Raw genomic sequence first — 72,089 nt, 5'->3', positions numbered from 1 at the left:
TAATTCTGCTTAACTTCTGGGGGTCGGGAAGCGTTCTGATTGGACAGGGGGTACACGTGTTTATTTTACGTCTACCGGAAGAAAACAAACTCCATTCTCAGTGTGTGAAGTGAACAGCTGCAGCCGCGAGCCGCTCCGCTGCTCCTAAACTTAACAGCAACTTAGAAGCAGAAAGTTTCTCCACTGCCAGGATCGCCTTCCCCGGTGTGTGAGCCTGGCCGCTGCCGCCACTGCTACGGCGGGGAAGGCAAAGCTCCCAGCGGCGGCGGCGGCCAGGCTCACACACCCTCACTGCCAGGATCGCCTGCCCCGGGTGTGTTAGCCAGGCCGCCGCCGCCGCTGCTCCGGCGGGGATCCTGGCAGTGAGCTTCGCCTTCCCCGCCGGAGCAGCAGCAGCGGCGGTAGCCGGGCACCGGGGTCTGTGAAGCGGGTTCATGAAGCCTGGTTGTCCCGACATGACTCACTCACTGCGGCTGTAACGTTGTGTTGTAGCCGCCGCCACTGCTGCTGCTCCGGTGGGGAAGGCGAAGCTCACTGCCAGGATCCCCGCCGGAGCACGGCGGCGGCCAGGCTCACACACCGGGGAAGGCGATCCTGGCAGTTAAGAGGAGAAACTTTCTGCTTCTAAGTTGTTGTTAAGTTTAGGAGCAGCGGAGCGGCTCACGGCTGCAGCTCTCTGAGCTCGGTTCACTTCACACACTGAGAATGGAGTTTGTTTTCTTCCGGTAGACGTAAACAGGGTGCGATTTGCCGGGGGGGGATGGTGGGGATTCCCCCCCCCCCCTCTCTGTTTTTGATGTCCCCCCCTCTGGTCATTTATTATTATCCCCGGTGGGGAAACGTGTTGTCCCCCCCTCTGGTCAGACAGAGCCTACTTTAGATCAAGTCTACATCATTTGAACCGTGAGCCTTCTCATCCCCCCTACAGTAGCGCACAGCGTCTCCCAGACCGTAACCCAGGCTACTGTCAATTCTGGAAAAAAAAAAAGGCGAGAGATGTTTATTTTTGCCGCGGTCCGACCGCATCGGGTCCAGGGTCAACACGGTCGGACCTGGTCGGGTCTCTGCTCATTTGCTCAAACTCGGAGCCAGACCCGGTCCACTAGGAGACCAGAGTCTGTTTGAGAACGGTATACTATACTATACTATAGTATAGTATAACCCCACCCACCGCAAACTACCCCCCCCTCTGTTTTTTTCACAAATCGCACCCTGGACGTAAATACATAAACACGTGTACCCTCTGTCCAATCAGAACGCTTCCCGACCCCCAGACGTTAAGCAGAATTAAATAAAGGCGATTTAATGTGTTTTCCATGTAAACCCCAATTCAGAATTAAAGCCGCAAGCGGCTATGACGGGCCCTCGCTCCACGCCACTCGGCGTCGCGCTCCCACGCCCCCCGGTCCCCGCCACCCCCGGGGCGCTCTTCGAAACCCCACGCACCACCGGACGTGGGCAGCTAGTTAAGGGTCGTTCCCTCATCAAACACGTGAAGTTTCGAGCAAATCGGACAATGTACGATGGAGTTATGGCAAGTTTACGGTTCGTCCACCAGGGGGCAGTAACGGGATGTGTGCCGTTGCGTTCAGGGTCGTTACCTCATCACACATGTGAAGTTTCGAGCAAATCGGACAATGTCGATGTAAAATATGGCATTTCCTGTGTCCACAAGGGGGCGACTTGAGCGAGCTTGCGTATGATCAAATGGAGGTTTAGAGGGCGGGTGTCTGATCACGTACATAAATTCTGAAGCAGTTCGGACGAAGTACGTGGGAGATAGAGCAGCTCGTGTATAGGCCTCAGAAATGGCGGCAGCCACAGTGGCCACGCCCTTTGACCGACCGACCTGCAGAGCACAAGCTGTAATCAGGGCGGTCTGAGGATGATGTGTAGCGAATATGAAGCCGATCGGGCGAAACCCCTAGGAGGAGTTCGTTTTCGATGGACCGCAATTCCTGTCGCCGCCACACGGGGGCCATTAGCCGTAGCCTCAAAGCGTTCGTAATGTAGCTTCACCGACTTGTTTTGCATGTATGAGAAGTGGAACGAAGTGGCTGGGGTGAACTATGTAGGATTAATTCATGTTAGCATAATTAATGTCGACTTCCTGTTACCACCGGGGGGCGCTATGAGTAAGGTCGGAAGTTAATACGTCAGATTGTTCAGGAAGGAGTCATCATCATGTCTAGCAAGTTTGAAGCGGCTACGATCAAGTATGTCGGCGTGAGAGCCGTTGAAGTGAAATGGCGCCGAACACGAAAGTCGCCAAAATGTGTGGCATCATAGCAGCCACACCCTTTGACCTATAGACACGCAGAGCACAAGATAAGATCAGCATGGCTTCTACATGGTCCATAGCCAATTTGAAGTCAATCGGATGAAATCTCTAGGAGGAGTTCGTTCAAATAGGAAAAAACTACAAATCAAGATGGCGGACTTCCGGTTGGGTTTAGGGCGTGGCTCCAAGAGGATTTCTTGTCTGTCTCCCCATGTTCTATAACCCCACCAAATTTCATGCATGTAGGTGAAACACAGAAGTGGGGCTCGCCGTTTCCAACTTTCTAGGGGGCGCTATTTAGCCATTTTGGCACGTCCATTTTTAACGACTTTATCAGACAAAACTTTTTGCGTATCTCATGTGCGTGCCAAAAATCGTCCGTTTTTGAGCATGTTCAGGGGTCCGTATTTCTCGTTGATTATTTTGGATTTCGAATTTCAATAGGGTCCTCCCTGTGACGTTGTCACTGGCTCGGGTGTGGTGGCCCTGAAGTGCAAAACACAACGGCAAATCAGACAACAACGGCAAAAGAGAAAACACAACGGCAAAAGAGAAAACACAACGGCAAAAGAGAAAACACAACACAAACAGAGAAAACACAACGCAAAAAGAGAAAACACAACGCAAAAAGAGAAAACACTACACAAAAAGAGAAAACACAACGGCAAAAGAGAAAACACAACACAGAGAAAACACAACACAAAAAGAGAAAACACAACGCAAAAAGAGAAAACACAACACAAAAAGAGAAAACACTACACAAAAAGAGAAAACACAACGGCAAAAGAGAAAACACAACACAGAGAAAACACAACACAAAAAGAGAAAACACTAGGGGAGCGCGGGGCACAACCTAACGCGGGGCAAGTTGAAACACGGACTTTTTATCCAGACGCACAAGTCAACTTCCGCCAACTTCCGGCCACAGGTCCGTATTAGTTAGCACTTTTATGTGGAGGAGATTCAGAAGATCCCGCTGCGATTTCACAGAGTTATGCGCGAAAGTGTGTTTTAGCGCCATGAAAGTATATTTTTCCATATCGCTAGTTTTTTGGTTGCTGAAGCATGTGTGCAAGTCCCCAAAACCATTCTTATATCATCTTTTTCAGCGTTTTCTTAGCTAAAAAAATGGTACAATGCTAAAGCTTGTAGCTAGCTCGTAGCCAGTGCTAGCTAGGCAAGAGTAAGGAAACTACATGAGGGGTTAGTTGTAACACTGTGTTACAACTAACCCCTCATGTAGTCTTCGACATAAAACAGGGGTGCAAACTTAACCTTTCGGCGAAAATAGCAGTTTTAAAGCCTCTGGAAACCCAAATCCACCAAAGCCTCCTAACCATGTATTTTAGGGTCTTATGTACATATTATTAAACATGTAAAAATAATTAGAAAAAAGTTTCCATCCAAATTGAAAATATTTGTCTTTTAAGGTTTTGTACAGTAGGTTTGAATTGGGCGGAGTTATCTCTGGGATTTATCACGCAATAAATCCTACCCACTCATAAATCGCCACGTCAGTTCTCTCACCCAGCCCCCCAGTGGCGGCGAACAAAACCGTTCTGCTAACGGTCGCTCCTCCACTCCTCTCAAGTCCTCACAACCAGAGCCATGTCAACCCGAGTTGTGTGTGTGTGGCGATTAGCTTTTAGCATTCATTAGCTTTCCAGCGCGACCTGCCCTGTCTGTCTGTCTGTCTGTATGTCTGTGCCAAAACCCCTCACATCTCCAGCCGATACAGCCGTTTCTTTTATGTGTGTGTGTGTGTGTGTGTGTGTGTGGGGGGGGGGGTGTAAATCCGCGATCAGCATTTAGCCTTTATTAGCTTTCCAGCGCGACCTACCTTGTCTGTCTGTCTGTGTGTGTGCCCACAACTCCTCACAACTCCTCTCTACATACAGCCGATACAGCCGGTTTTTTGGGGGGGTGAGGGGAGGGAGGGAGGGAGGGTGTGTGTAAATTGGCGATTAGCTTTTAGCATTTATTAGCTTTCCAGCGCGACCTGCCTTGTCTCTGTGTGTGTGTCAGTCAGCCCCTCCTGGCGCTCACACAGACATGAGTGACGGTTAAAAGCTTCTTTTTTTCTGTGAGACTACGACCAAAGACGGTTATGACGCTCCAAAACGAAGCTGGTAGTCTAGTTAGCTGCTAAATAGCATCAATCAATCGATGCACGTCCTCCGGTGAGGACTTTTTTTTTTTTTTTTTAACGGTCGCCATTGACGTGTTGCTATGACAATGGAGCTGTCAATCATAGCGTTATCTGCCACGCCCACACTGTCCTGACCAGTGGCATCAATAGTGCCTCAATAGCAAAATGAGCTGTTTTTAAACAAGGTTTTCTAATAGTTATGAATAGTTATTGTCACTCAGACTTTTGTGGATGCTTAATGAGGCACTTGACTTTGATATAATATAAGCATTTTTACCATATATAGTCAGGTTTCCAAAGGCTTTAAATGCAAAATAGGTCATTAGTGTCCATAATAATTTGAATTATTAATAATTAAAAAATAATATATATATTGGCCTATTTTTTTTTCCTTCCATGATTTTGTCACCTCGTCAAAAAACTGATCAAGCACAATCATAACATAAATAAATAAATTACACAAAAGGGTCATTATCAAAATACGGTGAAAAACATGTCCCTGCACTTTCCAGACACACAAATGCTTGAAAATTTAAAAAGATCATCCACATTAAACCAAAATTATGTAATTTAAAACCATTTTAAATGATGATGATAATTTCAGTTTATATATTTACTGTTTTGTTTTATTTTTTTCAGTTTTAATTTCCTTTGTACGTAAAAAAACACTTGTCCCACTGCCATGGTTCAACGCTATTGGACAGTGTAAAAATATTTCCTCTTTTTTGTTTAAAAAAAAAAAAAAGTGGTCAATAATGAGCAAACACTGGGCTTAATATATGAATAAAATTAAATCTAAATTGGCTGTTTAATAATAAAAATATTTTTTAAAGAATTCTGTCCTTCGATTTGGTGTCATTGGTGTTACTGGTATCACAGACCATTATTTTGAAAGGTTAAGAATATGTAAGAGAACTCCCAAGGTCAGAAAGAAAAAGAAGAAAAAGAGCCATTTAAGACAATACATTGTGAGTGTCTCTTTCATGAGTAAAAAGTAAGATATTTCCAATTAAAATTTTCAATGTGGTTCTTTTTATGTGTCATTGGTGTTACTTTGATTTGCGCTATAATGAAATATTATTATGGGAAAAAAACAGTTTAATAAGTATAATTTATAGATTTTAAGATGCTGACTCATGCTGGCTTTGAGCTAGCTTGGACACTATTTTGTGTAATTAGCCTTTTATAGATATTTGTCATTGGTGTTACTGTCATTGGTGTTACCATGTGGTAACACCAATGACAGAAAACTCAATACGTTTGATAGGTGAAAAAAAAAGAAAAATATTATAGTTGTCCATTATAGTTGGTAACATGGTCAACATGCTAATAAATAGTTCCCACTAAATTAAATTTGTGAAAACTGAATTAAAATTTTTTACTTTTTTGACTCGGAAAATCACCGTATTTTGATAATGACCCAAAACAGAAATGAAAATTAAGATGAAAATTAAATAAAAATAAAAAACAAAACAGTGTGTGACAGGTTTGCACCCTTGATACAAGCAATTAATCTCCCGAATGAGGTCTAGAAAGAAAAGGGAGAGTGAGCATTATTATTATTAATATTAATATTAATATTATCATTATTATTATTATTATTAAAATACATTATATCAGTTAAACTTAAAATAATAATTTCATGTTCCATTTTGGAGAGCGTTTTTTTGTTCTAATGACAGCCTGATTAATTCCAATTATATTAATGCTTTTTTGAAAGTGCTCTTCATCTTTTATTTTCTAAAAATAGCAATGTTTTTCTTACAGAGTATCTATTAGTATCATAGATGGACAAACAATCAGTCTTCAGATAAAATTGTACTGAACCAATTGTTTAAACAAACCTTTCCAGCATGCGTTACAACTAACACCCCCCCTGTTACAACCTACCCCACCAGTGGGGTAGGTTGTAACGTTTCACTTCCTCCATCTGTGGTGAAATTGTAAAAGAATGGTAAGTTCTAGAAACAAACTTCCAGTGCTCATTTGTAGTAGAGATGTGTACGTTGCTATCTAACTCAAATATATCTGTAGATATTTACCCAAAACAAAATCTGTTAGGTTGTGCCCCGCTCTCCCCTACACAAAAAGAGAAAACACTACACAAAAAGAGAAAACACAACGGCAAATCAGAAAACACAACGACAAATTACTAAACAACGGCAAATCAGTAAACACAAAAGCAAAAGAGAAAACACAACACAGAAAGAGAAAACACAACGACATTAACCAAACCGGAAAAGGTAGGTACCCTCGGGCTGGTTTAGGCAAAGACGGTTGGTTTAGGCGTGTGAAGGGAGTGGTTAAGGTTAGGGTAAGATGCAGGGATAGGCTTAGCCTTGCAGAGGCAGCCAATCAGAGGCAGAGTAAGGCGGGTCTTGGCGTGGCCATAGTAGGAAAAAAAGTATTGCAAGCGGGACTAGCACAGAGGCCGCTATGTATTGCCCAAAATGTTTTGCTTTTGTGTTTTCTGATTTGCCGTTGTGTTTTCTGTTTTGTTGTTGTGTTTTCTGATTTGCCGTTGTGTTTTCTGTTTTGTTGTTGTGTTTTCTGATTTGCCGTTGTGTTTTCTCTTTTTGTGTTGTGTTTTCTCTTTTGCCGTTGTGTTTTCTCTTTTTGTGTAGTGTTTTCTCTTTTTGTGTTGTGTTTTCTCTTTTGCCGTTGTGTTTTCTCTTTTTGTGTAGTGTTTTCTCTTTTGCCGTTGTGTTTTCTCTTTTTGTGTTGTGTTTTCTCTTTTTGTGTTGTGTTTTCTCTTTTGCCGTTGTGTTTTCTCTTTTTGTGTTGTGTTTTCTCTTTTTGCGTTGTGTTTTCTCTTTTTGTGTTGTGTTTTCTCTTTTTGCGTTGTGTTTTCTCTTTTTGCGTTGTGTCTTCTCTTTTTGTGTTGTGTTTTCTCTTTTGCCGTTGTTGTCTGATTTGCCGTTGTGTTTTGCACTTCAGGGCCACCGTAGTCGGGTCCTAATTATTATTTCCATGTAAACTCGAAGGAGAATATTTTAATTCCGAACTATTTCATTCAGAATAATTAATTCCGAATTAAAAAACATCATGTAAACGTGGTAGGCTACATGTAGGCCGCATGTGCCTCCTCAGAATGCTCCAAAGAAGAAAAATAGCCCACACTTCCTCTTTTTAGCTGCCTTCCTGTTACAGTGAAACGCCTTCCTGTTACACTGAAACGCCTTCCTGTTACACTGAAATCTTGAGAGCATTTCAGTTGTGTGTGTGAAAGCGTTTCAGTTGTGTGTGTGAGAGCACAACATTTCAGTTGTGTGTATGAGAGCACAACATTTCAGTTGTGTGTGTGGAAGCATTTCAGTTGTGTGTATGAGAGCACAACATTTCAGTTGTGTGTATGAGAGCACAACATTTCAGTTGTGTGTGTGGAAGCATTTCAGTTGTGTGTATGAGAGCACAACATTTCAGTTGTGTGTATGAGAGCACAACATTTCAGTTGTGTGTATGAAAGCACAACATTTCAGTTGTGTGTGTGAAAGCGTTTCAGTTGTGTGTGTGGAAGCATTTCAGTTGTGTGTATGAGAGCACAACATTTCAGTTGTGTGTGTGAAAGCGTTTCAGTTGTGTGTGTGGAAGCATTTCAGTTGTATGTATGAGAGCACAACATTTCAGTTGTGTGTATAAAAGCATTTCAGTTGTGCGTGTGAGAACACAACATTTCAGTTGTGTGTGTGAAAGCGTTTCAGTTGTGTGTGTGGAAGCATTTCAGTTGTGTGTATGAGAGCACAACATTTCAGTTGTGTGTGTGAAAGCGTTTCAGTTGTGTGTGTGGAAGCATTTCAGTTGTGTGTATGAGAGCACAACATTTCAGTTGTGTGTGTGAAAGCTTTTCAGTTGTGTGTGTGGAAGCATTTCAGTTGTGTGTGTGAGAGCACAACATTTCAGTTGTGTGTGTGAAAGCGTTTCAGTTGTGTGTGTGAAAGCATTTCAGTTGTGTGTGTGGAAGCATTTCAATTGTGTGTATGAGAGCACAACATTTCAGTTGTGTGTGTGAAAGCGTTTCAGTTGTGTGTGTGGAAGCATTTCACTTGTAAGTGTGTGAAGTTTTTACTATTGTGTGTGAATGTGTTTTGTTTTACATGTGTGTGTGAGTGGTAATTCTGAATTATGTCCCTGACGGCCCCTCATAAAACACAACCAGCTCGGTGTTGGTTTGTCCTGAGCTCACACTGAACACTCCGCTCCACAGCTCCGGTGATCCCGGCCCGTTCGGAATCACTGAGGAGGCCACAAGTCTGTTGTGTCCTCCGTCCTCAGAGACGCTGAGGACCGCGCCCCGCAGCGAATTGAGAGTCTCAATCTTGTTGGTTTTAACCTCGAACCAAAAGAGACGGACTCTGTCTCTTGTTGGGACGTTGGACAGCAGATATAGATAAATGAGCTGATCTGAAACCCGTCCACAAACTGCAGCTCTTGTTCACTGATGAACTCCGGTGCGCTTTCACGTCCATTTTGAGAGAACATTCACTGCGGTCAAGTGAGCCGTCGTTCTTCCTCGCGGAGTCAAGCCAGCCGCACAAACATTTGAACTGCGCCCGTATCATAGAACTTACGGTAAATTCTCCGAGTCCACTGACGAAGCTAACGCTAGTTCAGAACCAAGCGAGATGACTTCCGGTTTTCAAAGTAAGACGCGGATAATACAAAGGCAAGGTGTGTGTGTGTGTGTGTGTGTGTGTGTGTGTGTGTGTGTGTGTGTGTGTGTGTTCCCGTGTGTGTGTGTGTTCCCGTGTGTGTGTGTGTGTGTGTGTGTGTGTGTTCCCGTGTACCTACCTAACAGGGCCTTATGAATTTTAAACAGGAAAAGAGCCTTATACTCCATTTTTACTGTACAATAACATGACTTTGGCCCATAAGTTCTGGCAATACTTGGTTAAGGTGACTTCAGGACCACCCTGGCTACTTCCACAGTCATTATCAAACAATTTTACTGTACCATTTTGGGGAAATTAAACCTCAAAGTTGCATCTCTAGTTTTTTTGTTTTTTCCTTTACAGGAAAAGTGCCTCATACTCCATTTTTACTGTACAGTAACATGACTTTGGCCCATAAGTTCTGGCAATACTTGGTACAGGTGACTTCAGGACCACCCTGGCTACTTCCTCAGTCATTATCAAACAATTTTACTGTATCATTTTGGAGAAATTAAGCCTCAAAGTTGCATCTCAGTTTTTTTTAAACAGGAAAAATGCCTTACACTCCATTTTTACTGTACAATAACATGACTTTGGCCCATAAGTTCTGGCAATACTTGGTACAGGTGACTTCAGGACCACCCTGGCTACTTCCTCAGTCATTATCAAACAATTTTACTGTATAATTTTGGAGAAATTAAACCTCAAAGTTGCATCTCTAGTTTTTTTGTTTTTTTCTTTACGGGAAAAGTGCCTCATACTCCATTTTTACTGTACAGTAACATGACTTTGGCCCATAAGTTCTGGCAATACTTGGTACAGGTGACTTCAGGACCACCCTGGCTACTTCCTCAGTCATTATCAAACAATTTTACTGTATCATTTTGGAGAAATTAAGCCTCAAAGTTGCATCTCAGTTTTTTTTAAACAGGAAAAATGCCTTACACTCCATTTTTACTGTACAGTAACATGACTTTGGCCCATAAGTTCTGGCAATACTTGGTACAGGTGACTTCAGGACCACCCTGGCTACTTCCTCAGTCATTATCAAACAATTTTACTGTATAATTTTGGAGAAATTAAACCTCAAAGTTGCATCTCTAGTTTTTTTGTTTTTTTCTTTACGGGAAAAGTGCCTCATACTCCATTTTTACCGTACAGTAATATGACTTTGGCCCATAAGTTCTGGCAATACTTGGTACAGGTGACTTCAGGACCACCCTGGCTACTTCCTCAGTCATTATCAAACAATTTTACTGTATAATTTTGGAGAAATTAAGCCTCAAAGTTGCATCTCTAGTTTTTTTGTTTTTTTCTTTACGGGAAAAGTGCCTCATACTCCATTTTTACTGTACAGTAACATGACTTTGGCCCATAAGTTCTGGCAATACTTGGTACAGGTGACTTCAGGACCACCCTGGCTACTTCCACAGTCATTATCAAACAATTTTACTGTACCATTTTGGGGAAATTAAACCTCAAAGTTGCATCTCTAGTTTTTTTGTTTTTTTCTTTACGGGAAAAGTGCCTCATACTCCATTTTTACTGTACAATAACATGACTTTGGCCCATAAGTTCTGGCAATACTTGGTACAGGTGACTTCAGGACCACCCTGGCTACTTCCACAGTCATTATCAAACAATTTTACTGTATCATTTTGGAGAAATTAAGCCTCAAAGTTGCATCTCAGTTTTTTTTAAACAGGAAAAATGCCTTATACTCCATTTTTACTGTACAGTAACATGACTTTGGCCCATAAGTTCTGGCAATACTTGGTACAGGTGACTTCAGGACCACCCTGGCTACTTCCACAGTCATTATCAAACAATTTTACTGTATCATTTTGGAGAAATTAAACCTCAAAGTTGCATCTCAGTTTTTTTTAAACAGGAAAAATGCCTCATACTCCATTTTTACTGTACAATAACATAACTTTGGCCCATAAGTTCTGGCAATACTTGGTACAGGTGACTTCAGGACCACCCTGGCTACTTCCACAGTCATTATCAAACAATTTTACTGTATCATTTTGGAGAAATTAAACCTCAAAGTTGCATCTCAGTTTTTTTTAAACAGGAAAAATGCCTTATACTCCATTTTTACTGTACAGTAACATGATTTTGGCCCATAAGTTCTGGCAATACTTGGTACAGGTGACTTCAGGACCACCCTGGCTACTTCCACAGTCATTATCAAACAATTTTACTGTATCATTTTGGAGAAATTAAACCTCAAAGTTGCATCTCTAGTTTTTTTGTTTTTTTCTTTACGGGAAAAGTGCCTCATACTCCATTTTTACCGTACAGTAACATGACTTTGGCCCATAAGTTCTGGCAATACTTGGTACAGGTGACTTCAGGACCACCCTGGCTACTTCCTCAGTCATTATCAAACAATTTTACTGTATAATTTTGGAGAAATTAAACCTCAAAGTTGCATCTCTAGTTTTTTTGTTTTTTTCTTTACGGGAAAAGTGCCTCATACTCCATTTTTACTGTACAATAACATGACTTTGGCCCATAAGTTCTGGCAATACTTGGTACAGGTGACTTCAGGACCACCCTGGCTACTTCCTCAGTCATTATCAAACAATTTTACTGTATAATTTTGGAGAAATTAAACCTCAAAGTTGCATCTCTAGTTTTTTTGTTTTTTTCTTTACGGGAAAAGTGCCTCATACTCCATTTTTACTGTACAGTAACATGACTTTGGCCCATAAGTTCTGGCAATACTTCGTACAGGTGACTTCAGGACCACCCTGGCTACTTCCACAGTCATTATCAAACAATTTTACTGTATCATTTTGGAGAAATTAAGCCTCAAAGTTGCATCTCAGTTTTTTTTAAACAGGAAAAATGCCTTATACTCCATTTTTACTGTACAATAACATGACTTTGGCCCATAAGTTCTGGCAATACTTGGTACAGGTGACTTCAGGACCACCCTGGCTACTTCCTCAGTCATTATCAAACAATTTTACTGTATCATTTTGGAGAAATTAAGCCTCAAAGTTGCATCTCAGTTTTTAAGTTCTGGCAATACTTGGTACAGGCGTTTCTAATGTCCTTTTGTTTTTCCTGCTTTCCTCCTGACGTGCGGCCAGTTGCGCAACTGGATGATTGACGTCTGACGTCACTTTCTCCCTTTTTTCTTTTTCATCTATGTTCCCACCAAATAGCACCTTTCGCCATATGTTTTTGAGCACTCTGAACACTTTTTTCTCTTTTCTTTTTTCCACTTTCCTCCTCTTTTCTTTTTTTCCCCTCAGGTTAAATGCCTCCAAACAGGCAATTTATGGCCTACGTCCTGAAATAAAAGCAATAGCACAACTGAAATTTGATATTATTGGCAGATTTTATTGTAATAATGGCGGAGACGTCTGTCCGTCTGCCTCCAGTGGCTGCTCCAGCACCGCAGCACCGACAGCGTGTGAAGCGTGTCTGCAGCGTGTGTGAAGCGTGTGTCTGTCCGTGGTGCTGAAATAACGCGGAGCGCTTTTCTCTAATTGCTTTTGTTGCCAATTTAAATTCAGAATATTGATAAAGCCTGAAGTTTTTGTTGAGGATACCTGTTCATGTCTGAAAATGTCATAATGATTTTGGTTTTGGACGAAAACCAACTTCAAATAGTTTTTTCTGCTAAGTCCTGCATGGTTTCTTGTCCTTTACTTAATGTGTTATGCGAACCTGGAATGCATAAATAGTGCGTTTATTACCTCCTTTCAGGGTTTAAAGCATCAGCGACACATGGGCACATGGCAAATAATTCTATGTTTAACTGAGTAGGGCCTCATATGAAATAGGCTATTGAAATGGGGCCCCAGGTGTCTAAGGCCGACAGCAGCAATACAGACGGCTACATAATTTATTACAATATTACATAGATGTATGTATCATATTACTCTGTCCAGTAGCTAAACTTTTTTTTTTTTAAAGCCAGAATAAGGCATTTCACTAATTACAATAGCTAGGCCTATAACCTACAATGTGCATGTGTCTGTGAGCTAACCACGTGTGTCAGTTGACCCAAGGTGATAGACTATTTAGGCAAGGCAAGGCAAGGCAATTTTATTTGTATAGCCCGTTTTTACAAACAGTTTGTCTCAAAGGGCTTTACATGGCATCGTAACAACATCCTCTGTCCTTAGACCCTCACATCGACTGAGGAAAAACTCCATGGAAACCCTTTTAACAGGGAAAAGTCGGAGAAACCTCAGGGTGAGCAACAGAGGAGGGATCCCTCACCCAGGACGGACAGACGTGCAATAGATGTTGTTACAGACAAGAAAACAGTTTACAGTTTGTCACAGAATGTGCGAAATATGGAAATGTTAGCAGGAGTTGATGAAGGCAGTCTCTGGTGAGGGGAGGGGGCGGGGGGGGCGGGGGGCAGGGAGAGCTGGCCAGCTCGATGGGAGGGCTGGGTGGCAGATTGGTCCATGGGGAGGAAGGGGAGGCCGGTCTAACAGCAGGGGAAGGGGAGGGAGGGGGGCGATGCAGGCGGCGGCTGGTGCAGAGAGATGGAGCTCCGGTGGATCTGAGGAAACACAGAGAGAGTGGAGACACCAAGGCCAAACTACAAAGTACAACAGAAAATGACAGTTCAAAAATATACTGAGGAGAGGAGAGGAGAGGAGAGGAGAGGAGAGGAGAGAAGAGGAGAGGAGAGAAGAGAAGAGAAGAGGAGGAGAGGGCTCTGTGTAACCAGATGTGTCCCCAGCAGTCTAAGCCTATAGCAGCGTAGCTATAAAATGGTTCAGAGCTACCTGAACCAGCCCTAACTAAAAGCTCTGTCATAAAGGAAGGTCTTAAGTCTAGACTTAAATGTAGTTAGAGTGTCTGCCTCTTTGACCCATGGAGAGAGCTGGTTCCACAGTAAAGGAGCCCGGTAACTGAAGGCTCTACCTCCCAGTCTGTTTTTAGAGATACTGGGAGTCACTAACAGACCTGCGTTCTGGGAGCGGAGTGCTCTGGTAGGACAGTAAGGAATGATTAGTTCTTTCAGATAGGTTGGAGCTTTATCATTAAGAGCCTTATAAGTCAGCAGAAGGATTTTGAAGTCTATTCTAAATCCTACAGGAAGCCAATTAAAAAATATTTGTGATGACGCCCTTTATTTAAGCCACATAATTATAATTGAAAAATATGTAGACAATAAATGCAGTGTCTTTTACCCACATAACATTGGAAATTATTTGAAAGCCCCACTTACCCTTTTTTTGCAGCCATTCTTGCAATCAAGTGGAGATCCAGTGTACGTCGTCGTGGAGGTGTCAATTAACAGGGCATGTCATTTGCGCATGCGGTGATGCGTTGGATCGTTACCAAATAACTATTGTGAATTGATACGTTTATATCGATTTAGTTGTTGAAAACAAGCTCCAGATACAAATTTGAGGATTAATTTATCCAAAATGATACAGTAAAAATGTTTAATAATGACTGAGGAAGTAGCCAGGGTAGTCCTGAAGTCAACTGTAGCAAGTATATGTAAAGGGTAAATTTAAAAATATCTGGCAGCCCCTTCCCCCTTTTGATTTTTATTTTATTTTATTTTTTAATTTATTTTTTTATTTTTTCTCTCTCTCTCTGTTCCCTTTTATGTTTGAATGTTCCTATGTGGTATGTTTTGTACAGTTTTGTAAAATGATAAACTGTAAATAAAGTATTAAAAAAAAAAACTGTGGCAAGTATTGCCAGAACTTATGGGCCAAAGTCATGTCACTGTACAGTAAAAATGGAGTATGAGGCACTTTTCCCGTAAAGAAAAAAACAAAAAAACTAGAGATGCAACTTTGAGGCTTAATTTCTCCAAAATGATACAGTAAAATTGTTTGATAATGACTGTGGAAGTAGCCAGGGTGGTCCTGAAGTCACCTGTATCAAGTATTGCCAGAACTTATGGGCCAAAGTCATGTTATTGTACAGTAAAAATGGAGTATGAGGCACTTTTCCTGTTAAAAAAAACTGAGATGCAACTTTGAGGTTTAATTTCTCCAAAATGATACAGTAAAATTGTTTGATAATGACTGAGGAAGTAGCCAGGGTGGTCCTGAAGTCACCTGTACCAAGTATTGCCAGAACTTATGGGCCAAAGTCATGTTATTGTACAGTAAAAATGGAGTATAAGGCATTTTTCCTGTTTAAAAAAAACTGAGATGCAACTTTGAGGCTTAATTTCTCCAAAATGATACAGTAAAATTGTTTGATAATGACTGTGGAAGTAGCCAGGGTGGTCCTGAAGTCACCTGTACCAAGTATTGCCAGAACTTATGGGCCAAAGTCATGTTACTGTACAGTAAAAATGGAGTATGAGGCACTTTTCCCGTAAAGAAAAAAACAAAAAAACTAGAGATGCAACTTTGAGGTTTAATTTCCCCAAAATGGTACAGTAAAATTGTTTGATAATGACTGTGGAAGTAGCCAGGGTGGTCCTGAAGTCACCTGTACCAAGTATTGCCAGAACTTATGGGCCAAAGTCATGTTACTGTACGGTAAAAATGGAGTATGAGGCACTTTTCCCGTAAAGAAAAAAACAAAAAAACTAGAGATGCAACTTTGAGGTTTAATTTCTCCAAAATTATACAGTAAAATTGTTTGATAATGACTGTGGAAGTAGCCAGGGTGGTCCTGAAGTCACCTGTACCAAGTATTGCCAGAACTTATGGGCCAAAGTCATGTTATTGTACAGTAAAAATGGAGTATAAGGCATTTTTCCTGTTTAAAAAAAACTGAGATGCAACTTTGAGGCTTAATTTCTCCAAAATTATACAGTAAAATTGTTTGATAATGACTGTGGAAGTAGCCAGGGTGGTCCTGAAGTCACCTTAACCAAGTATTGCCAGAACTTATGGGCCAAAGTCATGTTATTGTACAGTAAAAATGGAGTATGAGGCACTTTTCCCGTAAAGAAAAAAACAAAAAAACTAGAGATGCAACTTTGAGGCTTAATTTCTCCAAAATTATACAGTAAAATTGTTTGATAATGACTGAGGAAGTAGCCAGGGTGGTCCTGAAGTCACCTGTACCAAGTATTGCCAGAACTTATGGGCCAAAGTCATGTTATTGTACAGTAAAAATGGAGTATGAGGCACTTTTCCTGTTTAAAAAAAACTGAGATACAACTTTGAGGTTTAATTTCTCCAAAATGATACAGTAAAATTGTTTGATAATGACTGTGGAAGTAGCCAGGGTGGTCCTGAAGTCACCTGTACCAAGTATTGCCAGAACTTATGGGCCAAAGTCATGTTACTGTACAGTAAAAATGGAGTATAAGGCATTTTTCCTGTTTAAAAAAAACTGAGATGCAACTTTGAGGCTTAATTTCTCCAAAATGATACAGTAAAATTGTTTGATAATGACTGTGGAAGTAGCCAGGGTGGTCCTGAAGTCACCTTAACCAAGTATTGCCAGAACTTATGGGCCAAAGTCATGTTATTGTACAGTAAAAATGGAGTATGAGGCACTTTTCCCGTAAAGAAAAAAACAAAAAAACTAGAGATGCAACTTTGAGGCTTAATTTCTCCAAAATTATACAGTAAAATTGTTTGATAATGACTGTGGAAGTAGCCAGGGTGGTCCTGAAGTCACCTTAACCAAGTATTGCCAGAACTTATGGGCCAAAGTCATGTTACTGTACAGTAAAAATGGAGTATGAGGCACTTTTCCTGTTTAAAAAAAACTGTGATGCAACTTTGAGGTTTAATTTCTCCAAAATGATACAGTAAAATTGTTTGATAATGACTGTGGAAGTAGCCAGGGTGGTCCTGAAGTCACCTTAACCAAGCTTTGCCAGAACGTATGGGCCAAAGTCATGTTACTGTACAGTAAAAATGGAGTATGAGGCACTTTTCCTGTAAAGGAAAAAACCAAAAAACTAGAGATGCAACTTTGAGGTTTAATTTCCCCAAAATGGTACAGTAAAATTGTTTGATAATGACTGTGGAAGTAGCCAGGGTGGTCCTGAAGTCACCTGTACCAAGTATTGCCAGAACTTATGGGCCAAAGTCATGTTACTGCACAGTAAAAATGGAGTATAAGGCTCTTTTCCTGTTTAAAATTCATAAGGCCCTGTTAGGTAGGTACACGGGAACACACACACACACACGGGAACGCGCGCGCGTGCGCGCACACACGCACACACACACACACACACACACACACACACACACACACACACACACACACACACACACACACACACACACACACACACACACACCTTGCATTTGTATTATCCGCGTCTTATTTTGAAAACCGGAAGTCATCTCGCTTGGTTCTGAACTAGCGTTAGCTTCGTCAGTGGACTCGGAGAATTTACCGTAAGTTCTATGATACGGGCGCAGTTCAAATGTTTGTGCGGCTGGCTTGACTCCGCGAGGAAGAACGACGGCTCACTTGACCGCAGTGAACATTCCTCCTTTCTGATTTTCATTTGTGTTGTGAAGGATGATAATTTTGATGTCAGAACTGCAGTCGTCCTTCTGCTCATCCTGCTTCTTCTCCCCCTGCTGCTTCTGTATCGCGGTCTGAATGTAAAACTCTTTGGTCGGACCCTCGTCCACAGTCACCAGGAACGAGACGGACCCACTGCTGTTGCGCCCCTGTGGACCCACCTGGATGTTCTCCCGATACACAACCTTAGAGATGTTCCTCAGGTCCAGAACTTCGCAGTACCCACAGCCATGGTCGATCACCCCGCAGCTGATCAGAGTGTCATTCGCAACAAACGGCAGCAAAACGTTGACTCTGAACGTTGTGTCCCCCTGCGCCGGGTCAGAGAGCCGGTGAAACTGCGCTTCATCCCCGCTCTTCAGGACTCCTCTGAGGTTCACACTCTGGACCAGACTCAGGTCGTGGCTCAGCCGGTACAGCTTCTCCTCCGTCGCGATGTAAAGCGAGCTGTTGGCCACGGCGATGTGACGGATGTCTCCGTTAAAAGTAAAGTCTCCATCCTCCCCCCCGCGGCACCGACCCTGTTCTCCCCAGAGTAATAACAGCAGACCAGGCAGCAGGATCATTTTCTAGCAGCGATGGCAGCTTTAAAGTGGGGGAAGCTCACGCACTGACGGCGCGCATGGCTCAGTGTCAGCAGGCTCCAGAGACTGGTGCGTTAGAGCGCAGTAAAAAGAGAAGTGCATCAAGTGGGAGGGAGCAGCCATAGATGGTCCGGACCACTTATCTCATTTAGACCATGCAGTCTTCAACAAAGTCTAAAAGGTGTTAGTGAAACTCTGTCGCAAGTGAGACGATGAAAGTGTGTGATTAATAAATCCACTTTATAAGATGATACCCGTCTTCAGGACCCAATCTTGCTAGTATCCGGCACATTTACATGTTTTTTGTCCATTAATGTGCACTGTCCCATTCAAATAAACAAATTAAGTAAAGTATTAGTAAAAGTAACTGTAGTCACGATAGCGGAATAGGCGTCAGACACGCACGCACGCACACGCACACACACACACACACACACACACACACACACACACGCACACACGCACACACGCACACACGCACACACGCACACACACACACACACACACACACACACACACACACACACACACACACACACACACACACACACACACACACACACACACACAGCTGCTCATAAACCAAGGATCGAGTTTAATCATCAGAATTCAAAAGTCAACACTTTTTTCAGACTACAAGCAAGACGATATCAGTCAAACTATCAATTTGACAATCCAGTGACAGCATCAAGTGAACACCACAGCAGCTCCATGGAAAATGAAGAGGACTTGGGTGACATCTAGCGTCAGCTTTGGGTCATAGAATTTTATTTGCTGACATGAACTGGATCCCACTGAGCAAAATGTGCTGACAATGGCATCAATTAAAGGGATAGTTCGGGTCTTTTGATATGAATCTATATGGCGTCCCCATCACCAGTTACCTGCTGTGACACTGACTTTCCCCGGACTGCGTCCCGTGAGCGGAGTTCCGGCCTGGTTTCGGTGCTGACGAATGTAGTCCGGCTAGTTGGCTGGGGTCACGAAAATAAAGCGTTTTTCTTCCCAAAACAATATGCGTTCAAAAGAGTGAAACATTTGCATCACAAAACCGTTGTCCACGAAAAAGTCTGACCTCGCAATCGCTTGGCGCTATTTTCTCTCCCTCCGTATCACTGCGCGCTGCCGCCTGTAGACGGCTGTGCGCGTTTCCATCAGCTGTTTCACTGAGTTTACTGCTCGGATAGTTCACATAAACATATCTGATTATGACACAAGTGATGAAGCCATCCCTTGTTTTAGCACAGAGCCAAAGGGAGAGCTTTATGAACCTGATGTGATGCTGAACTTCGTCTGATGGGACCCTGACCCGAAGATAAGAACCTGCTTACTGTAACTAATATTTATCAACTTCCTAGAACACTGAAATAATAAATTAATAATAATAATAAAATGTATTTATAACGCTCTTTTACAGGTGCTCAAAGATGCTTACATTAAAATAACGACATAATTAAAATACAGAAACAATGCAGAATAACAACACAATTAAAATACAGAAACAATGCAGAATAACAACACAATTAAAATACAAACACAACGTGGAAGGTCAAAAGGAGATGTAGGGTAGAAAAACAACTACATTTTAGTCTAGGCTTAAGACCTTCCTCTATGACAGAGCTTTTAGTTAGGGCTGGTTCAAGTAGCTCTGAACCATTTTATAGCTTCGCTACTATAGGTTTAGACTGCTGGGGGACACAATTCAGATCTCCTCTCCTCTCCGCATATTTTGAACTGTATCATTACCTGTTGCACTTCGTAGTTTGGCCTTGGTGTCTCGCACTCTCTCTCTGTGTTTCCACAGATCCACCGGAGCTCCATCTCTCTGCACCAACTGACGCCTGCATCGCCCCTTTCCCCTGCTGTTAAACCGGCCCGCCCTCCCTTCCCATGAACCAGTCTGCCATCCAGACCTCCCATTAAACTGGCCTGCTCTCCCTGCCTTTCCTCCCACCAGAAGCTGCCTTCATCAACGTTGTTAACATTTCTGTGTTTTCCATATCCTGTGTCATAAACTGTTTTCTTGTCTGCAACATCTATGTCACGTCTGCCCGTCCTGGGTGAGGGATCCCTCCTCTGTTGCTCACCCTGAGGTTTCTCCAATTTTTCCCTGTTGGGGTCTAAGGGCAGAGGATGTTGTTATGATGCTGTAAAGACCTTTGAGACAAACTGTTTGTAAAAATGGGCTATACAAATACAATGGCCATGCCTTGCCTTCCCTTACCAAATTTTAATTTATTCACACTGTTCCTGTGTCAGCCCACAATTCACACTGCTGCCATCTGGTCGCAGATACAGGACTCTGAAAAGCTTTGTCCCCTCTGCCATTGCTACACTCAAAATAAAAAGGAGGTCAACGAAACAGAACTACACATAACTCAACTGAAAAGAGTAACAGAAGATGAACTGACCTCATTGATGAAACACAAAGGGGTACATACGTACTGGCTGATCAAATTATTAAACACAACGGTCACAACTAAATTACAACTAAACTACCCGAATAAACATAATAACACCTAACCAAACAAAAATAAAACAACCAATGATCCAAAGAAAATAACAAACTTCAAACTAAACCAATCAAACCACCCATGAAGCGGTAGCCACTTGGTTGCCCCCAGTTGGGCACTTCCTCCATAAACTGGCTGTTTCCAAGGGCAGATCCTTTCTAGCAGGCCTGGCCAGACATCACTAGCAGCAGCAGCAGCAGCAGCACCCTCTGCACCAGTAACTCAAAGAAATTCAAAATTAGAAACATAACTAAAGCAAAACTTTATTGTACAACAGTTAACTAAATGTGTGCACTACACATAGAACTTATGTACCATCAAATAAAAAATGCATATGCTGTATAAAATAGTGTGTGGAATTTATTTGTGTTTACTGTGATTGAAGTAATGTAAACTAGGGGCAGTGTTTAGGCCAGTTGGTGGAGCGGCCGCCCCATGTGTTGAGGCTGCAGTCCTCGCTGCAGGCGGCTCCGGTTCGAGTCCCGCATCAAACGGCCCTTTCCTGCATGTCATTCCCCCCTCTCCCCATTTCCTGTCTCTCTCTCGACTGTGCTTTCTATTGAAGGCAGGAAAACCCCGAAAATATACTTTCAAAAATATATATAATGTAAACTAAATAAAGATAAGTAAAGTGTAGGTGCAGAGGGTTACCGACTTTAATGTTGTGTGGCCATCACAGACAGTCATAGCATATATGAAGCAGCGCTTTATTTAACAACTGCACAAGCAGCCAAACAGAGCATAAGTCTTTACCAGAAAAACCCCTCACTCCTGGTGCCAACATTTACTCATTCATCAAACAGAAACTGTTTAACCATAAAACAATGAATGAACAAATGCATTGTCACAGTTATTTTACACATGGACTTACTGTACTTACAAATACATTCGAGATCCATAACTGTCATACCAACAGAACACCCACAAGTCCCTGCGTCCCAGCCTACTTGGGACTACACTGTGTTAACTATCCTCAGCAATCCATTCATCAACCACAAAGTCCTGAAGGGGTTGGGGTGGACTCTTGGTTGACCCTTGCACTGCTCTGTGATAGAACCACAGGAGAAGGGGCAGACAAAGGTTCCAGTCTCTTGCCGCTGGCCCTGGTGCCATAACCCTAACCACTTTGCAGCAGAGAAGCTGAAATGATAGAAGAGGAAAGAAATTACTAAAACAACTCTGAAATTGATCATTATAGGTAAGAAAAAAAACTACCTAATACCTCCATTGGAGGTTAACTCCCAAATCAAATCAACCAAAAATCAAAATAAACTTTATTCTCCCGAACAATCACTCAACCAAACACCATACACACACATACAGTACACATTCAACAGGTAACGCTTACAGACGGTACAACTGAATTCACAGTACAGGCGTAAATAACTATTGCACTTCCCAGATTATTGCCTCTTGCCCCTCGTAATTGCCACAGTCTCTAGATCTTATTGCACCATGAATGTCTGTGTGGACTGCCACCAAACAGTCAAGTTCAATAAAAGGTCAATAATAATAATAATAATAATAATAGTTTACATTTATATAGCGCTTTTCTATCAATACCCAATACCCAAAGAGCATACAGAAACAATTATTCATTCATACCACATTCGCACCAGTGGTGGTAAGCTACATGTGTAGCCACAGCTGCCCTGGGGCAGACTGATGGAAGCATGGCTGCCAATGTGCGCCAAACGACCCCTCCGACCACCACCATGATCATTCATACACATTCACAGTGCCTGAAGGGATAAAATATAACAAGAAATATAGAACTGGCAGATTAATATTTTAAAATTTTTAATTTATTAATATTGGTTCAATTCCTGGCTCCTTCAGTCGTGTCCTTGGGAAAGACACTGAACCCACACTTTCTCTCGGATATGTGAATGTGTGTGAATGATTAGCTCCCAAAAGCCTGTCTGCCAACAGTGCTGTATGTGAAAAGGTGAATGTGACCAAACAGTGCACGTAAAGTGCTCTGGGTGGTGACTAGAAAAGCGCTATATAATTGCAAGTCCATTGACCATTTAGAGAAATGTTAATTTGTTACAGCAAAGGAGATTATGCTGCTGCAGGATGAAAGTTTTGCTATTTATCCAAATAGACACTGGTTGAACTGTCCAGGATTGGACGTCATTGCAAAGGTTTTCAGGAGATAAAAGCTCAATATTTGAAATATAAAATAAACATAGCAAACTTTATCTATATACATTTTGAGAACGTGTGGCTGACCTTGTCTGATGTCCATCTCCAGGTCTTCCATCGTCCTGTTCGTCTCAGCAGTATTCTGCTGTTTGCATCGGTAAACAATCACCAATGCTGCAAGACAAAACCAGGCCGGCAAACAGAGAGTGTTACACCAATGAATGGTTCTGTTGTCTGGGACTGAAACCCTCAGGACAGCTAGAGCTGCAGCTCAGCTATATCTATCACTCCCACCAGACCACACTGAACTCACAGCCATCCCAGGTCTTTTGTAGCTCCCTACCTGTATGTCCCTCACTACACCCTGTATCTGTGTGTGCTAAGCAGAAGTAAACACAGTCTAATGTAACGCTGGCTTTGTTATTGTGTCTCTACACGCAATATACACCATGCAAGTATACAGTATTACACCAAGAACTCCTGCTGCACTGAACTTTAGGGATGTCCCTGACTTTTGATAAAATGGTAACTGTAATATAATGAAAGGGTTAAGGTTTGTCCTGTGCCTGGTCAAATTACTGTGTACTTACTGATGATGATGATGGGTGTCAGCAGGAGGACAAGCAACTTCAAAATGATCATTGGTGGCACTTTTAGGTGCAGTCTTACCGTCCTGTCCCCATAATTAATCTGTGAGAAACAATAACCAATTGTGTGTGAAGTAAATTGTACACAAATACATGTTTAAGATTAGCTGCTGTTACATAGAACAAGACATACTGTATTTTTATAATTAGTGTCAGCTGTGATCACCAGGTGGAGACAGAGTGACATGATAGGCAGACATCTGTCTGTGTATCAGATCACAGAATGAAAATGTCACAGAAATTAAATGACTGTCAGTCAATAGTAACTTTCTTGTAGATATACAGACATGGGATTAGATTTGTATGACAGAAGTAAACCTGCTTTCTCCTTAAAGCAGATATCAGTGGAATGTTTTTGTTAATATAAGTCCTAAATAGTCCTATTTTCCGTCAGCAATCACTTACATGAAGTATTTCAGCCTAAACACGAGTCTCTCCGTCACTCTGCTCTGCTGTAACCCGAGGAGAAAATTTTCCTTGTGGGATACAAGTGTTATCCAATGAGGGGAGAGAACGGCATGAAGGGCTGTGTGTGCAGCCAAGGGCTGTGTGTGCAGCCAAGGGATGCGCGTGAATGTGGTGACGTAGCACGAGGACCAATTGATGCCTGACAAGGGCGGGGGCTGCTAACTCATGGTGCGTTCAAGGAAACTCGTACTTTGTGTTTTTCCTTCCTGTGAAGTCATACCAGTTCGATCTGGTACGAGTTCACGGGTCGGAAGTTACGAGTGGCCGTTATAGGGAACTTTCACAGACAACAGGACGGTAAAAACACGAGCTACGGGTTACCTGGAACGCTACCAAGTCGTAGTTGTGACTTGAAGCTGTAACTTACGGTTTCAAAAGCCTGCCTTGAACACAGCATTAGCCGAAACGGCCGTGCCGATGATATCTGCTTTAATTTGGGGCACTGCAGCCAGTGTGCATGAAAGTGACGTGACCAGCTGTCAGTCTCAAATATGGCACATAACAATAATCAGTCATAGAATAAATAGAAGGCAGAAATATGACAGAAAACTGTAACATAGCTCCAAAAAAAAATTGTTTCAGCCATATTGTCCTATGGCCAGTCCATCGCTGGTTGTCAACAATAACTTACTGGTAAGTTACACTTAATGTTAGTTTGTTTACTGGGCTGTGTTTATTTAAGGGGCTAAACAGATGAGAGGTTGACCAACTCCCAACTATCCTGTTTCAGCTAAGGTAATACTACTCTGCACCCCTCAGTGCACCCAGACCCAAAAACTTCTATAATAATTCTTGGGCCTGTTGTTCAAAACTTAGATAGGGGATGAAGTCGGGATATGTTGGTTATCCTGGCTTAATTTAGCCTCAAATGGTCCAATGGTCAAGTTACTATGGTGATTGCTAGCCTGCTCCAGACCAGGCTAACAGCCAGGCTTAGTTGATTCTGTTGTCTTTATCTGTGAAGTCAGCAGTCACATGATCAGAAATCAATGTGTTTCATAAAGTTATTCCATGTTCTTTATACGTCTTGGCCTGATTTCTAACAAAATACATTTACAATAATAATAATGGTTTACATTTATAAGCGCTTTACTATTGATACCCGATACCCAAAGCGCATACAGAAACCATCATTCACACCAGTGGTGGTAAGCTACATGTGTAGCCACAGCTGCCCTGGGGCAGACTGACAGAAGCCAGCCCTCTGATTATTGGACGACCCGCTCTACCTCCTGAGCCACTGCCGCCCCAATAATCAAAAAAGTGAAATATTTAAAATATTAGGCTATTTTTTTTTCCATAATTAGGCCTATTCATGTGTTTCTTGATTTCCAGTTCCAGTTTCAAGGTTTTTTTATTTTTTATTTTTTATTCTCTATCGAGCTCCATATGCTGCAACTTTCTCTTCTCACACTGAATCTTTGCATCTGCCAGCACTTCCTGCTTCTTCAGATGCAGGACAGACAGATGTCTGATGGTTTGTGAATTCTGTAAAATGCATATAGTTAGCACAGACCACTAGTAGGCTACTACATCACTGGCTTCTCATAAAAAGCAATTGAGCAAAAAGAGCAATAGATTTATTTTCATTTTCCTTTTTAATCAATTCAAACCTTTATTTAAGCCTCGAAAATCATTGCGGTTTCCCTCATTTGTAATGATGTTGAGGTACAACAACATAAAAATACAAATCAAACAAAGTGAGACAAAGTTAAAACATTTGGGGACAATAGCTACTCAGTGCTCTGTAGAGCAGATACACAGAGGAGTGAGGTGGTTTGAGAGAAATGTCTTAAAATGTCCTGGAGGAACGAGCGTGTCAATCATGAGTATGTTTTGAAGATGGTTCCATGTGGTTGGTGCATAAAAACTAAAAGCAGATTTTCCTAGTTCAGAGTGAACTCGTGGGACTTGAAGTGTAAAATAGTCAACTGAGCGGGGTTGAAAAGTCCCAGTGATCCCGCCTCTGTGTGAGAGAGGTCCAGCCATCGATTTTGTACAGAGCAGTGGTGAGTATTTTAAGGATCTCCAGTAATAAACCTGATGGCAGAGTGATAAACCGAGGTGTTTGAGATTGGTAGCAGCAGCATGCCTATAGATTATGTCACCATAATCAAGGACAGATAAAAAGATTGCCTTGACAATACTTTTTCTAAAACCAGACCTGTTTCTGTATAAAAATCTGAGTTTTTGACAAGGTTTTCAATATTTTAATAGTTTAAATGTAAATGACTCATCAAGCCAAAGCAAATACCAAGGTATTTATACTCTGCGACTCTCTCAATATAACAACCATTCTGTGTTGATAGGTGAAGACTGTTAGAATCAATGCCTCTTGCATTGAACTTTGTTTTACTTGCATTGAGTACCAGTTTAAAGGGATAGTTCACCCAAAATTCAAATTTCACTCATTATCTACTCACACTCATGTTGACTAAGGGCTGGGAGAAGTTTCAGAGTCGTCCGTGCCTTCTCTGAGTTACAGCGGGGCTCCGTGCAGCACTGCACGTCCATATGACGGTTGCGAACGGAGCTCACTTTTCTTCGTCCAAAAAGACACACCAAAAAACATCCAAATACCTCCATAGTGCTCGTCTGTAATGTCCCTCTTGTATTGAAGCCTCAACATGAGAAATTGTTCAGAAAAAAATTAAATAAGTATATGTTTTAAGCTTGTTTGTAGCGGAAGCTCCCAGCACTGCTCTGGTCCGTCCAAATCTCGCGCGATTTGCATTGACATCCAGTTCACGGCTCTGCAAATCGCGCGAGATTCCGGCAGAGCATTTCAGTTTCGAACAACCAATTAAACAACCAATTAAACCAGACTTTGTCTAACCTGGTTTTCTCACTTATCCTTGATTTCTTTATTCTTAAAGTATATATTTTTGGGGCTTTTTATTGGCTTTAATTGATAGCGCAGTCGAGAGAGAGACAGGAAAGGGGAGGTAGAGAGGGGGGATGACATGCAGGAAAGGGCTGCCCGATGCAGGATTCGAGCTGGGGCCACCTGCAGTGAGGACTGTAGCCTCAACATGGGGCGGCAGCTCGACCAAGGATTTCTTTATTCTACTTTCAAACAACAGGCCCTAGATCATCATCTAGGTTGTTGTATTGTGATTGAGAGATTTACCTCTATCTCCTGGAATTCAGCGACAGGTGTGCTCCTAATGTCACAGGTGAAAAAGTCAGACATGTTTTTTTTGGTTTCTTTGATCACCATGATGCAGGGGTGCTTTTTCCCTCCATGGATACCGAACACTGTCAACTCTGCTGTGGTCATCTCCAGTCTGTCTGCCTTCTTCTGCAATGAAAACACAAACAAACACTTGATAAACACTTATTTTTTATTTTTTTATTGCACAATTAAACACATATTACAGGACAATTACACCGACAGTTACACGTGTACGAGAACGTATGGGACAAGGGACGCTTTATAAAACAAACAAACATACGAGCTAGGAGAGATCTAATCAGAGATTGGAGAGTGGAGTTACGAGAGGAGGTGTTGAGCAGATATATTGGAAATAAAACAAAAATAAAGATAGGAATAGGAATGAGGGGGAAGAGAAGGTGGGGCAGATATATTGGAGATAAAACAAAAATAAAGATAGGAATAGGAATAAGAATGAGGGAGAAGAGAGAGTGGGGGGAGGGGGGGGGGGGGGGGTTCAAGGAATCAGCTCTGGACGAATTGCATGAATGGTGACCAGGTTTTATTGTAATGGGTGATATTGTCTTTCATTGTGAATGTGAGTTTTTCCAAATTTGAATGTTCAGTTAACAGATTATACCAATGTTGTATTGAAAGTTTTGTTCTGTCTTTCCAATTGAGTAGTATTATTTTTTTGGCCATGGTTGTGGCGATGAGGATAAATGTTTGATGATGTTTTGGGATTGGTAAGGTAGAAATGTCACCGAGTAAGGCTATGGTGGGGTGGATTGGGATGCTGAGGCTTAGAATCTTGGATAGCTCTCCCATGACCTCCGACCAAAAGCGTCTAATTGGGGGGCAGTACCAAAGTGCATGGGGGTAGTTGTCTATTGTGGCTGGGCAGTGTACGCAGGTGTTGGTGTCAGTGAAGCCCATCAGGTGCATTTTGTGGGTGGTGATGTGTATTCTGTGTAGTACTTTATATTGAATTAACTGTATATTGGAGTTGGGTGACATAGTGAATGTGTTATTACAAATGGTTTGCCAATTGATGTCTGTTTGGATGTGGAGGTCTGAGGTCCATTTGTCTATCGGTAATGAAGTGGTGTTGTCATGATGGGAGAGAAGTTTGTAAATCTGGGAGAGAAGTCTCTTGGGTTTGAGGGGATTTAGTTTCAGTAGTAGGAGGGGGGCTGGGTTGTGGAAGTTGTTAATATCAATAATCTTTTTAATGGTTTCTTTTAATTGCAGGTATTGGAATTGACAATTTTGTGGGAGGTTATATTTCTGTTTCAGTAGGTCGAAGGTCATGAGAGAGCCATCCCTGAAAAGGTCCCCTAGGCTGGTTACTCCTCTCTGTCTCCAGGATGTAAAGTTGATTGTTTTTTTGTCAATTTTGAACATTGGGTTGTCCCAGATGGGGGTGGAGTTGCATGGGGTGAGCTGGAGATTTAAGATTTCATTTGTTTTCCACCAGGCTGCAAGGGTAGTGTTTATAGTGTTGTATTTGAAACAGTCATGGGTTCTAATGGATTTATCTATGAAGATCATGTCTTGGATGGTCAAGTCTTTGCAGATGGTTTGCTCAATGTCCAACCAGGCAGAATTTGTGCTGTTGGTCCAATGGTGAATATATTGCAATTGGTGAGAGAGACAGTAATGGTAGAAGTTTGGGGCATCGAGTCCTCCATATTGTTTTGGTCTTTGAAGGGTGGTTAATTTGATCCGGGGTTTTTTTCCTTTCCAATAGAATGAGTTTACTGTTGAATTCAGAGAGGAAAACCAGCCCAGGGGAGGATTAATTTGTGTCATGGCAAATAGATAATTGATTTTGGGGAGAATGTTCATTTTGACAGATGCAATACGGCCAATCAGGGATAGTGGGAGTTTATTCCATCGATTGAGGTCTTCTTTGATATTTTGCAGTAGTGGTGTGAAATTTAGTTGAAATATGCTTTTTGGGTTTGTTGGGATATGAATTCCGAGGTATTTGATGGACTGAGCTGCATGTTTGTAGGGTAAATCCCCAACCTCAGCATCCCAATCAATGCGAGTAAGAGGCAGAATCTCGGATTTTGTCCAGTTTATGGAGTAGCCAGAAACTGTGCTAAAGCTGTCTATAAGATTATGGACTGATGGAAGTGAGGTGGAGGGAGATGTTAGATACAGTAAGATGTCGTCTGCATATAAACTGATTTTGTGGCAGTGTGACATTGTTTGTATACCTGAGATGTTATTGTTCTGTCTAATGGCTATGGCAAGTGGTTCGATAAATAGTGCGAAGAGAAGTGGTGATAACGGACATCTTTGTCTTGTACCTCTGTGCAAAGTGAAGGGTTTGGATATTAAACCATTGGTGATAACAGATGCTGTAGGTGAGTTGTATAGAATTTTGATCCAATTTATGAAGTATGGGCTGAAACCAAAGTGATTGAGAGAGGTGAAAAGGAAGGACCATCCTACCCTATCGAATGCCTTTTCTGCGTCCAGAGTTAGTGCTATGGCAGGGAATTGAGTCTTGGTGTGAGTTTTGTTTCTGTATAGTTCTATTATGTTGAGTAGTCTTCTCGTGTTTTCTGAGGAGTGTCTCCCTTTAATGAATCCGGTTTGATCTGGGTGAATAAGTGATGGAATAACGGATTCTAATCTTATTGCTAGGGCCTTGCTTATGATTTTGATGTCTGTGTTTATTAGAGATATTGGGCGATAGCTGGAGCATTGAGTGGGATTCTTGTTTGGTTTGAGAATGAGTGTGATCAGGGCTGTATTCATGTGGTGGGGGATCTTTGAGTTACAGAGGGTTTCAGAGATCATATTGAAAAATAGAGGGGAGATAAGGGACCAAAAGTGTTTGTAGAATTCTACAGGGAAGCCGTCTAAACCTGGGGACTTGCTGTTGGGCATGAGTAGTAGTGCTTTTTCCAATTCTTTTATTGAGAGTGAAGTATCTAAATAGTCGGTTTGATCAGTGGACAGTTTTGGAAGGGAGACACTCCTCAGAAACGTTTCAACATCTGTAAGTGTGGGAAAATGGTCCGGAGTGTACAAGTTGGTGTAGTAATCCCTAAATGTTTCGTTTATTGCTATGTGGTCCTGTGTTATATTTCCCATTACATCTTCTATTGAAGTTATGTTATTTTTTTCCCTTTGTTGTTTCAGTTGGTTGGCTAAAAGTTTACCAGTTTTATTGCCAAATTCAAATTGTTGATGTCTGAGTTTGAGAAGAGTGTATTGGGTTTTTTTGTCCAGCAGACTGTTGAGTTCGTATTTTATTTTGAGTAGTTCTTTATTGGGTGTATTTGTGGGCGTTTGAGAGGTTTCCAGTCTTTTTAGCTCCTGTTCTAAGTAATGTTCTCTTGCAATTTCATTTTTCTTTTTCTTTGTGGCATATGATATTATTTTTCCTCTAAGAACTGCTTTTGCTGTTTCCCAAAGTGTGCTTGCTGTTATGTCTGGGGTGGTGTTGGTCTCGAGGAAGTATATCCATTCGTCTTTGAAATATGTGGTGAATTCTGGGTCTTGAAGTAGGGATATGTTAAAGCGCCATCTGGGTTTAGGTTGGGGTTCTGTTCCTGTAAATAATTTGAAGGATATGGGGGCATGGTCTGATATGATAATGCTGTGGATGTTGGATTCTGTTATTCTGTGTGTGAGTGTGTTATTAACCAGGAAATAGTCAATTCGTGAGTGGGTTTTGTGATGTGGGGAGTAGTATGTAAATTCCTTGTTGTTCGTATTGTGTAGTCTCCATATGTCTACCAGTCCGTATTCCGACATATATTGTTTGATTGTGGATGAGGAATTGAGGGGTTTGTTGGATGGTAAGATAGAAGAGCGGTCTAGGTCTGGGTTTAATACAGTGTTATAATCGCCACCTATTATAACCTGTGAGTTGGGGAAGTTGGAAAGTTCGTGAAACAGGGAGTGAAAAAATGTGGGAGAGTCTGAGTTTGGGCCGTAGATGCTTGCTATTGTTATGCTATCTTTGTGAATCTTACCATTGATGATAATGAATCGTCCCTCTGGATCTGTAATAGTACAGTTGTGAGTATATGGCGTGGTTTTGCTGAGGAGAATAGAAGTGCCACGTTGTTTTGAGTTATAGGTTGAGTGGTAGGACTGGCCGATCCACCTGGCTTTAAGCTTCCGAGACTCTGCCTCTGTCAGATGGGTTTCTTGTATTAGACAGATGTCTGATTTTAGTTTGTGTAAGTGATCCAGCACCTTGGTTCTTTTGGCGGGTGAGCTGATCCCTCGAATGTTCCATGATGTGAAGTTTAGTGTTATAGCCATAATACTATTGGGTTTGGAAGTGATAAAATTATAGCAAGTGATTTGATTTGGCTACTATTCTGCTCAAATGCCGGATATTGAGAGATGATTGGGAAGGGGAGACAAGGGGAAGACAAATGACAGGGGACATTAGGTGGGGACAGAAAGGTTAAAAACAGAGAAACAAGTAGGAGCATAATGACTTAGGGGGGGACTGTTACAGATGGAGACGGGAGGGAGTAAAACAAAACTAAGATATATTTTAAAGGTTTTAAGTGTATTGGTAGGGGTACAAGAGGTGTAAAAAGAGTAGGGAGTGGACAAGAGGAAGAGAGAAAACAGAAAGGACGGAAGAAGAAGAAGAGAAAAATGAAGGAAGTAGGGCTGTGTGTGTTTGCTTCTATTGACATGTACACATTTTAATTGAATAATATAATAATAATTCAAGGATAATAATTCAAAAAGGAGCGGGGGGGGGGGGGGGGGGGGGGGGGGAAGAGAAGGGGGAGAGATAATAGAAATGGGTGACCATGGCAAGTGGTGATAACAATAAGTCAAAGAGGGTATAGACTGAGAGGGGGGAAAGAAGACATACATGATAAATAATGAAAAGGAATGAAAGTAAAGAGAGAGGGAGAGAAAAAAATAAATAAATAAATAAATATATATATATATATATATATATATATATACATTTTTTCATAGTAACAGCAACAATAATGAAATGAAAATAAATACATGTTACATATACGTGTTTGCAAAGTGGTAGTGGCGACTAGTAATAATAATTATAATATTAATAATAATGACGTATATAACCATGTCACCATTGTTCTGAACCAAGTTTTTGTTTTTTGCAATAATAATAATAATAAAATAAATAAGATTTGAAGAAAAAAGAAAAAAAAAAAAAAGGAGACAAATGAAATTTCACTGAGTAGTAACGAGTGATGGAGACAGGGAGGGGAGACACAAAAAAAAAAGGGGAGGATTTTTGCTTGATAGTTATGGTAATAGGAAAAAAAAATTAAAAATAAAAATGAATAAAATAAAATAATAATAATAGTAATAATGATAAAAAAAAAAAAAAAAAAAAAAAAAAAAGGGTAGCACAGACAGTCCTGATTTCAGTGGCCATGACAGGTTAAGTAATAGCAATGGTAGGTGATGATGAAAAAGGAAAGGGAGAAAAAAATAATAAAAAAAAAATAAAAAAAAATTGGTTAAGCCTATATAACATATTTTAGCCTGGTGGTGGTGGCAATAAGTAACAATGATAATAATGAAAAATAAGCACAAACAAACAAGATTTCATTGAGTAGTAGCAAGTGGTGATGACAAATAATTAAAAAAAAAAAATAAAAAATAAAATATATATATTAAAAAAAATAAAAAAAAGGGATAAGAAGAGTTCTGAACAGATGTTTGCTTAATAGTAATGGCAATGTTACTACTAATAATAATAAGATAATTTGACACAGACAATCAAGATTTCATTGAGTAATAGCAATGGCAGGTGGTAATGACTGGCAAAAGTTAAATAAATAAACAGTAGGGAGTATAAGAAGAAAAGAGAGAAGAAAAAAAAACAAAAAAAACAAAACGTGTTATGTATAAGATTTTGTTGGATAATGATAATGGCTATGGTCGTGGGCGGGTGCAAAAATAGAAGAAGAGAAAAAAGAGAAAAAGAAAGAAAGAAAGAAGAAAAAAGAAAAAAAGGGGGGGGGGCATTGTGATCACAGATTCAAATATTGTCGTGGGGGGCAGAAAAAATAATAATAATAAATAAATAAAAAGAGAATAGATAAATAAGAGGGGCAAGGCACGTTGTCAGCTCATCTTTACTGGCGATGGGTAATAGTAAAAAAAATAATAATAATAATAAAAAAAAATATAAAGGGAATTTAAAAAGTTGGAAAAAGGAAGAGAGAAAAAAGAAGAAAAAAAAGAAGATATATACTGTATATAGAGAGAGAGGGAGGGACGAGAAAAGAAAAGAAGAGAGAGAGAGAAAAAAAAAAAAAAGGGACACACAGGTGATGACAAAACCTGGGGGTGGGCAAGGGGTTGAAGAAATACAATAAATAATAACAAAATAAGAATGCTGAACACACACGCATACACACACACACACACCAGGAGAAAAAGCGAGTTTACCCCCAAATCCTGATAGTAATAATTTGAAAGGAGGCAAAAGAGGGGGGAAAAGGAGTAAGTAGCCCAAATTTTTAAAAAAAAAAAGGGGGGGGGGGGCTTATTATGTATCAGAATTGCATATACTCATGTACACATACACACACACAACACACAACTGACACACTTACAAGAAGTACACATAGGCTACATAGAGTGCACACACAGAGTACACACACTTCCACACGCATACATGTAAAGAAGTAAATACACACAGAGTACACACACTTCCACACGCATACATGTAAAGAAGTAAATACACATAGAGTACACACACTTACACATTCATACATGTAGTCAATTTACACAAAGAGTACACACACTTAGACACGCATAGGCTACACACACTTACACACGCATACATGTAAGGAAGAGACAAAGAAAAAAAAAAAAACACACACATACACTTATAGATACATACCAGGCTTGGGCATTCACACACCCGCATTCATTCATATATTCGTCGCTTGGCTACATAAACGCACACGGGCTTCGCACACACCAGCACACGTACACAAACACACACGGGACTTGACAAACACTTAGACTACCTCCCTTACAGTACAGGTTAAATGTAAGCTAAGAGAATGATTGAATAAATGAATGAATGAAGGAATGAATGAATAAATGCATGAATGAGAGAATGAAAACATAGGTGAACAGCTACAACAGTTCTTGAAATGAGCATGCAAATGTTTCCAGATGAAGTTGTATGCCAAAACTATAGGTCTATAGGTGTGTGTGCTATAGGTTTATCAGGTTATATCAGTTTATAATAGTTGGTTATTCTCGAACATTATCTACCCCCCGCCCCCTCCAATGTTTGAGAGTGTAAATGGAGAAATGTCTGTGGTTTTTTGTTTTGGGGATGTGAAATGTAGAGAACTGTAAATATTAATAAAATATTAATCCCTGATTAACTTCAGAAGTCTGCTGAGTCTGCCTACCTGCAACCTTCCTCCACCTTTGAGCCTGACCACTCTACATTGTGCGTGTGATGACAGCATTCATTACCTCTATAATGATGCGCACAACGTCTCCTTTCCTAGTGGATGTGTAGCTGGTGAACTCGGGGTCTGGATAGTAGCTGATGCTTGTGGAGCAGGGCACCGTTTCATTGGCTACTTTAAAAGACACCGTGGTGTTCAGAGGGTTCTGAGTGCGTCCGGCTGCAGGTGAGTCATAGGTGAGAGTCTGCAGAAAATTAAACAAACATTATGTGTCAAAATGATCCATGTCAGAAGTTTAGAGACACTATGATGAAGTCACTGAAACAAACAGTTTCAGTGTGAGATGTGACTGAAGAATGTACAAATGTAGCACTTCCTCTTAAACTGAAGAAGTGATACTAAGCAGTGGTGCCTGCTGGTCTTTTCAAAAACTATATTAAACTTGAACAAGAAAAGGTGAGAATGATGTTAATCTGAAGGAAATGAGCTGTATCGCCAAGCAAATACCAAGAAATGAGCTGCTGCTTGTCTCTCGACTTCACTTGCAAAATCCACAATAGGACTGCACTTGAATGTGGCGACGTAGGGACGAGGACTGTTATGGTGCGTTCAAGGAAACTCGTATTTTTCCGACCGTGAAGTGGTACCAGTTCGATCTGGTACGAGTTCACCGGTCGGAAGTTACGAGTGGCCGTTATAGTGACTTTCACCAGTAAAACAGGTCGGAAAAACATGAGTGGGTTGCCTGAAACGCTACAAAGTCGTAAGTTGTGACTTGAAGCTGTAATTTACGATTTCAAAAGCCTGCCTGGAACGCAGCATTAGCGAAAACGACCGGACCACTTACTTCTGCTTTAATTTTTGGAGATTGTTATATCTTGATTTTTGGGGTTCCATTTTTTTTCCTTTGGATTTAGTGGTAATAATTGTAGGTCAAATACAGATGTATTTTGGCCGAAAATCCTACCTTTCCTTATGGACATTTAAGGATATAATCCTGAAAACCACATAAATACTACAAAGTAATGCACAAAATAGATTCAATTTCATAAAATAATAGTACTTATACCTATAATAATACTTCTGGGCTGATGACCACTTCCTTTTCGCAATATTATACGAATTGTGATTTTATAAACCTAAAATGCTCAAACCTGTACAAGGAAAATAATACTGGTTCATTATTATTCATCACTCAGATGTTAGAATACCCATTTCTCATCTCATAGACTACACGGGTAAGTTACATAGGCCCTGTACATTTTTTCACTACTAGTAGGGGGAGCAATGTATTTCTGTAATTTTGGAATGTTAATTTTTGGAGAGTGAATGACTTCTTGGGTGAAAATATGTCTCAATTTTTTCTGACTATTTTATTTTATTTTTTAACTTTTCTATCAAATTTGATATTTTGAACCTTATTTGCACCATTGAATATGATTACAATGGTTAAAATGACTATTTTCATGAACTAAAAAGTCCTCTTTTTAGTTGTGATTATTTCATAGTATTTGACAGATGCCATTACAAACAAACAAACATTTTAATAAAGAACACAATAGCTAATGAAAAAAGAACAAAATTTCAAGTCATATCATTTTTGACCTTTGTTTTTTAAACATGCTTATTAATATATCAAACAAACAAAAAAACATGACACAATACAGTCTTCATGCTGTGTACTTATCTTCATCAATGGCCATCAGATGTCCTTGGCTGACATTTGCACAAACCTCTTCATCTGCTCCACACAGGCACATCTCAATGCAGTTGAGATTTTGAGACCCGCAAGAACAATGTGACATGCAAAAAGTTTTCTTGCAGCCACATTTGATGACATGTATGGTGGTGGCTGGGGCTGGGGGATCCTGTGTTGTGACTGGCACCAGTTTACCTCCCTCTGCCTCCCATCCATATTCTGTTGCCGGTGGTAACTGTGGGTAAGGTGTGAAGTCCTGATTCGATTTTATTGTCTGGAAATGTGGCAATGGCTTGATGGAAGGCTCCTTGTGTTAGTGGCAGTCTCTCAGCTTCTAACTGTTTCTTTGAGAATAATCTCCACCTGAGATCACAGATTGTGTGGTACCATACAGCTGACAGACAAATGCTTCAATACTTCTTTCTATTTTCTAAAACGGTGACGGAAAGATTTTGAGGCCATCCGTCATTTTGACAGATTGCAATTCACAGCCATGGCCGTCTGGCCATGTGCATTTGTTTACAATGAAGGCCTGTGTGGAGCGTGTGTGGCGCTGTAGCGCTGCCACACATAAACACTAACTACAGAGAAGAAGACAGAAAGCTTCCCCGCAGTATTCAAACTCCTTCAAGTGGATTAAATGTTGACTGGGAGTCGTGTCAGTGCAAATATGACGGTCGATAATGATTTAACGAGCGAGATTCAGCTGCAGTGTCCGAGGGACCGACAGTAGTCAGCTGTTAAGTTACGTAGCTGTAGCTACACAGCGGTGTGTCTCGGTACAGGTAGAGCGGTGGGGCAGGACATCACCGTTTCACACACTCGCCGCGCACAACTCTTCTAAAGGTAACGCTAAGCCTTCTTTTAATGTATTTTGCCCGCCGTGGCATTGTTTATAACACTTAAAGCTGAGTGGGGTTTGGTCCTGTCTGAATTTGTGCTGCATCTGGCTGTGTGGTCTATAGCTTCAGTTGTTTCAGTGATGCGCAATGGCTGCGTGCGTGCGTGCGTGCGTAAAGAGAAATGAGAGGCACAGAGAGAGAGAGCTAACGCCAGTGCACTATGCGGTGCCTATGTGAAAACGTGCTCCTTTGGATGTTTTGGTATAGCCTAACACATGGGTTAGCATGTTGATTGTTGACAGAAAACTGATGTCATCTAACGTTGTATTTAGATGTTGAGTGGCGGTCAGAAAGTGACCCCCGCATTCACTGACTGACCCACGGTTAGATGTGCTCTGACGCAGACTCTGCTCCGGAGCATTCTCTGTTCAATTTGTTTGGACTTGATATGAATTAAACATGAATTAAAATTGAATGCTATTGAATATGACATTATTATCATTTTAAAAAAAATTAAGTGACCGGTAAAAATAGATTATGACGGAATTTTTATGACCCCGTCAGTCAAAATGACCGGCGACGAAAAAGTCTAGCGCAACCTCTGGTCAGGACTCAACTTTTCTGCAGTCCCTGGGGCAGCAAATGCCAATACCACCTCCCCTGGACATATGTTTAGTGCTTGCCAACAGGTCAGCTTTCCTTTGCTAGCAAATCAACCTGTCTGGTCAGCTCCAGAGAAGGCATGTAACCCTGGTAAGGCTGCAGCCAGCTACTTACCAAGAGCATGGACTACTGGGCCCGAAGAGATGATCCGTTTCTTGTTCCCCACACCAGTAATGAAGGAAGTGTCCTTGCACAACTGATGGTACCGTCGAACTGCAAGAACAAACACATCTGTGTCTGGGGACTCGATGCAGATTTTTGTTGCCCCTCTCTGGGCAGCATCCAGGCTGATTATTGTGGTATCAACATTTGCTGCCCCAGGGACTCCAGAAAAGTTGAGTCCTGACATACGTAGAAAGAAGTATTGAAGCATTTGTCTGTCAGCTGTATGAGCATGGTACCACACTGGTAAATGTCTGTGATCTCAGGTGGAGATTATTCTCGAAGGAACAGTTAGAAGCTGAGAGACTGCCACTAACACAAGGAGCCTTACATCAAGCCATTGCCCGTGCACATTTCCAGACAATGGTATGGAATCAGGACCTCACACCTTACCCATAGTTATCACCAGCAACAGAATATGGATGGGAGGCAGAGGGAGGTAAAATGGTGCCAGTCACAACACAGGATCCCCCAGCCCCAGCCACCATCATACATCTCATCAAATGTGGCTGCAAGAAAACCTTTTGCATGTCACATTGTTCTTGCAGGTCTCAAAATCTCAACTGCATTGAGATGTGCCTGTGTGGAGCAGATGAAGAGGTTTGTGCAAATGTCAGCCAAGGACATCTGATGCCAATTGATGAAGATGAGTATGATGGTGATCCTTCCATTTAAACAAAGTTACTGAAATCCGTTCTGTCATGGAAGATTTTGTTGGCAGCATGAAGACTGTATTGTGTCATGTTTTGTTTGTTTGTTTGTTTATTTCTATATTGACAATTGGTCTTCAGGTCTGGATTGATATATTAATAGGCATGTTTAAACAACTTTGAAATTTTGCAAAGGTCAAAAATGATATGACTTGAAATTTTGTTCTTTTTTCAGCAAGATCAATAACTATTGTGTTCTTTATTAAAATGTTTGTTTGTAATGGCATCTGTCAAATACTATTAAATATAATCACAACTAAAAAGAGGACTTTTTAAGTTCTTTTTAGTTCATGAAAATAGTAATTTTAACCATTGTAATCATATTTAATGGTGCAAATAAGGTTCAAAATATCAAATTTGAGAGAAAAGTAAAAAAAAAAATAAAAAAAAGTCAGAAAAAATGGAGACATATTTTTTCTCAAAGTTTAATCACCCAAGAAGACATTCCAACCACTCTCCAAAAATTAACATCCCAAAATTACAGAAATACATTGGCCCCCCTACTATTTCCCCCCCAGCTGCTGAATCCCTCATTCATGCCTTCATCTCCTCCCGTCTTGACTATTGCAACTCTCTCCTCACTGGTATCACCGCTCACTCCCTCCATAGACTCCAGATAGTCCAGAACTCTGCTGCCCGCCTACTCACACACACTCGGTCCCGTGATCACATTACTCCTGTCCTTCACTCTCTCCACTGGCTCCCTGTCAAAGATCGTATCACCTTTAAAATCCTCCTCCTCACCTACAAAGCCCTCAACTCCCTGGCCCCCCCGTATCTATCTGACCTCCTCACCTGCCACCGCCCCACTCGAACCCTCCGTTCCTCCACTACCTCTTCTCTCACCATACCACAATCCAAGCTAAAAACATACGGCGATCGTGCCTTCTCCCAGACTACTACTACTATAGGGAAGTGGTCAGTAATGTCAGATATCACCACACCGGACATTAGGTGAAGCTGTGGATATTAGTGATGATATTGTCACATGAAATAATCAACCAAAGCAGTTTGATCACCAGACTCACCTCATAGCTGCTGTTTCCAGGAAGTTTGATCTCCTGAGGGGCGTGGCTGTGGGTCACCCCCTCCACAAAGTCCAGATGAGAGCCACTGAGTGTGATCTTCCTCTTCCCACTGCAGGACACACAGCAACAGCCAATCAGAGGTGCACATTTAATACAAAATCTCTACATTTGTTGGGGATATGTTATGCACCAGTGGCAATCACTAATTAAAAAAGTCCTGTAATACTTTTTAAGAATATTTAATAGATATCAAACTAACAAAACCCCTTCTGTTGGTTATGTAACAGCTAATGCTAATTTATTTCTATGTGAGCATTTGTATTTTCTATGTATGTGCTGTGATAGTAGTCTGTGAACATGAACAATGTGAACATGTCTGTGTAAGTTGTTTAGGTGCGAGCCACTTCCCCTTCGCTAGAAGGGAAAGAGGTCAGAGATTCTGCTTTTCAGAAGTTGTCATTTAAGTCTCAAGCCATAACTAATATTTAGTGACACTGTGGCCAAGAATATATCTCAGAGATATCTACTTGACTGCTCAAAGTTTCACACTGCTGTTCACTATCTGGCAAGCAACAGGTTGCTGTTGCCCTTTTTATCGAATGTGTTATTCAGCATATAAATGATTTGTAAAGCATTAACAAGCTAATTTGTTAACTAGTTAAACCATTTATTATTCACTAATAGGGGTAGTCTTAAATGTAGTGATGTATCCCTGATCCTCATTCTGTCTCACTATTGACCAGGTGATGATGGATGGCTGCAGGTACTCAGTTTTTTCAGTATCTTGCTGTGAGACGTGTTTTTGTTCGCTTTCTGATGCATCTCACTGTCCTTCTGTTAATACTGTTTCAAATACTTTAGTGCTGCTGGCTCTGATTTTACTATGTAACACTGAAACTGCAGGAAACAGCAGATATGACAAACTGATGACAACTTTCTGTCCATGTGATAGACAATAAAGCTTTTTGAAATTAATTGAATTGAATCTAAATGAGATTAGATTTTACACTGTGACAGTTTTTCATTATAACCTTTGTGTGTTTATTATTTGTAGTAGAAGTAGTTGTATTAGAGTTGTAGTTCTATTACTACTAGTAGGCTGGTTGTGTAGTTGCTGTAGTAGTAGCAGCAGTAGTTGTTGTAGTAGTAGCCTATAGTTTTAGTTGTAGTAGTTGTTATAGTTTTAGTTGTAGTAGTTGTATGTGTAGTTGTATTTTCATACATTCAATCTGCATTTTGTCAAAGTATAAAAGGAGCCACAAATCAAACGTACCTGACCCAGGAGCTGGTGGGTGTGCTGCTGGTGCACAATGGCGCTGACTGGTACGTGATGTTTTTGTTGCCATGACAACTGCCGTCTGGGAGGAGAGCACATACTTCGGCCGAGCCTTTAGTGTCTGTACTAAGGATGTGGAAGGTCAGACTCACACCTGTGTTGTTCGAGACAGGAGATCTGAGCGAAGCACACACAGGAAGCTCATGAATGTTTAACATCATCACAACAAAACAACAATATTAACACAGAAACACTAAAGCAGGAAAGTCCTCCTTCTAAACCTACTAATATGGTGATTCTACTGTTGACACTCTAACCACCACCACCGACACATTCAACACCCTGCTGCAAAACACAACAGACCACACAAGAGTTTGTTTCCTTCCGCTTTTGTCTCTGTTCATCCTGAGCAATAACGTAAATTAATTGTGTGCATCATGGTAGGTTCTACAACACATTTGGATATCATGATTAGACAATATCATACTATATAATAATAGAAATGTGTCAAATGTGCTATAATGGAACCTTTGCCATGCCATCCCCAGTATCACCCACCCACCCACCCGCAAACTGCTTCCACCCCTGCACAAGCATGCTCTTCGCCTTTCACATTTTCACACCTCTCACAGAATGGCTGATCTGCAACATAAGATAACAGGTCAGGTCATGTGGCATAATGACAACAGTCATGGCTTCTCAGAAAACAGACGATGAGTACACACACACACACACACACACACACACACACACACACACACACACACAGAGTGCACAAAGAGTAGAAAGAGATGACGTGGATGGAAGCAGAATATGTCTATCATTGAAAGTGCATGGTTTGATTCAATAATTAGAGCCATTTTGTATATTACACATAAGGTGATAAATCATTTAGATTTGTGGAATTTATCCTGATTTTGTATATTTGAGGTTATAAGAATGCCTATTAGTTATTAACAACTGCTCTCTTCTTATTGGCTGAGACGTGCGTAACGTGATGTGTGCGTACTTTGGTCCAGTTATGACTATGGAGGCGAGGAGAGCACACTAGTTTTGGACCGTGCTCATGACTATAGCCTAATTTGGATTGCTACACAGTTTTTTATTTTTGTTGTAACTTGAAGAAAGGTTTCAATAAACCCTTGTGAGAAAGAAGAACTGTGGAGTTTTTGTGGCTAAAGACACGTAATAATAATAATAATGGATTACATTTATATAGCGCTTTTCTACCGTTACCCGATACCCAAAGCGCGTACAGTAACCATTATTCATTCATACCACATTCACACTGGTGGTGGTAAACTACGTGTGTAGCCACAGCTGCCCTGGGGCAGACTGACGGAAGCGTGGCTGCCATTTCGCGCCAAACGGCCCCTCCGACCACCACCATGATCATTCATACGCATTCACACAAGGCAAGTTGGGTTAGGTGTCTTGCCCAAGGACACTACGACAGAAACTGGGAGAGAGCGGGATTCGAACCGCCAACCCTCTGATTATTGGACGACCCACTCTACTGCCTGAGCCACACTACATTGACACGTGTCAAGTACATGCTCGCGCTCCATAGTTTTAGTGTGTGTTTAAAAAGTAAAAAGAGACGGAGCCACACTTACAATCTCTGCTTGGTGCAGAACACCTTGGATTGGCAAAAATGAAAGTGTTAGTGGACAAACGTCTGTGTGAACCTTCAGATAAGTGACCAGTGATCTAAAGTCACTCATTCAAAAGAACAAAGCCAACTTCTGCACCAAGCAGAGATTCTTGAATCTCTGTTGTGACCACGTCCTTGTTGATTATGTTGTAGAGTGTGTCCCCGCCATCTTGAAACACTACATGCTCTTTCAATGATAGACGTACTGTATTCTGCTTCCATCCACGTCGTCTCTTTCGACTCTTTGTACACTCTGTGTGTGTGTGTGTACTCATCGTCTGTTATCTGAGAAGCTATGACTGTTCACAGATTATATGACAACATAAAATATGTCACATTATTTATGACATATTAGACATGACCTGACCTGTATCTTATGTTGCAGATCAGCCATTCTGTGAGAGGGGTGAAAATGTGAAAGGCGAAGAGCGTGCTAGTGCTAAAAGTAGCCTGATAATAATGATAATAATGATAATAATAATAATAATAATAATAATAATAATAATAATAATAATAATAATAATGGGTGAGTCATTATTCATAGTAAAAACAACTATTTTTTAAGCAGTTTCTTCACATTACAATTGAAATCTGAATATGGCATCTGATTGACCATGTAGGAAAACTTATATGAGCACATTTAATTCATGTTTGTACCTTGTTTAGTCAAAAAGATATACTGAAAAGCAAATTTCAGCCTGGTGCCTGCACCCATGTTGAATTCCTCAATTTTGAGGCATTTGGGGACATATTTGAGCTTCATACAGAGTTGGATTCAGCGAGGCCACTTAACAAAGGGGTCCACTTCTCTCTTTGTTTTTTCATTTTCATTTTTTTAAAAAAAATAAAATAATAATAATAATAATTATTATTATTATTATTAATAATAATTAAATACATTTTTTATTTTGATTTACTTTTTTATTTTATTTACTTCACAACTATTACTATTTATTTATTTTTATTTACGTTTTTATTTTATTTCTTATTTTTATTCTTTTGATTATTGTATACACTTGGGGTCACACCCAGACCCAGGTCTTGCCCAGATTCTATGTCCCATCTCAAACCTGAGCAACCTTAGCCTCGTAAACCAGCCTCTCGCGGAAGTGCATTTCATTTCATTCCGAGGGAGAGTCTGGCCTCATCCCCATTCTAAGCGTTTGGACTGAAACCCTCAGAAGGCCGAGCCAATCAGCGTCGCCCGCTGTGATTGACACAGCACGTTGGCCAATCAGGGACCGACTGGTGCAAAGCCCCGTCACTACACCAACTTGCTGATTGGCTGAATGGGGTTGTCTGTCAACACTACTACCAAAGATATTAAACCGTCTTTGCTACTACTCCCACCCAGCTCCCGCCCACCCCAAACGCTTAGAGGGGAGATGAGGCCAGACTCTCCCGAGAAATGAAATGAAATGCATTTCCGCGAGAGGCTGGTTTACGAGGCTAGAGCAACCTCCCATGGGAATCTCCCTATCGACATGATCTGACTAATTCTGATTCTGTTTAGTTTTTGTTCTTGTTTGGTTTATTATTTGTGTTGTATTTGGGAGGAGTGGGCCCAGCCAACCCTGCCAAATGCATACAGTATATCTGAGATATGTTTATATTAATAGTTTGTGTAGAAATAATTAGGGTCCGGGCAGCGCAGCTGCCAGGACACTATTGTATTCCTAGGAATTCTTCTTCTTCTTCTTCTTTCTTTCTTCTTCCAAGGAAGTCATACTTCCCATGGGCGAAAACTCACCAAACTTTGCACAAAGGTTCAGTCCCATGCCAGATTCACTCAACTCCAAGGACATGTGCCCCCCCCCTCCTAGGGGGGGCACAATAAGCGTTTAAATTTAAAAACTTTAAAAATTCCTACCAAACCAACGGTAGATGCTACAGTGTTGAAACTTCACCACAATGTAGCCTCAATACTGCTGAAACTTTTGTCCACTTAAACTTATTACAAATTATGAAGTCCATCACTCTGTTTTTTTCAATAACTGTAAAACTTTTAAAATGTATCTCCTCCCACAATTTTTGCTCAATTGACACCAAACTTGCTACAGAGCATCTCCAGACTGTCCTCCACAAAACTTGTTTCTCGGATTTTTGATTAAGCAAAAATTGAGCCTACAGTGCATGAAAACGTTTGACTGTAAACAGTACTGTAAACATATACCATCAAATTCTTGCTAAATACATTTTCAAACTTCCTGAAAAAAATGACAATATTCTGGAGTCATGGTTGATGAAGTTTGGCAAATATCTGAATTTTAATTCAAAAACTGAATTTTCTAGAACATTTTGAATTCTGCTCTCATGGGAACAACTGCAGCCAATGTGAGTGTGGAATTTTTAAACATCATATTTTCTCTTATGAAGCAAAACACTTATCATTAAAAACAAATCACCAACATTTCCATGCTGTCAAGATGCAATTTATATATTATCAGATTTTTGTTTAGATGACTGAATTATTGACATTTTGACCATTTCATCACAACAGCTGCCCGGGCACTGGCTCACCTGAGTGGATAAATGAGACCCAGCCAGGGTGATGATGATGACAGATCAAAATGTCAAATGTCCTCAACACAAGACAATTGTCCTAATGGTGGCATCACAGCAAGCCTCTAAATTTAAAAATCCAAATAGCTTGGACTGGACCATGTGCGAAGGCTCCTAACATCTTAGACTCATAGTAGATGTTTGACAAATACATATCATTATTTTACCTCAAAAACTGATTTTTCTTTTTCTGCCTACACGACAGTGAATGGCTTACTCAATTTGTGAAGCCACTGTTGAACTGCCACTTGTCAATTAGCTGCGATTAGTGCGATAGACACTGGTCTTTGGTTCCCGAGGTTGTAGGTTCAATCCTCAACTGATGCAAATTGGACATTATAAGGACAACTGTCTTGTCTTCCTATTCTCCTGTTTGTTGCTCAGAATTGCCTAAATTTGCCCAAAAGTTGCCCGGACCCGACCCATCGCTGCGCAGCAGCTATAATTATAGTAGTAGTTGACTGGACAATGACTGTGATGTCAGTACTGGCAGCGTTTCCTTATAACACTGCTGTGTTTCTGATGTCTTACACATAATGTCAGTGCTAACAGGCTGTAAAGGGACTCACTCTCGTGGAGAACAGGATTCAGTCAGGATCCTCACTCTGGTCACATGACTGAGGTTACGACCTGTCAACACTGCGTGGTTCTTGCCGTGGAAGGACACGACACTGGGAGTGATGGAGAGGATCTCTGGCTTCTGACAGTGACACACACAACAATAATCGTTTTAATATTTATCACCCTCTACTGAATGTAAAGAAGGTGTCAGAGAAGAGTGTGTGGGAGCTGAGCTTCACACTCACAGAAATGTTCATCACCAACGTCCCCGACTGACAAACACTGACCTGCAGGAGGAAGGAGGGGAAGTTCAGCAGGTTAGAGGTTTCACTCTTAAAGTATTATTAGTTTTCCAGTTTAAGTCAGTGTAGCTCAGCCCTGAAGAACAGTAGACAACACCTAGCCTGCAGCTACAGCATAATGCTGTTTTATGTGCATGTGGTACACATGTGCAGAAACAGAACAGGGGACATTTAGGTCAAACCAATGCTTGACTGAACAGATGAAGCCAGTGAAAGACACTAAGGCTGCAGCTCTGAGCACAACTGGAGTCAAGTCATGTGTGCTAACTTTAGCTTCAGTTTGAAAGGCATGTTCCTTATATGTACTAACTGTAGGAACCAAACCCAGGTCTCTGTGTTAATGTGTCTGGAGCTGGATTTAAAAACTATCAAGATCATTAAATGATCAGCTGATACGGCAATGATTTCTTACATGCACTAATATAAATTATATTAATAAGAAGAAATGTGTTCCATGTCCAAGTGTTGAATTTCAAAAAGATCCAACAACCCATGCAAATGTGAAAAAAATAACATTAGAAGACTTAATGACCTTACCTGTAATGATGGACTGGACCTGAGAAACACTGGACTTCATCTTCACCTCTCATGATATTTAGAGATATAAGCCGCGTAGTTTGTGGGATTTGATTCTGACCTCTGAGATAAACATTGTTTCCACTTCATTCATTCAGTATCTGCACACTGCTGCTGCTGGATTATGAGCACCACACTAATCAGTAATGATTTAACTCATGCAGTGTGTGAACACAACAACATTATCTTGGAATTGTTAAGAGATGAGTGCACAAAATCCTCCTGGACCCTCCTCATTCATCACCATTAGAGCAGTGTAGCTCACAGGTTACCGCTTAGCCACCACATGCACATAAACAAGATGCTGTGCTAGTTATGTAGTTTTTTCACATAGTACAAATTAGCAAAACATTATGTATGTATAACTTCATAAATTTAACAAATGTGTGGAAAATATAAAAGTCAGTGTAACATTAAAGAAAAAGGCATAATTACATTCCTCTCTCCTTGATTGGCCCAGGTGCAGCGGTTATTGCTCCAGCCACATCCAGCGCTGATACACTGCTGACACCTGAGGAGAAAACAAACACACCAGCATGAAGATACTGGTGTCATTAAAACACTAGAAATATGGAGCACAATGCATGACCACATAGACCTATGTTTGGTGGCCGTGAACAGAGAGGTTTTAGTTGTTGTTATTAGATCATTAATCCACAGTAAGTGTGGTCATGAGGTCAAAGTGGTGGTGGACTCACAGGACAGAGGTCGGTGGTCCGCTGATGTCAGAGCAGTTGGTCAGCGTCAGTTGTTCCAATAACTGCCCTGACCCAAGTCTAATTCTTACATGGACTTTCAGACCTGACGTACAAACAATGAGAATTTCAATTAGAGTTGAATAGTTGTAATACTTTTCAGTGACAGTACCTGTGTTTAATATCGTTGAATCTGCTTATAATTTATTACATAATACTGACCTTCAGTGGGAAGTATGCTCTCAGACAGTGTACAGGTGCACTCTGGGAATGCTGGACGAGAGCCTGTCAGGGTACAAAGACCACCAGACCCAGGGAACTGACAGGTAAATTTGGACAGAACCTCCTGGCCTGCAGTCAGGTGTGTCTGGACGTTCAGTGTGAGCTGAGGAAGGTCAAGTTGTGAGTGTTTAAATCACAAATAACTGACACACAACTGATTAGAGACACAACCTTGCTCTTCCTCTTTACCTGGCCAGTTGGGGCCTTTGAGACACTATGAGAAATCATTTTCTGTTGGTGATCACCAGGAATGGATACCCAGTCTGAACCTCCACAGTCCTCTTCAAATGTGCAACTAGGAAAAAATATAGTAGATCAAGGTCAATGCTGTCACCAGAAGAGGGGTTAAACTTGTTTCAATGTGATTAGAGATGTTCTAAGACATCAGATGCAGGTAAGTCTCTGACCTTGTACCCTTACACCACACACAGTCTGGATCCTGTGCAGACCAACAATCCTCTAGATTTGTGTGTGTGTTACACTTTGCCACAGGCACACGCACCATCTAGAACAAATCACTGGCACTCAGCAACAGTATGGTATGGCTTCCATAAGGCAGTGCAGAGTCTCCATCCTTCACTGTGTTACTCACCTGGTTCTGAAACGGCACATACACATGCTTACGATCCACTGGATCCAGCAGTATTTTGGGAAACAGTGGGCGGTCCCGGTTGGCCCTGTAGAGCACCGTGGGACAGGTGGTGCGATAGTCCTTATCCACAGCAAGCTGACAAAGACAACAAAGCTGAGGTCACGTTTCTGATTAACTGAGCTGCTGCTGGTAATGATGTTTGGGAGTTTGGCTCGACAGTTATCCGTCCCAGGAATCCCAAGAAGGTGAAGCATGTCCAATACTCTATGCTGAAACCTGTACCAAACCTTTACCTATACCTACATTACCCCTTAAGAGTTGACCCTGACACTCTCACACACACCATGTGACAGGATCTGTGAGGTGTTCAGGCCTTTCTGTGATGGACCGGCTGACCAAGTTCCTCGGGTGAACCCTGTTAATTCAAATGACCATCAACTGACTTCCTGCAGCACCCTGTGAGGATAGACCAAGTGCCTTCAAGACTACCTAGAAACCCACTGGTGTTGCAGGGTGCAGGTTCTAAAGTTTAAACAAATAACTTATTTTAGGCCATCAGCCATCAGGGTGAGTGTGAGTAGTAATTATAATATTGTATGATAATCATATCATATATTTGTAACATAATATTGCTTAATAAAACGATCAATCCCTATGCTTTCCCCCCATAGTTGAGCAGGTCATATGGTCTTTTCATACAGTAGGGCAGATCTGTATAGTTAGTGTGATGAAAACTGTTTTTGTTGAAGGTGTGTTGAAAACTTCATGCTTGTGCTTGTGTTGCGTGTTTGTCAACCTGTGATTTCCACTGCGTTGCCTCACTTTACCATTTACTACTACACAGGATATGATGTATGTACACGTATGTTCTGCTGCTCAGGGTAAATAGTTACACAAACCCATGATAATTAGTAGGGATGCAACGGTTCTCGGTAAAATACCGAACCGTTCGGTACGGCCTGCACGGTGCAATACGCTCTTGGACCGCGGTATTTCAGATTCAGCTTCCATCAGCTCTTCCTGCTTTACAGGCAGCTGTGCCGTGTATGTGTGTGCCTGGCCGTTTAAGGCGAAAGCCCGCCCCCGCGAGTCGATGTCCAATCACTGTTGAGCCTCCACACACTCACAGTGACTCCCCCCCTGCAACTGAAAGTGGCGTGCAGCAGCTCAGCCTCACACGCAGAAGAGGGGAAAAAAAAACAAAAAAAACAAACAGGCGGCAGCATGAGCGGTCGCTGATCGCAATCGCTGGGAAAATTAATTAGTTATTAGCGCGATTTAGCACATTTAGCTTTTATTAGAGTTCCAGTAGGACTCTGTCCATTCACACTGCATGTGTGTGGTCGCGTATCCGCGTGCCCGCGTGCCCGCGCGCGATAGAGAGACCGAGGTCGAGCAGGAGTTGACTGACAGATGAGAGGTGGTGAAAGGCTGTTTAAAAAAAACACAATAGACTAACTCCTTCTTTCCCAGTGAGAGACTGTGGCTGCAGCATAGTGACGGTGTTGTGCCGTCGTATGCACCCTTGCCGTGAAAAGCACCCCCTCGCGGGAGCGCGCTTGAGCCGCTCCGCTGTTGGAAAAGTGAAGCAATTCGCCTCAATATCGCAAACAAACACTGGGGGAAATGCTGCCTCGTGATTTAATGATTTGTGAAGGGAATAGAAGGGAATGGCATTGGTTCGCGGGAGTTATTGAGCTCTAATGCTCAGTATAAAATATATAAAAATTAATATAACAATTACATGTGTTCAAATGCAATAAAAACAGGTGAGAGTCATAGAGGAGGCTTAGATCTTCTGTTCTGTGTTGATTTTGAGCAAATAGGTCACATGACCTGGGAGTTATTGAGCTCTAATGCTCATATTTACAGTATAAAATATATTAAAATTAATATAAAATATTGCATGTGTTCAAATGCAATAACAAAGGAGTGTATCATAGAGCAGGCTTGGCTAAATATTATGTAGCTTTTCCTGCAATTCAGGTTCATTTAGGTTAACAACAATAACATTCTGATCTAGAATGTGGCCTGCAATGAAAAGGTAAAGGTGAAGGAATTTGAAGTGCACTGATTGTCATGTGTTTCTCAATATTAAAGGATATGCTCTCTCTGTCTTGTTTTTAAGATATGAAATATTTTTCATGCTGCTTAATAAAATTAAATACAATAAATATATCCACATCTGTAGCCTACGCTGTTTAAAGTACCTGATGCTGGGATAAAAGAGGCAGGGCAGGGCTGTGTTTTTCTACTTGCCACGATGTGCACCCCTGGTTAACTTGAACTAGGAAAGGTCCACATGGATGAAACTCACTCTGGTTATACACACTAGTCCCATCTCTAGACTGTGAAAAGCATTTGATGCTGGGATCAACCAAAAATAATTACTGGGGGGGGTGCCTTTCAAGGCAGGGCTGTGTTTTTCTACTTGCCACGATGTGCACCCCTGGTTAACTTGAACTAGGAAAGGTCCACATGGATGAAACTCACTCTGGTTATACACACTAGTCCCATCTCTAGACTGTGAAAAGCATTTGATGCTGGGATCAACCAAAAAGAATTACTGGGGGGGGTGCTTTTCAAGGCAGGGCTGTGTTTTTCTACTTGCCACGATGTGCACCCCTGGTTAACTTGAACTAGGAAAGGTCCACATGGATGAAACTCACTCTGGTTATACACACTAGTCCCATCTCTAGACTGTGAAAAGCATTTGATGCTGGGATCAACCAAAAAGAATTACTGGGGGGGGGTGCCTTTCAAGGCAGGGCTGTGTTTTTCTACTTGCCACGATGTGCACCCCTGGTTAACTTGAACTAGGAAAGGTCCACATGGATGAAACTCACTCTGGTTATACACACTAGTCCCATCTCTAGACTGTGAAAAGCATTTGATGCTGGGATCAACCAAAAATAATTACTGGGGGGGGATGCTTTTCAAGGCAGGGCTGTGTTTTTCTACTTGCCACGATGTGCACCCCTGGTTAACTTGAACTAGGAAAGGTCCACATGGATGAAACTCACTCTGGTTATACACACTAGTCCCATCTCTAGACTGTGAAAAGCATTTGATGCTGGGATCAACCAAAAAGAATTACTGGGGGGGGTGCCTTTCAAGGCAGGGCTGTGTTTTTCTACTTGCCACGATGTGCACCCCTGGTTAACTTGAACTAGGAAAGGTCCACATGGATGAAACTCACTCTGGTTATACACACTAGTCCCATCTCTAGACTGTGAAAAGCATTTGATGCTGGGATCAACCGGTGCTTTTCAAGGCAGGGCTGTGTTTTTCTACTTGCCACGATGTGCACCCCTGGTTAACTTGAACTAGGAAAGGTCCACATGGATGAAACTCACTCCACTTATCTGAATCAGTCAGATTAATTGTCACAAACCATTTACTTAATACTGAACAGATCACAATAAGCAACATTTTTTGAACAGTGTCTTAACAATAAAATAAATAATGAGTAAATAATAAATTAAATACTGTTTAAATTAGAATTTCAATCTCACATCAACGTGGAAAAAGTAAAAAAAAACAAGAACAAAAAAAGATACAGCAGAAAAAACAACAAACTTATGTGCATCCAAGGCACAAGAATTCCTCATCCACGGAGGGCCTGTTCACACATCCGTGATGGTACCACCTCTGGCAGCTGTCACAGCAAATCTGGGCAAACAGGGATGTGTAGTGGTTAATAATAATTTTACTTTATATAGGGTACCCCTAAATATATGATACCACAAAATGTATTGACTATCAATATCCTTAATATTCCTTAAAATATTTGATGCTTACCAACATAAATAGTGTTCCGACAAAAAATTGAATTTCCTACAGCACGTTGTACAATTGAAAGTAAGTAATCTTACATGTCAATAGGAAAAACAAGCACATTAATCATGCCTTTATTACATTTCGGGAATGCAGAAGCTTGTAATTACGTCTGCAAACCTAACATTGACAAAATCAGAAAAAAAAATGCTTTTATGATTTTGTCAATGTTAGGTTATGAAGGCATTACCCATTGTGCTTCATCTTCGTCCTGGTCCTCCACTCCACAGTAAAAGCACAGGCTGCTTAGGTCATCTGTTCAGACAAACAATATTCAACAATATTAATTCACTTGCTTATAGTTGCATATTTATGAGATAACATGCATAAAAAACCAACAACATGAAGTGATTGAGATTGTAGAGGAAAAAGGAAACAGACCAGATTCTTTGAGGAGGCAAGTGGCTATGTTGAGCCTCAATTTCTCTACTGCCTCCTCTGACGTACTGATGTCGATTGCCTCTCCCTGCAAAATCTTTTCTGCAAACTTAAGAGAAGTTTGATTAGTAGATGGTGTGAGGATTGCATCTGTGACTTTTTCCCTCTAAATGACTACATACAAATCAAACATGAAATGTAAAGTATTGGTATACGTATAACACCTACATAGTCAATGCAGCGATTTTAAAACAGGTGTAATATGCTAATTGTAAGTTATGCATGCTCTTTTTGGGAAGACCAGAGAGCAGGGCATTACAATAATCTAAACGACAAGAGATAAAAGCATGCACCAGCACCTCCGTGCTGGCCTGAGAGAGAAACGGGTGGACTCTGGCTATATTCTTAAGATGGTAAAAACCTATCTTTGTTACGTTTTTGATGTGTGGAATAAAAGTGAGCTCAGAGTCAAAAATCACGCCCAGATTTTTTACTGATTTTGAGGGTTTAAAATCCTGTAACTTTGGTAAAAGTTTTTCTCTCTGGCCTTCAGGACCAGTGACTTCACTGTAACTGCTCCTGAATTTGAGTTTGACAATGATTAAAGGTAATTGGATTTCACACTCACTTTTAAGGCAAGAACTCCACATGATGTTCCATCTTGTTGGCAATCATGAGGGAGAGTGCTGCATGTCCATCTGGATACCGGGCAGCCTTTTTTCCTCATGAAGGCTCTAAAGTATGGAAATAATAGGCTTCATGTGTGAAAACGATTTCACATTATCATTTAGTAACTCATTGGATAGAAGTACAACTACATTTTAGAGTCAAATTTACCTCGTTGACTCCAGGCACTTCTTCATCTTTCCTGATGTTTCCCCGAGTGGATCAAGGAATACTGTTTTTCTCTCATGTGGATACATAACCTTTTATCATTGGAACATGGAAAAACAACATACATTAGTCAGAAACCCCTGGTTTTAGTGATATTACTGAAATTCTTTGATGTCAGGTTTTGTGTAGAACTTTTTAATAACTGAGTGTATGTAAGCATAGCCAAAAGTAAAATGGCTGTAGCAAGAGTTGTGCAGTGCTCCTCTTACCACCAACATCCAATGATGATTCTCATTGACAATTCCCACAATTACATCATGTGCCACTGGATCAATCTGAAAGCAGTCATAAAAATACTAAATCACTGTTGCTTGAAAAATGCATATTTGCAATATTTACAAAATTTAAAGTCATTAACATCCGGTACATACCCGTACTTTTCCAAATCTTTTCTGCCATATGGCAGTCATCGCATATGTGTCAATAACAGTGGCTTTACCAGCATTGGATTGGTTGTATTTTTGCACAAGCACTGTCAAATATGCGTTGATCACCTATAAAGAATTGTTACAAAAAACGCATTACTTATTGCACAGAAAAAACATCTACTGCATTGTTGTAGTGTTACTGAATTTCTTTGCATGATCTAGGTAACTGCATTACAATGTACTGTAACTGTCATTGCTGAAATATTCGCCATTAGGGAGTGGAAAATCATGATTTTATAAAATAATGAAAAGGTGCTACCTCACTCTCAAGCTCCTTGTTGGGAGCAGTGTTGCTAATGTCCCAATAAAACAATTTGTACGGGCCCACTCGGGAAAGAAGCACATGTACATCTTTTCCAGCCCATGCCTCCTGCACATCTGAAAAAAATACAGTACAACATTATAACATTATTTGCAATCAATATTATTGTACAAGATTTGTCCTTTTTTAAAATATAAAATTACTAATCAAATTAAAAAAAAACAGTATCAAAATACCTACATTTTTCAGCTGAGGTGTGTGTATGAATCGGTGCTGGTGAGGTGGCTACTAAGACAGGGCCTGTTGATGGTGCCACTATCATGGAGGCTGGTGCTGCCGCTGCCGCTGCCGGCACTGGCGCTGCTGGTGGCGCTGCTGGTGGTACTGGCGCTGCTGGTGGTACTGGCGCTGCTGGTGGTACTGGCGCTGCTGGTGGTGGTACTGGTGCTGCTGCTGGTGCTGCTGCTGGCGCTGCTGCTGGCGCTGCTGCTGGCACTGCTGCTGGCGCTGCTGCTGGCGTTGCTGCTGGCGCTGCTGCTGGCGTTGCTGCTGGCGCTGCTGCTGGCGTGGCTGGTGGTTCTGGCGCTGCTGCTGGCGTGGCTGGTGGTACTGGCGCTGCTGCTGGCGCTGCTGCTGGCGCTGCTGCTGGCGTGGCTGGTGGTTCTGGCGCTGCTGCTGGCGCTGCTGCTGGCGTGGCTGGTGGTACTGGCGCTGCTGCTGGCGCTGCTGCTGGCGCTGCTGCTGGCGCTGCTGCTGGCGTGGCTGGTGGTTCTGGCGCTGCTGCTGGCGCTGCTGCTGGCGCTGCTGCTGGCGTTGCTGCTGGCGTTGCTGCTGGCGTGGCTGGTGGTTCTGGCGCTGCTGCTGGCGCTGCTGCTGGCGTGGCCGGTGGTACTGGCGCTGCTGCTGGCGCTGCTGCTGGCGCTGCTGCTGGTGCTGCTGCTGGCGTGGCTGGTGGTTCTGGCGCTGCTGCTGGCGCTGCTGCTGGCGTGGCTGGTGGTTCTGGCGCTGCTGCTGGCGCTGCTGCTGGCGCTGCTGCTGGCACTGCTGCTGGCGCGGCCGGTGGTGCTGTGGAGGCTGCAGCTGCTGTGGCCATTTTTCTAGGGATTCGGGGCAGCTTCACTTTGGCAATTTTTAAATGGTCAACATTTATACTTTTAAAAACCGTACCATCTTCTGCCACCAGATCAGCACTTTTGCCTTGCAGTGCCACCAGAGTGAAAGGGCCAAGGAAATTTGGCTCCAGCTTGCCACCTTTCCTTTGCTGACTCCTGACATTCTGTCTCCATACTTTGTCTCCCACTTTCAATGCAGGTTTGGCAGCACCCTCCTTCATGCGCCTCTTTGTGCTCTCCTGCTGTTTCTTAATGTTTTCGTGGAGAATGTCTTTTATGAGGTCAAGGCGCTTTATGTCCTCTGACACAGCCTCCTCACCAACAACATCCTCAACACTGCTGTCCACCTGTGAACACATGTTTTACACTCTTTCAGTCCATATTTTCAACACTTCATCAATCTCAAATCAACTCAAAATGTATTTACAGTATATAGCACATTTAAAAACAACCTTAGTTGCCCAAAGTGCTGCACAACATACAAGTGCTAGCAATATAGATAAAAACAACATAAATCATCAACATAGATTAACAATGCGATAGGGCAATAAGAACAGTTACTAAGATAAGGTAAAACAAATAAAAGCTATACTAAAAGATGAAGATAAGAGGTCAGGGTGTCAGGGTGAAATGAAGGCCAGAAAAAAAGGTGGATCTTTAAGAGTGATTCATATTGAGACATGTTTACCGACCATGAAATCTTCAGGCACTTCAGTGGGATACCTGGCTTCTCGCCCAAACATTAAAAAAAATGGGGAGAACCGAGTTGTCATTTGTTTTTTTGTCCTCAACCCAAACATGACGGCATCCAGATATTCATCCCAAGTGTCTGGCTTTTGGGCCACCAACTTGCTGAGAGCTCTAAAAATAAACAAAAAAACAAGAGAATTTTTACTGACTGAATAGGCATCTCCCAAAAACATATTTATGGTCCCACTTGCATTTGTTACTGTACGTATGACAATAATGTCCATTAAGTATGTGAATTTATGTTAAATCAACAATTTTTCAACAACACATGGGGCGGTGTTTACCCGCCCCATGTGTTTGAGGCTATAGTCCTCACTGCAGGTGACCTCCACTCGATTCCCGCGCCGAGCGGTCCTATCCTGCGTGTCTTTCCCCCCTCTCTGCCTCCCATTTCCTGTCTCTCTCAACTGTCCTGTCAATTAAAGGCAAAAAAGCCCCCCCCCCCAAAAAAAAAAAAATCAATCAACCATTTGCCTCACCTCTGTATGGTGCCATTCAAACGCTCTACCAGGCCATTGGTTTGTGGATGATATGGTGAGCATAGACTGCGTTTAATCCCCAATATGGCACAGACCTTCTTGTTAATCTGTTAATATAAAGAACACGTGTGTTTATAACCATAAAGGCAAGGCAAGGCCATTTTAGTTGTATAGCCCGTTTTTACAAACAGTTTGTCTCAAAGGGCTTTACATGGCATTATAACATCCTCTGTCCTTAGACCCTCACATCGACTGAGGAAAAACTCCAGGAAACCCTTTTAACAGGGAAAAATCAGAGAAACGTCAGGATAAGTAAGAGAGGAGGGATCCCTCACCCAACACAGACAGACGTGCAATAGATGTTGTTACAGACAAGAAAACAACACATGTTGATCAAAACACAACTGAATATTTCTCCAACCTATTTTTAAACTTACTGCATTCACAAACTCTCTCCCCTGGTCAGTGAGGATTCTCTTTGGTGCCTCAAACTGGTGAAAGAATTTCACAATGCATTGAGTCACTTCTTCAGCCGTTTTGGAACGCAGAGGATATGCCTGGGGCCACTTTGTAAGGTAATCCACCATTACACAAATATATTGATAGCCACTTTTTGTTGGCCGAAGCTTGCCAATCAGGTCCATTCCAAGCAACTCAAATGGATGTGTGACCTGTAAAAAGCAGTAGAAAATAAATACGATATCATTCTGAATATAATGTTTGTAAGCATTTCGTTGTTTAAAGAAAATAATTTTGTCAGGGTTGAAGTAGCAGGCAGGACCCAAATGCGGACGAGCAGGGTAGTGCTTGTCTGCACTACCCTGGCTACCCTACAGAGAAGAATGTAAAGATTTTTTGCAATAAGAATACAGTAAAAAACATTGATTTTGAGAACAATACCTTTATTGGGGTATACTCCACCTCCTGTTTAATCATTTGAGAAGCTGACTGGCAGACCATACATTCTGACACCTGTTTGAAACAATAGTTAACATTTTTCACGTCACATTTGATTTGGCCAAGTAGAATGCGTTTTAAAATTTAGGCATATGAAATCTCTTGAATACGTGTGTGTGTGTGTGTGTGTGTGTGTGTGTGTGTGTGTGTGCTGAAACTCAAAAAATTCCAAGAAACAATGTTTATTTTTTCTTCAATGGCAGCGCTTACTTACCCATTTGTCTATGTCTGCCGACATGCCAGGCCAGAAGAACCTTTGTGAAATACTGTCTCTGGTTTTTTTTTGCCCAGTGTGAGCACCCGTGGAGCTGTCGTGGAAGTCCTTAAAAATGGCATTAGCCTCTTCTGTGCCTTTAACCACTTTCGTTTTGACAGTCTTACCAGGACCTTTCAAATAATACAGTGCTCCATCTAGGAAATAGATGTATTAAAGTGTATTAGACATTCACATCAGCAAACACAGATAGTGTGTTGGATGGAATATTTCTTCAAAAGTGAATCATCAACTATTTTTTTTTCTTCATATTTGTTTATTGTTCACAAGGCACACAAACTACTCTTTCACTGGAGTTAAAATAAATAAAATGACAGTTTACTCAGACTACAGGCTAGGATGAGTTTATTGAGTTGCTTAAAAATTAGTTTTGTTTCACATACACACAAATGCCACTTTATTTGGTACAGCTGTAAAATGTATCGCAATACAAGTACAGCACCTTAAATGTGTCCTTTACTAAGATAAGGTGGAGTTGTGATTGATACTGTGAGGTGTTCATTTTATCAGTGGAGGCTGGTCCATAGAGGCAGAGGTGGTTGGTCCTCTATTTTTGAGAGGCAAGAGGAAGATCCATATATTTTTAAGAAAGGGTAACTGGTTGAAATAAACCATAACCAAATCATTTATAATATATTTATTAATCTCTTTTATGGAAGAAAATCCACTAAATTCATTTAAAACGGTTCAACAGCGACACCTGCAGGCGGAGGAGACAGAGCAGTCTGTGTGAGGAGCAGGGAGGTGGGGGCTATTTATCTGCCACAGCAAAGCTTTAAAAATAGTAAATTATGTAATTTGAGTGGAGCATTTGCTTTATTATTATCAATTCCAGATTTTCATGGTTTTTGTTTTTCCTTTTAAAATCAGAGAGTGTTGTGTCCCACTGTGACATTTACATCCATGATAAAGGCTCTGTCTTGTTCATTAGGCCTGTGTTAATCTGAAAACAGTAGGATTGAATGATGTTGTTATTAAGAAATCTTGCAAGACATTGTTTTACTGTTTAATTTTCATTGAATAACAGAAAGTAGGGACACTAGTCTAAATAAAATAAAATAACAGCCATGGACTGGTGCTCATGTCCTCCCAATTTTTTTCGGTCACTGATACTTATCATTGAGATTGAGATTTTAATGGACATTTTGCTACACAGAGCGGAAGAAAAATACTATAAACACCTGTCAATACAAACTAAAAAATGTCCGAAATATATCGAGACCGTCGCGTAATCTCGCCGGTGTGTGCGTCGACGAGTCAAACGAGAAATCCTTACCTTCCAGGACATACTTTGAAGCCTTTCGTCTAACTTCGTTTTTCTCTTTTTTAGTAATATTAGGCGGATAAATGCATTCAGTCTTGTAATCAAGAATCGTCCGATACAACACTGGATCCATTGCTGTCAACGTGATTGTTTGTTGTCGATTTTCAGGTCTTTAATGGCATAGGCCCATTTATCATCACAGGCAGTTTTAATACGCGTGTGCGGATATATACGCGCACGCGCACATGCACATGCACGTATGTATACTGTATATTTATGAATAAATTATAACAAATTAGTTTACAAAATTGATTAATTATAATGTATTTACTGATCGTATTACTATGCAAATACCATATTATTAAAAACAAAAAAGGGGGAAATGCATACAGTTAAACTAAATGTTGTTGTTTCATATGTTGTGTATGTTACTTGATGTGCAAATGCAATTCTGTGCAAAACAAAAACATCACAAACAATGCTGACAAGTATTACCCTAATATTTTCATTAAAGTGGTGTTTTTCTCCCAGCATGTGGGAGAAATGGGGATAAGTGCAGTGATGGTTTTGATATTAGGAAGTTGTTGATGAAATATTTCTATATTTCCTTTCCATAGTTTTCACACCTCATTCATTGAAACCAAATGTTCGCTGCACATTGTGGCAGGCAGAACAGCAGCCCTGCCTTGAAAAGCACCCCCCCCCAGTAATTCTTTTTAGTTGATCCCAGCATAAAATGCTTTTCACAGTCTAGAGATGGGACTAGTGTGTATAACCAGAGTGAGTTTCATCCATGTGGACCTTTCCTAGTTCAAGTTAACCAGGTGTGCACATCGTGGCAAGTAGAAAAACACAGCCCTGCCTTGAAAGGCACCCCCCCCCAGTAATTCTTTTTAGTTGATCCCAGCATCAAATGCTTTTCACAGTCTAGAGATGGGACTAGTGTGTATAACCAGAGTGAGTTTCATCCATGTGGACCTTTCCTAGTTCAAGTTAACCAGGGGTGCACATCGTGGCAAGTAGAAAAACACAGCCCTGCCTTGAAAGGCACCCCCCCCAGTAATTCTTTTTAGTTGATCCCAGCATCAAATGCTTTTCACAGTCTAGAGATGGGACTAGTGTGTATAACCAGAGTGAGTTTCATCCATGTGGACCTTTCCTAGTTCAAGTTAACCAGGGGTGCACATCGTGGCAAGTAGAAAAACACAGCCCTGCCTTGAAAGGCACCCCCCCCAGTAATTCTTTTTAGTTGATCCCAGCATCAAATGCTTTTCACAGTCTAGAGATGGGACTAGTGTGTATAACCAGAGTGAGTTTCATCCATGTGGACCTTTCCTAGTTCAAGTTAACCAGGGGTGCACATCGTGGCAAGTAGAAAAACACAGCCCTGCCTTGAAAAGCACCCCCCCCAGTAATTCTTTTTGGTTGATCCCAGCATCAAATGCTTTTCACAGTCTAGAGATGGGACTAGTGTGTATAACCAGAGTGAGTTTCATCCATGTGGACCTTTCCTAGTTCAAGTTAACCAGGGGTGCACATCGTGGCAAGTAGAAAAACACAGCCCTGCCTTGAAAGGCACCCCCCCCAGTAATTCTTTTTGGTTGATCCCAGCATCAAATGCTTTTCACAGTCTAGAGATGGGACTAGTGTATATAACCAGAGTGAGTTTCATCCATGTGGACCTTTCCTAGTTCAAGTTAACCAGGGGTGCACATCGTGGCAAGTAGAAAAACACAGCCCTGCCTTGAAAAGCACCCCCCCCAGTAATTCTTTTTAGTTGATCCCAGCATCAAATGCTTTTCACAGTCTAGAGATGGGACTAGTGTGTATAACCAGAGTGAGTTTCATCCATGTGGACCTTTCCTAGTTCAAGTTAACCAGGGGTGCACATCGTGGCAAGTAGAAAAACACAGCCCTGCCTTGAAAGGCACCCCCCCCAGTAATTCTTTTTGGTTGATCCCAGCATCAAATGCTTTTCACAGTCTAGAGATGGGACTAGTGTATATAACCAGAGTGAGTTTCATCCATGTGGACCTTTCCTAGTTCAAGTTAACCAGGGGTGCACATCGTGGCAAGTAGAAAAACACAGCCCTGCCTTGAAAAGCACCCCCCCCAGTAATTCTTTTTAGTTGATCCCAGCATCAAATGCTTTTCACAGTCTAGAGATGGGACTAGTGTGTATAACCAGAGTGAGTTTCATCCATGTGGACCTTTCCTAGTTCAAGTTAACCAGGGGTGCACATCGTGGCAAGTAGAAAAACACAGCCCTGCCCTGCCTCTTTTATCCCAGCATCAGGTACTTTAAACAGCGTAGGCTACAGATGTGGATATATTTATTGTATTTAATTTTATTAAGCAGCATGAAAAATATTTCATATCTTAAAAACAAGACAGAGAGAGCATATCCTTTAATATTGAGAAACACATGACAATCAGTGCACTTCAAATTCCTTCACCTTTACCTTTTCATTGCAGGCCACATTCTAGATCAGAATGTTATTGTTGTTAACCTAAATGAACCTGAATTGCAGGAAAAGCTACATAATATTTAGCCAAGCCTGCTCTATGATACACTCCTTTGTTATTGCATTTGAACACATGCAATATTTTATATTAATTTTAATATATTTTATACTGTAAATATGAGCATTAGAGCTCAATAACTCCCAGGTCATGTGACCTATTTGCTCAAAATCAACACAGAACAGAAGATCTAAGCCTCCTCTATGACTCTCACCTGTTTTTATTGCATTTGAACACATGTAATTGTTATATTAATTTTTATATATTTTATACTGAGCATTAGAGCTCAATAACTCCCGCGAACCAATGCCATTCCCTTCTATTCCCTTCACAAATCATTAAATCACGAGGCAGCATTTCCCCCAGTGTTTGTTTGCGATATTGAGGCGAATTGCTTCACTTTTCCAACAGCGGAGCGGCTCAAGCGCGCTCCCGCGAGGGGGTGCTTTTCACGGCAAGGGTGCATACGACGGCACAACAACGGCAATATAGCGCGATCTCTGTTTGAAAGTGGCTTCAGAGTGTTCACCTACTGAAAGACTAAAGGAGTGTGCAGAGGGAGGAGCTAGGGGCTGTTCACAGACAGTTCAGGTGTGTGTGTGTGTGTGTGTGTGTGTGTGTGTGTGTGTGTGTGAGAGAGTGAGATAGAGAGAGAGGAGAGCTGTATTAGAAATATTATAAATTATAAACATTATTTTGGGAGAAAAAAAAAGTTCTCTGCACAAAACACGTACCGAAACCGTACCGAGAACCGTGGCCAAAAACCGAGGTACATATCGTACCGTGGGCTACCTGTACCGTTGCACCCCTAATAATTACAGGGTTGCCAACTCTCACGCATCTGGCGTGTGTCACACGCTTTTAGGTCCTGTCTCACGCTCTCACGCCACTCAAACAATTCTCACGCCAAAATCAAGCGATTTGGAAAAAAAAAAAAAAAAATTATAAAGCAAGCTTTGGCACTCATCAATAGGCTCTCTGATTGGTGTGCGCGATGCTTATCCGCGTGTCGATTGGACGGCTGCTCAAGCCTGTGATCACAGCACAGTAGGACGGGGAGTTGTCGATCCGCGACCAGGTGAACTCAGCATGAAAGAGCCTATTGTGTCTAGCTGAGGGTTACTGCAGTGTTCTCAGACTCCTGTTTAATTCTTCAGTCACGTGAGTGACCGTTTATAGCCAGTGTATGCACAATATTTCATTTTTATCTGAGAGAAGGAAAGAAGACAGAGGGTGTTGATGTTATGGAGAACAGGCAGATGTTGTGTGTGTAACTGACCTCTACAGCTATGATAGCTGTAGAGGTCAGTGCCTCAGTTCGTTTGCCCCGTGGCCCTAACTACATACAAGAAGTTTATGATTCTAATGTAGACTTGGGAATAAGACACAACTTCAAACTTAGAACATCATTGCCACTTAAAAATTTAGTCTGCAGCCATGTTTAAAACTCCAGGTTTTAAAAATTATCTGTTATGAACAAAACATGGTTAAACACTCATTTTTGGGCTCTTTTAGTTCATATACAGATTCTACTTAACAACATAAAGAGGTAGCCCTGGTGAAGGCAGTTCTGATAGGTAGGTAGGTTTTTGGTTCAACTTTTCTTTATCCAATACAGATGTGTAACCTTCTACTCACCTTAATGAGCTGCCCATCTCCTGTTCCAATCAAGAAAACCATCCAGGTCTTCTTCCTCACTGCCAGCACAGAGGTCATGTGGTTCTTCCTGAACAGCACTGCCCTCGGCTTCAGGATCTTTGGCTGTCACACACAAACACTGATCAATTGGATCCAAAGAACTTCAGTGTTGTCCTAACTAACTTGTAGATCAAGTCCACTGACTGAAGCCATGCATCCCTTGTAATTTACTTATAATATCATAACTTCTGCATTGATGATGAACTTTTATCTGGATTTTACTTGGGCAAATTTAAAACAAATACTCTTAACAAATGGAGCTGTGCTACAGCTTTGTCACACTTCATCCCTGAAGTAGTGATGCCCTGCTGATAATGAATCAATACAAGTGTGCAGCTACAGTTGGTCTAACTGACAAGTGGATTACTGTAGTCTGAAGCTTCATGAATCGACTTGTTACCTCGTTACCACCTGAATTGATATAGAGGTCTGGATCTCCATCGGCCGCTCCGCTGAGGTCAGGGCTGAGCTCAAACACAACCAGCTCGGTGTTGGTTTGTCCTGAGCTCACACTGAACACTCCGCTCCACAGCTCCGGTGATCCCGGCCCGTTCGGGATCACTGAGGAGGCCACAAGTCTGTTTTGTCCTCCGTCCTCAGAGACGCTGAGGACCGCGCCCCGCAGCGAATTGAGGGTCTCAATCTTGTTGGTTTTAACCTCGAACCAAAAGAGACGGACTCTGTCTCTTGTTGGGACGTTGGACAGCAGATATATAAATGAGCTGATCTGAAACCCGTCCACAAACTGCAGCTCTTGTTTACTACTGAACTCCGGTGCGCTTCCACGTCCATTGTGAGAGAATATTCCTCCTTTCTGATTTTCATTTGTGTTCTGAAGGATGATAATTTTGATGTCAGAACTGCAGTCGTCCTTCTGCTCATCCTGCTTCTTCTGTATCGCGGTCTGGATGTAAAACTCCTTGTCCACAGTCACCAGGAACGAGACGGACCCACTGCTGTTGCGCCCCCGTGGACCCACCTGGATGTCCTCCCGATACACAACCTTAGAGATATTCCTCAGGTCCAGAACTTCGCAGTACCCACAGCCATGGTCGATCATCCCGCAGCTGATCAGAGTGTCATTCGCAACAAACGGCAGCAAAACGTTGACTCTGAACGTTGTGTTCCACTGCGCCGGGTCAGAGAGCCGGTGAAACTGCGCTTCATCCCCGCTCTTCTTCAGGACTCCTCTGAGGTTCACACTCTGGACCAGATTCAGGTCGTGGCTCAGCCGGTACAGCTTCTCCTCCGTCGCGATGTAAAGCGAGCTGTTGGCCACGGCGATGTGACGGATGTCTCCGTTAAAAGTAAAGTCTCCATCCTCCCCCCCGCGGCACCGACCCGGTTCTCCCCAGAGTAATAACAGCAGACCAGGCAGCAGGATCATTTTCTAGCAGCGATGGCAGCTTTAAAGTGGGGAAAGCTCACGCACTGACGGCGCGCATGGCTCAGTGTCAGCAGCAGGCTGGTGCGTTAGAGCGCAGTAAAAAGAGAAGTGCATCAAGTGGGAGGGAGCAGCCATCAAAAGGAGAAACGGTTTCTCCTCATGGTCCGGACCACTTGTTCCACTCAGACCAGTCTTCAACAAAGTCTGAAAGGTGTTAGTGAGATGAGAGATGATATCCGTCTTCACGACCCAAGTCTTTGGGAAGTTAGAACTCACTTACGCGATCTTCTTATTTTCAAAATAAAAGCCTGCGTCTGGTCCACTGAGTATTTTTAAATTACTATTAGCCTACTATTGATTTTTATTTGGGCATTTTCTCCTTAAATTGATAATAAATAGTGCATAGGACTGCAGCTTCTGCCTGCTCTACCAACTGGGCTAAACGACGCCCCTATTATTACCATTAATTCAATGGTAACTGCAGTCACGGTAGCACACACACACACACACACACACACACACACACACATACACACCAATAGGGGTAAGAGGGGACCTGTCAGGCCAAGCTGCCAAGAGGGGTCTTATGTTTCTGCTTATTTTGAAAAACCAAAAATGGAATATAAAATTGACTTTTAAGGTGTTTTACCATAATATTACTGAAAATGTGACTTTTAATTATTTTTAAAGAAATTGCCAAGAGGGGACTTGAATCTCTGAGCGACATTTACCTATCAAAGAGTGGACCTCCACATACTGCAGTGGAGCTGTCTGCACCCATTCATTCACCTAACGACCCATTCACCTAATGAGTCTTTGTTTACAACAATGACTTTCTCAGTTTCTTTCAAGAATGAATAATATAACTTGAGAGTTATCATTACTTATTTTAAAGTCTCTGTAATACATATATATATATATATATATATTTAAATAATCATGGCCACATTTGAGAGTAAATATTTTTTTATTGAATTGCATGCAATTCAGAAGTACCATGGCTGCATGCACTAATATCAAGTTCTGCAGTATAAGCAACAACATTTACTTAAAACCAGCTTTAATGAATGAATTCCTTTTTCTTAACAAAGATAATTTGCTTGTCTGTCTTTACTCATCCATAATGAATCTGTATTTATGAGGATGTATTTTATTTACTGTTTTACATTACAGAAAAAGGTCCACACTTGGTTTATATGGAATGACAGGGGTCCACTGTTGGTTGGTGCATAATGATACAAGTGCCCACTTAGTTAGCATGAAGTGAAATACACACTCCATCATGTATGAATAAGAAAGAAATAAGCAAAAGTGATCATCCGTAAGAGAAATTTTTCATCAAAACTTAACACAAACATTTCTAATAAAGTAGCACCAATAATGTTGTAATTATTTTTAAATGTTGAGTGTACTACTGCAACACACATATCTACAGTCTATTAATTTTTCCCCTACAAGAGTTTTATATTCCTTGACTGCATTGTTGTTATAGGAAAAATATTTGAATTAAAACTCAGGGTTTTAGGTCACATTTAATGTACTTCCATCATGAATCTGTATTTATGAGGATGTATTTTATTTACTGTTTTACATTACAGAAAAAGGTCCACACTTGGTTTATATGGAATGACAGGGGTCCACTGTTGGTTGGTGCATAATGATACAAGTGCCCACTTAGTTAGCATGGAGTGAAATACACACTCCATCATGTATGAATAAGAACGAAATAAGCAAAAGTGATCATCCGTAAGAGAAATTTTTCATCAAAACTGAACACAAACATTTCTAATAAAGTAGCACCAATAATGTTGTAATTATTTTTAAATGTAGGGTGTACTACTGCAACACACATTTCTACAGTCTATTAATTTTTCCCCTACAAGAGTTTTATACTCCTTGACTGCATTGTTGTTATAGGAAAAATATTTGAATTAAAACTCAGGGTTTTAGGTCACATTTAATGTACTTGCATCATGAATCTGTATTCATGAGGATGTATTTTATTTACTGTTTTACATTACAGAAAAAGGTCCACACTTGGTTTATATGGAATGACAGGGGTCCACTGTTGGTTGGGGCATAATGACACAAGCTCCCACTGAGATAGCACGGAGTGACATACACACTCCAGCATGGGTGGATAAGCAGAAATGAGAGAAATTGCTAAGTTTTAAGATACATTTTTAATCTAAATTTAATACAAACATTTGTAACTATTAATACACACAACACACACGCACAAACACATGCAAACACACATATTTAAACTAAAGTAACACTGGTAAAGTTTTCATTGTAGTTTTTTTAAAACATGGGATGTACTGTGAAAATTCAATGGCAACCTATCAAGATACTTAAGTGAATATTTCAGTTATTGACATTTATGGCTCAACAATAAAACATGTATGGGAAAATAAAGGAGGCGCTGGGTGGTCATCAGTTTGTCTGAGATACAAGGGATAATTCTTCTAGAGGATGGATTAACCTCACTAAGTAATATGATATACCACTGCAACACACCTTTCTACAGTCTGTCAAGTTTTTGACTTAATGAAGTTTCATACTCCTTGACTGCATTGTTGTCATGGGAAAACTACTTTAAATAACTAAACTCAGGATTCAACATGGTCTGATGGCCCAGAGCCACAAAGTGTTATTCTGTAGTCACCTAATGTCCCATATAGATGAAGCTCTGTGGTGGCCACCTATTGTCACTCTTCTACTTTTTAACAGCACATGGTTTCAATCAATTTTAATGTACTTGCATTCTATATCTATATTAATAGGGATGCATTTTACTTATTGTTTTGCATTGCAGAAAAAAAAGGTCCACACTTGGTTTATATGGAATGACAGGGGTCCACTGTTGGTTGGTGCATAATGATACAAGTGCCCACTTAGTTAGCATGAAGTGAAATACACACTCCATCATGTATGAATAAGAAATAAATAAGCAAAAGTGATCATCCGTAAGAGAAATTTTTCATCACAGCTCCACGTTACACTTGTTCCAGGCTCTGCCCGTCGTTTTTCTCTAGAAATAGAAACTTTTCCAACTTTTTTATCTCCGTAGCGATCGCACTCGTCTTCTCCTTCTTCTTCACTTCTTGCTCTGATCTACAGTCTCATTCGTTCTACACATCCCAGAATCCCCAAAATTACTCACAGTATGGGCGACAGCGTCCCCATTTACCAGCCGCAGAAAACTGCGTTTGACGTATATGTACGTCAATGGCACTCAATGAGTTAAGTGGGAGGTACACAATAAATCTAATTCTAATCAAATTTATTTTGAAAACAAATAGTAGAATGGCAATCTGATTCAGTGATTAATTTGTTACACATTTGGGTTGCTTCCTAATGATTTTTTGATATTTTAGTACCCAGCTAAACACAAGTGTGTATTCCTTAATATCTACAGTATGTATGTGCCTTGTAGGCACTTTACTTGCAAGTGTGTGTATGCAGTGTTTTATAAATCTGAATATTTTTTGTCACATCACATCTACCCCAACACTTTAGAGCGCTTCTGTCTCGACGCCGTGTTTGCCTTCGTTCTGACCCGAATACAGCATGTGTTGTTTGGGTTAGAAACATGCACATTTGCAAAGGAAAAAGCAAAATTGATTAGCGGAATCATTAAGCATGCACGCACACAATCCCAAGGAAATGATCACGTGGGAACCAGTTCTGAAGAGGAACCGGTTCTCAATTCCCACCCATAGACTTCAGTCTATGATGTGGACACAAAAGCATTCCTCTACATTGAAGTAGTGAAGTCATCAACACTCATGTATTTCACAGATCCTAAAACCTGGTACACACATAAAGATTCTCTAAATTTCAACCAATTTTTTTATCTGTGAAAGACCCCACACATGAAGATAAAAAATCTGTGATTGAACAGTTTTGATCGTATTGTGTGTGGTGTGCTGTGATATTCCAAACACAGCGCACCACACACATTAAGATTTTTCAGAATCTTGACCCTCCGGTCAGAAAACTCAGAAAGAGATCAGTATTGTTGTAGCTACTCTTTCGGGTCTATTTCCGGAATGGACAATGAGACCGATGTCATTTTTTAAAAATGAAAGCGGGACACTTCAGCCTTTACAACGATACCATCTGTGTGTGTCTGTGTGTCTGTGGCTTCAGACGCCGAGCAGTAAAGCGGCTGTGAGCGGCGGTCACATGATCGTTTAAACATGGTTGCTCTATTGCCGGCTGTTTCTGGCTATGATCGCTACCGTCTTTGCTATCGGCCACCAGGAAATCTCCCGTGTATGCGTGAATGTCTGTGTGAACCTCATGTATTGCCAGGGCTGCACCGTGGCTCTCTGTGGGATTGCCGGTGTTGTGTCGAGAAGTGGCTTGCCGCGAGCAGCATGCAGAGCTTGGCAAGCAGGCACTTCTCAGCACAACACCGGCTTTCCACACGCAAGATGACTTTTGATTCGGAAATATTGAACATGTTTAATATTTACGATTATCGGCGCCGAACGTTTTCCGAGGCGATTGTTGTGAGAATTTTGACTCTTAACATACCACACACTACAAGAGAATCTCATAAAATAATCTTAAGACTTTAGGATAATCGGCTGATTTTTGTCTTTGGTCGGAAGGGGGAAAATCGGGGCAAAATCAGCCCGATTATCTTTATGTGTGTGGTAGGCTTACCTCCACTCTCCACTCTAAATGTGGAACTGGCTTCTGAGAAGTGAGTGAGGGCTTTAAATCTGTGCCAGACGACTTGTGTCAGTCCTTGACTGTCAGCAGTGTGGGGGATGGTTTCTTGTAGCTGACGATGGTCGTTAGCAACTCTGAAGGGCAACCTGGAAAAGACTAACATCCTTCAGCCAAGATCTTATATCCAAATCAGACTAACAGACAATGGAATTCCCCAGTCCTAGGTTGGCCATGTGCTACACACCTATGGACTTCTGTGGCAACTGTAAAGAGTGGGTGTCCCAGCAATAATCCACCCTGTCAAGTCTTTGATGAGTTTTGTAAAGGTGTGTGATGCCTTGTGATCAGTATAATATTTTGTCAGCCTTTATATGGTCTACCATTGTGTGCCAGTAGAAATGTTGTCTGAAATTAGGTATAATCAGATTTCCAGAGATACAGGGGATAAATCAGCTATAGTGGATGGAATAACTCCAAAATACCCACTGTTGAACTACTGCAACACACATTTTTACTTACCAAACTATTAGCTCTACTGGAGTTCATGTATACCTGTCTGAATATTTTTGGTCCACAACAAAAATGAAAACTAAAACTAAATTTGTGTTTTTTTTACACACTAGTATATTACACGCTGTATCACATAGTCATACACATCTATAGATGAAATTGGTGTATAAATTGAAACCTAATTTAAAGTTGTCAAAAGGTACAGGATTGGCACAGGATCAGAGAGTTTACATTAAGTGGGAAGTACACAATAAAAGCTGTATTCAGTTCACACTGGTGCTCAGCAGAAATGGGTCTGGTTGCTTTCAGGATGTGTGGATTGTACATTCAACAATCCCATATTACCTTATTCATAGCATCTGAAGTGGATTATAAACAAATTCAATTAATTGTGTTCAGAAGATGGTAAAACGTTATCTAATTTATTTATATTTTTAAGTAATTAATTTGTTATCTATTTTGGTTGTTTCCTAATGATTTTCTTTTGTTTCAGTACCCAGCTAAACACAAGTGTGTATATTCCTTATTATCTAGGTATAACCTTGTGCATGTTGAAGTAAGCAATGCGACTTCATTACATTTACACACAGTTTTCTAAGTAGAGTTGAACATTTTTAATGGGGTTTCAGTCTATGTGGGCACAAAACATTCCTCTACATTGAAGTAGTTAAGTCAACAGCACTCATGTATTTCACAGATCCTAACTTTAAGGTAGAGTTGTTGAACTGGGATCTGAGAAGTGAGTGAATGGAGTGAGAGCGGAGTGAGTGCCAGATGACCTGTGTCAGTCCTTGAGTGTGGGCAGTGTGGGGGATGGTTTGTCGTAGCTGACGATGGTCGTTAGGTATTTTCAGGTTGGGCTTCAGAGTTTCTACCTTCTTTCAGCCAATATCTTATATCCAAATCAGACCGTCCCAGGTCTTAGGTTGGCCATGTGCTACATACGCACCTATGGCCTTTGGTGACTCAACTTCTGTGGCAACTGTAAAGAGTGGGTGTACCAGCAATATTCCATTTTGTCTAAAGAATTGTCAGTTCTTTGATGAGTTTTGTGAAGGTGTGTAATTACCTGTTATAATATTCTGTGACAGGGCCTTTATATGAGCCACCATTGTCTGCTAGTAGTAATGCTGTCTGAGAACAACAATTAACTTGGAATAAGAAATTAGGATTCATCAGATTGTCATGGATACAGGGAATATGTCAGTCTGTGGACGGAATAACCCCAAAAACCCCCCTGTTAAACTACTCATTAAAAGGTATTTAGAAAATCAAGGGAAACAAAGGAACGCATAAATATAAAAACACATGCAAAGCCTTACAAAGCCTTGTAAAGGACAATTAGGACACAGCAAGAACTATATTCCTCAGACACGGTCCACACCACTGTTAACTTTTTTTAGTTGTGTTGCAGCAGTTCAACATTGAGCTATTGGGGTTATTCCATCCACACAATGCCTTATCTCTTGTATCTCTGACAATATGATGAATCCTAATTTCTTGTGCCATGTTAAGTAAGATGTTGTTCCCAGACAACATTTCTGGCAGAGAATGGTAGCTCATAAAAATGCTCTGTGACTGTATATTGCATGTACCCATGTTTCAGTCAGTCTGTTTTGAATGTAAGTACGTGGAGTGAAATGCACACTCCATCATGTATGAATAAGAAAGAAATAAGCAAAAGTGATCATCCTTAAGAGAAATTTTTCATCAAAACTTAACACAAACATTTCTAATAAAGTAGCTCAGATAAATACAGTGGGGCCAGGCCGTTAAGTGCTTTAAAAACAAACATTAAAAGTTTAAAATCAATTCTGTAAGGGACAGAGAACCAGTGAAGGGAGTTAAGAACAGGAGTAATGTGCTCACGTCTATTAGTGTTAGTTAAAAGACAGGCAGCAGCGTTTTGGACAAGTTGGAGGCGACTGAGCGAAGACTGGGAGACGCCAACATAAAGTGCATTGCAATAGTCCAATCTAGAACTGATTACTGCAACACATGGATGGCTTTCTCGTGGTCGTGGCAGTTTAAAAACACTTTGACTGTGTGAATGTGTGTGGCAATAGTTTAACATAGGGATCCTCTCAATGAATTATCCCTTGTATCTCTGACAAACTGATGATCCCCCATTCCCTCTGTATTTTCCCATATCAAATTGTCGTATATCAGTACCTCTTTGATGGTTTACTTGTACAGAATATATCATCGTAGGTTGCCATTGAGTTTTCACAGTACACCCTACATAAAAAAACACAACATTACCGTTGCTACTTCATTATAAATGTTTGTATTAAGTTTTGATGAAAGTTTTGAGCTTTAGAGGTTAATCCATCCTCTAGAAGAATTATCCCTTGTATCTCAGACAAACTGATGACCCCCCAGCTCCTCTTTTATTTTCCCATACATGTTTTATTGTTGATCCATGAATGTCAATAACTGAAATATTCCCTTAAGTATCATGATAGGTTGCCATTGAGTTTTCACAGTAACTAACCCTAACCCCATGTTTAAAAACAAAACTACAATTACAACTTTATCAGTGCTACTTAAGTTGAAATATGTGTGTTTGCATGTGTTTGTG

At 41.2% G+C, this 72,089-nt stretch overlaps 2 protein-coding genes across 2 annotated transcripts; both read right to left on the bottom strand.

Annotated features, from left to right (window-relative positions):
- Positions 1-21,583: 21,583 nt before the first annotated feature.
- Positions 21,584-64,525, bottom strand: LOC146962777 (plexin-C1-like). The gene is made up of 17 exons (XM_085769952.1): positions 63,326-64,525; positions 62,866-62,988; positions 48,070-48,204; positions 47,885-47,982; positions 47,667-47,772; positions 47,418-47,580; positions 47,199-47,301; positions 46,936-47,011; positions 45,868-45,909; positions 45,631-45,761; positions 40,843-41,022; positions 39,570-39,678; positions 34,530-34,709; positions 27,024-27,194; positions 23,369-23,468; positions 22,866-22,952; positions 21,584-21,675 (listed from the first exon to the last, which is right to left on the bottom strand). The coding sequence occupies exons 1-17, from the start codon at positions 64,310-64,312 to the stop codon at positions 21,584-21,586; spliced, it is 2,883 nt and encodes a 960-aa protein (XP_085626078.1). The 5' UTR covers positions 64,313-64,525.
- On the bottom strand, positions 53,118-55,835 carry LOC146962778 (uncharacterized). The gene is made up of 6 exons (XM_085769905.1): positions 55,673-55,835; positions 55,049-55,327; positions 54,813-54,965; positions 53,550-53,672; positions 53,388-53,453; positions 53,118-53,210 (listed from the first exon to the last, which is right to left on the bottom strand). The coding sequence occupies exons 1-6, from the start codon at positions 55,778-55,780 to the stop codon at positions 53,118-53,120; spliced, it is 822 nt and encodes a 273-aa protein (XP_085626031.1). The 5' UTR covers positions 55,781-55,835.
- Positions 64,526-72,089: the final 7,564 nt, after the last annotated feature.

Source organism: Trachurus japonicus, chromosome 23 (genome assembly GCF_045865225.1).
Source record: "Trachurus japonicus isolate A0001 chromosome 23, Traja_1.0".
Lineage (NCBI taxonomy): Eukaryota > Metazoa > Chordata > Actinopteri > Carangiformes > Carangidae > Trachurus > Trachurus japonicus.
The sequence above is the reverse complement of the archived record's forward strand: the minus strand, read 5'-3'. Positions and strand labels throughout refer to the sequence as shown.

Bases quoted from the DNA above. Each gene is read 5' to 3' on its own strand.
- LOC146962777 (XM_085769952.1), bottom strand. From the start codon at position 64,312: ATGATCCTGCTGCCTGGTCTGCTGTTATTACTCTGGGGAGAACCGGGT. The intron at 62,989-63,325 runs GTAACAAGTCGA...TGTGTGTGACAG, and splicing joins TCAATTCAGGTGGTAACGAG to CCAAAGATCCTGAAGCCGAG. The intron at 39,679-40,842 runs GTACGTTTGATT...TGTGTCCTGCAG, and splicing joins CCCACCAGCTCCTGGGTCAG to TGGGAAGAGGAAGATCACAC.
- LOC146962778 (XM_085769905.1), bottom strand. From the start codon at position 55,780: ATGTTTGGGTTGAGGACAAAAAAACAAATGACAACTCGGTTCTCCCCA. The intron at 55,328-55,672 runs GTCGGTAAACAT...ATGTGTTCACAG, and splicing joins AAGTGCCTGAAGATTTCATG to GTGGACAGCAGTGTTGAGGA. The intron at 53,454-53,549 runs GTATGTACCGGA...GACTGCTTTCAG, and splicing joins AAAGATTTGGAAAAGTACGG to ATTGATCCAGTGGCACATGA.